Here is a 72089-nt window from a genome sequence, read left to right on the forward strand (position 1 = left end):
ATTGCTTGCACTACATATACAAATATATACTGAGTGATGCTGTCAAGAGCATAGTAGGCGGACTAGTGTCCTCCCGTCCTCGGGAGTTCGTTCTCCGGAGTCAAACTTGGGAAGTCAGGGACGCAAGTCAGAAGTTCGCGTACGAAATATGTCATAAAACACCACTGCCTCATTTCATAAAAAAATAAAAATTAAACATAATAATAATAGCCACACGAATGTGGTTCAGGCAACGCGTAGCTAGGCCTACATTGGTTATCTTATATATTTAGGCTATAATAAAACGAAGTATAAAACACCCTACCTCTTTTCGTTTACATTTTAAAAATAATATATTAAACATTAATATGTGGTTTAGGTAAGGTGACCAGATTTCTGAAATGGAAACCGGGGACATTTCCTATTTGAGAACACAAGTACAGACAAGAACGCATATGAGAAACGGCCAGTCAGATGTTTCTCCGTCGCTCTGCATACGTCATCTCCCTCATCGCTCTGATTGGTTTGAGGTCTATCCAATTGCGCCGAGAGGCATTTGAGCGTCGTCCGTTGGTGACGCCCCTTTGGAAATGATTTGTCTATGAAGCTTTGCCAGACCATAACTCAGTTACTACTGAGAATGGTCTGGTTTTAACCAGGCTAGGGTTTGTCCAAATTTGACCCAAATTTTGTTTTTAGAGTGAACGTGCTGCGTAACACGAGAATGAACCTCATTGGTTCTTGCGGAAGCTCAAACGTGCTGCGTAACACAAGAATTAATCTCATTGGTTCTTGAAGAAGCTCAAATGTGATGCGTAACACGAGAATGAACCTCATTGGTTCTTGAAGAAGCTCAAATGTGATGCGTAACACGAGAATGAACCTCATTGGTTCTTGCTGAAGCTAAAATGTGATGCGTAACACGAGAATGAACCTCATTTGTTATTGCGGAAGCTCAAACGTGATGCGTAACACGAGAATGAATCTCATTGGTTCTTGCTGAAGCTCAAACGTGATGCGTAACACGAGAATGAATCTCGTTGGTTCTCGCACATGAAGCGAACATGCTTGAGCTTCCGTTTTCCACAACTGATGTGTGAGTTGATCAATGTTTATATGTGAATAAAAGCCTAAATTCAATCTGTTCATCATATAAAGCGATCGAGTCTCCAGAAAATTTGGACTAAACCGCTCAATTCATATGGATTAGTTTTATGTATTTATGAACTTTTTGAAGCGTTAAAGTGGTAGTTGTGTAGCTGTCAATGGAGGGACAGAAAGCTCTCAGATTTTATCAAAAAGATCTTCATTTGTGTCTTTGGAAGGGTTTGGATCGTAATTATTGACAGAATTGTAATTTTTGGGTGAGCTAACCCTTTAAGTGAACTGCAGCCAGCATGATATCATTGCTCATGCTCACACTCTGCACGTAACATACAAGAGACTGAACAAGGCCCCGATGTACTCATCATGTCGAAGCTCTTTTTTGTTCTTAGCTTAGAAGTTGGAAATACCTTTGCAGAACAAAATAAAACAGTAAACAAGAAAATAGCAGTAAAGAAAGCATCAGATCATATCGATATATTTGCACAAGCTTTGCAATTCACCATGTCGACAGATGAGTTAAATTACACTGTTTTTTATACATTAGATCTTTCTATGTGAGACTATAGTGTGAATTAATTCCTTGTCTTTGCATGACGCATTGACATTTCAGTACAGAATGGCTCTTTCACCATGTTCCTGAACATTTCATGTGTCATTGAAAGGAAGCTCTCGGGAGCGTGTGTAAACGTCACATCCTTTCGATTTTCCTGGCAAAAACGTCCGAAGTCCTTCGAATGAAAATCAGTCCACAGGCTTTCATCATAGGAAGTCAGGAAACAAGATCTCGATTTTATGTTTTGTTACAAGCTGTTCACACATTGGCAATAAAAATGCGATGAATACACGAAAATTCTTACATGTAGCCCCTTTAACTGTCAAGTTAACGTTATAGAAGTTAAATCAAATAAACTGCACTAAACATTATTTATACATTATTGATACATTTTATACAATATTGCAGTTCATTCAGGCAAGTAACATCTGCAAATTTAAACCTCACAATAATGAGACACAGTACCACCCAATTTGTTTTTTTTTTTTTTTTTTTTTTTTTTTTTTACAAATGTTTATCTATATTTGCAGTTTATTTGTTGATTCCCAGACTTAAATGTCTCATGTCTTGTATGAAGATGAGTCAAGCATTGCACTAACACAGGTTAGCATCTTAGTAAATTTCATCTCATGTTTAGTTAATAGACCCTTGCTTTAATTCTCTCTTTGCAACCACCTTGTGACAGAAGAACAGAGCTATATGGATCTAGCAGCAGCACAAATCCTCCTCCCTCAGGGGGGTCGTCCCCTTGAGGAACACCTGACTCACGTGGTGCATTACCCAGACGACTACTTCTGAGTATTTTTCCACGCTGGATTAAATATTTCCTCTGCTTGGGTATGGTCCTCGAGGGACCTTCTGTGCATACATGGCGTAAATACTCCTTTAGCATCCACCTTTATAATGGGTGAGGTGGAGGAGAATCTCAACCTCCCCAAATCTGCCCCGGATGTCCTTCCGGAGACCTCCCCGGCCCTCGTCCTGCTCATCATAGACCCTGGACCAGCGTTTAGACCCTGAGTCAGCGCTTGTCAGACAGAGGCCCAGTACGTCCTGGAGCCGGAACTTAGTGACCTGTGACCAGTAAATAGCTGCCTACGGCTCCGGGTGTGTGTGTTCACTGTTTGCAGTGTGTGTGTTCACTACTCTACACTTGGATAGGTTAAATGCGGAGGACAAATTCTGAGTATGGGTTATCATACTTGGGCTACACGTCATGTCACTTTGTCACTTTGGACTTGTTTTGGTCAATCGGATCAAACGTTTTAGCTTTTCCACTTTCGACCACTTCCAGAGGGAGTTGAACACACTTCGAGTTGAATTCGACCGGATTGCTTTGGTAGAGTAAACGCTCATGTGGTCAAAAGCGTTCGAACAGCCACAAAAGACTGGTGTACACCAGGTGTAAACAGGGCCTTTGTTAATTGATTAGTCCAACCTGTTTCTTTTTTTTTCCCACAACCTGTGTATATATATATATTCCTCTGTTTTGTTCTTGGTTTGTTCTCGTTGTGTATCGCCCGGAGCACACCAGGCCGACGGTCGGCTGTCGGGCAGTTTTTGTGCGTCGGCCGACTAAGTTTTCTCAGTGTATTCCACACCGCCGTCTGAATTTGGTCCTCGTCTGCTTTTTTGGGGGCTGATTCGACATGTTGAATGAGCGTCGGAGCTTATCGGTCAGTCGGGCCATCTGATCATTCTGATTGGCTGTTCAGCTACTGCCACGAAAAGGTGTTTCCTCTTACACAGGCGCAGAACGGATGTGCTACTCGGCCGTCGGGTGTCGAGACCATAGACTGTAAAAACATGTGGACGTAGTGTCCGTGACGTCACCCGTAGGATTCTGATGAGAAGTTTTGAAGCGTAAAGTAGGGACGAGCTGGCCGTTGCCATCTTGGCAGCGCGTCATCTTGAGTCGCTCCCGGATAACAGAAAATGGGCAAAAAGACGGGACGTGGGCGGAGCTGAAGTGACGCAATGACTAACAGACGGCAGATAAATGGCTATCCACCGGTCACTCGAAGTGGCCACGCCCTTAATTATGCAGAACTTTAATGCTTTATATAATGTAAACAAATGGAGTTATAAAAAAAAAATTCACCCCCCTCACAGTTGTCATGAAGACCAAAACCACAATTTGTACCAGACTGTAAACATGTTTTATTTTGCTGTAAAGTTGGGCATTTTAACATGGGGCTCAATAAGATTCTGCTCCCTTCTTGGAGCCTGTCCTGTCCAGCCCTAGTGGCCAGTCGGTGAATTGCAGTTTATGTCACTTCCGTATTGGCTTCAAGAGAAACTGCGGGAGGTTGCCACTTGGTCGAGACGCTGGACCCAGACGCTGCCCACGTGAGCAGACCCCGCAGTCTGCTTTCGTCGCCACTAGTTCGTCGCCTTTGGCTTGGTGTGTCCCGGGCTTCTGGTGTTTTGTTCCCGTTTGTTGTTTCCCTGGTTCTCCTGAATGTCTTAGTCTTTTGTTTTTGGTTAAATATAGTACCATTGTGAATAGGCCAGCAGCCATATTGTAACCGGTGTTAGGGCCGATTACCACACTCCGGAGGAGCAGACACCTGAGGATACCAAGAGGCGGACAACAGAATGACTTTCAAAGGCAAGTTTTTTTTTTATTAATTTAAAACAATAAAAACAGTGCTGAGAATGTTCGTGGCTGGAACCCGATTTGGGGTATTCCTCTTCTCTACTGACTCGTGGGTGGGACAGTAATTTCTTCGACTCGTCAGAAGGTGCTTGTAGGACGGACAGAGGCTTCTTCTCGCCTTCAACTTTCCCCACGGACAGAGCAGGTAAGTATTTGGCCCGTGAAGGTGTTCTTAGGACAGCCGATCGAATGAACAGTAGCTTCCTCACCTCTTCTGAGGGACAGACAGTGACGGTGCTCAGACTCGGCTTGTGGACGTGTTCATAGAACAGCCGATCGAATGACAGCAGCTTCCTCACCTCTTCTGAGGGACAGACAATGACGGTGGATCAGGCAATAACAAGTGAGACAGGACCGTGGTAATTTACCCGCCTTTACTCTCAGTCCGTGCGTAGCAGAGCGGCGTCGTTGGGAGAGTTCGTGAGACTGGACTTTCGTGGACGTGAGAGACAGTGCTCGTGGAGTGTGGTACTCGGGGTGCGTTGAGCTCTTTCCCTCCACACCGTACACTCAAGTGGGAACCTGGACACAGCTTTAGACAGATCAATTTGAAGGGATCTTCACAGTCATAAGTCAATATTCATCCATCAAAGTTTCAGAGGGAAACGCAGTCGTTTGATCTCACCACACTTGTGCATAAATCACTCTTATAAATCTTCACACGTGTGCACTTCACTCTTTCAGACACTGCAAACTCACTTCATCTCCACAGTGATTAATCGACTCGTTTCTCTTCTCTCTGTAGGGTGGATGACTCAAGGAATAACGTTTTCAGAAGATCAGCATGAACACAGCAACGATCCTCCCAGCTGTTCCAGTTACTACGCTTCGTTCTGTCAACAAGATCACACACACTGCCCACAAAAAAAGGTTAGTTGCACTCTGGTGATGGTCAATCTTCAACTGTGGTTTTCTCAACGGGTAATCAAATGAAGGGTGCACTTAACTTTTCCTCGGTGAGTCACTCAATATCCTGCAGTGGTTTCCTCTCTCACTTACTTCATTACGTTGCTGTTCGTGGTTTCTTCAGAAAACTCACTAAATGAGCATGCCTCTGGGAATCTCACAGTAGAACTCCGATCCGACATTAAACCGTCAGCCTTCCTCTTTCACCGCCGCTGTCAGAACACACACTGCTGCCTACCCGTCCTCCCACACTGCGCAAACACTGCCTTTTTATGCTCCTTTTCCTGAGCAAATGCTTCAATGAAGCACAGCTGATTTGCTTCAGCTGGCGCTCGTTATGGCCAACACTCAACAGAGCCAGATTTAGAACCAATGAGGAATCTTTTTGGATTTACCAGGTTTTCACCCGGTGACACCATCACCCTGTAGCCCAAGACTGGTTGCCCACTGAAGCTAAGCAGGGTTGAGCCTGGTCAGTACCTGGATGGGAGGATTGCATGAGCGAGCAGGCCACGTTTGGGAACAATTTTCATTTGTCCATGCTGTGTTTGTTTATGAATACAGTATGTATGTAAATTCCTAATTAATGTCTCATGTCTTCTCATTTGAGAATGAATTTTTAACACTTAGCTTTATCAGTTCTCTTTTTTCAGAAAAAAAACACTCCATTGAGTAACTTTTATCTTTGACATTTACAATAAAGGTGTATAATTACTACCTATTGTAGAATAGAACTAAAACATTTAGCTTTTTTCACAATTCGACCAACACAATTCAATCACTTTGTGTTAAACTGATCTGATTCACTCTGCATCAGGTGTTTTTGTCTGTAAAATGATGGTGCATTCACTAACAACAACTAACTACCTATATTGAGAATGCCTGTTTCATGCTTAAAACATTAAGATTTCATGATTCAATATTAAAGGCTTTTTGAAATTATTTACCAACTCCTTTTCTTCTCTATTGTGGCGTATATCTGAGTGAAGCGGCTTCTTGAATGAGAAAAAAAAAACATATTGTGTGATTAAATAATTTCCATTGGGAATTGATTGGATCATTGACTGCAATCTCATGGGGGTGACAGGTTGCTGAGGATAGAGGTTACTGTCCCGCCTTTGCTCTGGTGCAAACATCATCAGAGAAGACATGTTGTTGCAAGAGGGAGGGGGGAGTTATTTCGATTGAAAGATTACGAGGGCGTGTGAATAAAAAATATGATGTGCACTGATAAATAACTGCATTGTTCCATAAAAATTCGATGTGTACAATTTGATTTCATAGTGATTTTAACATGAAACAGGAAACTCATGAATATTCATTGCAACCGAATATCTCAGATATTTTACACCTCTAACATCTCTCCTTACATCTAACAATAAATGCCACACCTAATGCAATTGGCTGTTGTTGTTTTTTGTACGTAGAAAGATTTTGCATTCTTTAATACTTTTGTATAAGCAGGAATATGGAATAAAAAAAAAAAACCTTAGTAAATCTAAAAACTCCTCATAATAATTCTGGTTTTGTGAGAGTTTGATTGCAAAATGTACACTCAAAACAGATACAATATTTTCTTTCATTGTTTATGACTGGTTTAGTTCACACACACAAAATATAGTTTACAACTGCTGAGTTAAGAGCATCTTTAAGAGAATTATCTTTATGATATTAGATGCCATTTGGACCCAATAACAGCTGGGATTTGTCATTATTTAAACAGTTGAAATGCAAAATTGGAGATATGTATTTTAAAAGCATAGATATTTCTGTCTGTATGTCAGGTGCCAATTCTCTTCTTGTGAGAGCTTTAATTTTCCTCTTTCCCATACAAGGAGGTTAGTATTATATCCATTAGAATGATCAGAATTCATCTTAAAAGTAATTGCTCAGCTGGCACGTGACCTCCTGAAATTACACTGCCTGCACGCTGGCATATTTTTTCATAAGCACTTGGTTCTAGACAGGTTTATAGTAAGTCATAGTGCACGTTGAGCATATTAGAGATGGGCAATAGGCTAGTTTACATTTGAAGAATTTGGCACAGGTGCATGGTCCGAGATCAGGAGATGTGTGCGGTAAGGGAACACCTGTGTGTAACTGAGACTAACAGGTGTTATCAATTGCAATGAGCCAGAATGTTAGAGTAAAAAAAAACCCTGCTGTCTGCCAGGGAGAAGAGAGACCTGTGAGTGACTCATGCGTTTGTGTGTGACAAATGTGTTCCCCGAGATGAGTGAAAAGTTTTTTAGTTGTTGATTCATGCCATTGTGTCAAAAAACAGTGATTTTACTGGCCACTCTCAACCCCTACTTCCTCCTTCCCTACTACCTATATCTATATCTGTTGATGTTCAAACATCTATTCATTAAAACCCTTGATATTTTGCAGTGATGCAGAAACATGGGATGTAGGAAGGCGCTGCCATGTACAGTTAACCAAGCTGGTAGCTAACCTCCACCGTATTCAACAGCAGGACTTAAAAACAATTTTTTTTTAATTGTTCACTCCGAAAAGAAACAATATTTTAACGTTTCCTTTCATGCATTCCTTCTGTAACATTATTGTTCTGAAAATGGTTTGATTAGAAAGAATACCGGTTAACAACGTTATTAAATGGTTAACTATACTTTATACCAGAGCTGGAATTGAACTTGATACCAAGAGCTTGTGTCTAAACCTTGTAACTTGCAACTCCTAACCAAAAATAATAATATAATGACACATGTTGTTTAGTTCAAACACTAGCTGGAAGCAGGACTTCAAATCCATGGAAGTTTCATTTAAATTCACAAACAGACGACTAGGGAAACTTATTACGCTGCATCCTTGTGTCGTAATAAGTCCAACAGGGGAGGGCAGGTGGGCGCCCAGGAGGCTGACGAGGGGCTGGAGAAGGGGGTGGCCAAGGAGGCTTAGGCGGGACAGGAAGCCTCCTGGTGGTGCCGGTAGCGCAGGGAGTCAGGGCAGTACTCGAAGTGCAGGGATGGGCGTCTCGGGGGTGGCCTCCGTGGCCGTGTCTGTGAGAGCTGGCGGCTCTTGGGCAGACTTCGTGGCCGGAGGCTTGAGCAGACTCCTCAGGGGCTGGAGCCAACACTGGAGCGAACTCGGGCTGGAGCGGACTCTGGACCGTGCTCAGGGGCTGGAGCCAATGTATGTGTGGCCCAGACACACAATGCCAGAGCCTTTAGAGGCAGTGCAAAGCTCTCTGGGATGAGCACTGGAATTTCCCTCTCGAGAGCAGGCTTGGGAACTTCTCACTGTAATGAACTCGGAAACTTCTCTCACTGGAACGGACTCAGGAATTTTACTCACAGGAAGCATTGTGACCATTTGTATAGGCACAGCTGCAATCCTTGGATTTGGAGACACTGTGACCAGTTGCATTGGCAGTGCTGCTAAATCCATCTGTTGTATAGTTCTGATATTCCTTCATGCTGTTTAGTTCAAACACTCGCTAGAAGCAGGACTTCAAATCCACAAAAGTTTTAATTAAATTCACAAACAAGTCTAGGGAAATGCAAGAGAAAACAATGCAACTAAACAGCTTAAACAAGAAAACAAGACTAATACTGGACAAGGAGCAAACTGAAACCGTGGGCCTATATACACATAAAACAAAGGATCTAATTAACAAGAAACACCTGAACAGAATACTTAAATCAATCAGAAACCATGGAGACAAACAGGCAGGAAACGAAGGATGAAATAACTAATTAACAACCTAGACGATTAATAATGAAATTGTGACATGAACAGAACAGAAAAACAGATCAAAAACAAACTTAAAACGTGACAGTGGCCGCCCAGGAGGCTGAAGAGGGGCTGGAGAAAGGGGTGGGAAAGGGGGCTTAGGCGAAACAGGAAGCCTCCTGGTGGTACCAGCAATACATAAAGCCATTGGAGGTGCCGGTTGTGCAGGGACAGGCGTCTCGGGGACATCCTCCATGGCTGTGTCTGTGAGAGCCGATGGCTCTGGGATGGCCTCTGTGGCCGTGTCTGGGAGAGCGGGCAGCTCTGGGATCGCCTCCATGGCTGTGTCTGTGAGAGCAGGCAGCTCCTGGATGGCCTCCGTGGCCGTGTCTGTGAGAGCTGGCAGCTTTTTGACGGCCTCTGTGGCCGTGTCAGGAAGAGCAGGCGGCTCAAGAATGGCCTTCATGGCCGTGGACGGGTAAACCCACCAAAATCTTTTCCTCAGGGGCTGGAGCTGACACTGGAGCAGACTCAGGGGCTGGAGCCGACACTGGAGTGAACTCAGGGGCAGGAGCCGATACTGGAGCGGACTCAGGGGCAGGAGCCGATACTGGAGCGGACTCAGGGGCTGGAGCCGACACTGGAGCAGACTCAGGGGCTTGAGCTGACACTGGAATGGACTCAGGGACTGGAGCGGACTCATGGGCTGGAGCTGACACTGGAATGGACTCGGGGACTGGAGCGGACTCATGGGCTGGAGCCGACACTGGAGTGAACTCAGGGGCAGGAGCCGACACTGGAGTGAACTCAGGGGCAGGAGCCGATACTGGAGCGGACTCAGGGGCTGGAGCCGACACTGGAGCAGACTCAGGGGCTTGAGCTGACACTGGAATGGACTCAGGGACTGGAGCGGACTCATGGGCTGGAGCTGACACTGGAATGGACTCGGGGACTGGAGCGGACTCATGGGCTGGAGCTGAAACTGGAACGGACTCAGGGACTGGAGCGGACTCATGGGCTGGAGCCGACACTGGAGCGGACTCAGGGGCTTGAGCTGACACTGGAATGGACTCAGGGACTGGAGCGGACTCATGGGCTGGAGCTGAGACTGGAATGGACTCAGGGACTGGAGCGGACTCATGGGCTGGAGCTGAAACTGGAACGGACTCAGGGACTGGAGCGGACTCATGGGCTGGAGCTGACACTGGAGCAGACTCAGGGGCTGGAGCCGACACTGGAGCGAACTGAGGGGCAGGAGCCGACATTGGAGCGGACTCAGGGGCTGGAGCCGACACTGGAGCGGACTCAGGGGCTGGAGCCGACACTGGAGCAGACTCAGGGGCTGGAGCCGACACTGGGGCAGACTCAAGGGCTGGAGCCGACACTGGAGCGGACTCAGGGGCTAGAGCTGACACTGGAGCGGATTCAGGGGCTGGAGCCGACACTGGAGCGGACTCTGGGCTGGAGCCAACACTGGAGCGGACTCAGGGGCTGGAGCTGACACTGGAGCGGACTCTGGGCTGGAGCCAACACTGGAGCGGACTCTGGGCTGGAGCCAACACTGGAGCGGACTCAGGGGCTGGAGCTGACACTGGAGCGGATTCAGGGGCTGGAGCCAACACTGGAGCGGACTCAGGGGCTGGAGCCGGCACTGCAGCAGATTTGGGCTGTGTGTGTGTGGCCCAGGCCAGACACACAATGCCAGAACCATTAGGGGCAGTACAAATCTCTCTGGGCTGAGTGCTGAAATTTCCCTCTCGAGAGCAGGCCTCGGAACTATTACGAACTTGGAAACTTCTCTCTCTGTAACGGATTATGCATTTTCTCTTACAGTAACAGACTCAGGAATTTCTCTCACTGGAACAGACTCTGGAATTTTACTCACAGTAAGCATTATGACCATTTGCAGTGCTTCAAAATACATCTGTAGTATAGTTCTGGTATTCTTTCACGCTGTTTAGTTCAAACACTCGTTGAACTATACACACCTGAACAGAACACTCAAATCAATCAGAAACCATGGAGACAAACAGGCAGGGAACGGAGGATGACAGAACTAACTAACAACCTAGAAGATTAACGATGAAATTCAGAAATGAACAGAACAGAAAAACAGATCCAAAACAAAGTCAAAACGTGACAACACGCAAGTGTCTGACCATACATAAAGCCACTGTAACAGGTGGAAACCAGTAAGAGATGTGCGTGTAAACCTCACATACCTGGCCTCAAGGGGCACGCTAGTGACTGGCACTCCCATGCCGGAGACCCTGGTTAGAATCCCGCTCTGGGCGGGTTGAGTAGGACCGGTTACACCACACTGACTTTGACAAAAACATGATTTTTTTTCATGATAAGTCAGGACACTAAAAATAGAGTTAAAAGACAGGACTGTCCTGGAAAAAACAGGACCTCTGGTCGTCCTACCTCTGTGACACATTCTTCCCTGGAAAGTTTCCATAGCGGAGCAGAACTACAATGTTGGCAACCGAGAGCTCCTTGCAATTTAAAACTTTATAGACTAAAATCACTAACTTTGACGCCTCTCATGGATAGGGCTGGGCAACTCAAGCCCTTCTTCAAGATCATATCAAAATCCACCGCGATTTCTCTTTAAAAATTCTCGTTTTAGACTCTAATTCATGACTGGTGTTTTGTTTTGCTTCATCCTCAGCGCTTCTGCGTTCGTCAATACGCATGCGTCAAGGGTTTAAGGCTCAAGGGTTACTCTTTCCCCCGTAAATCGATACTTTCGGCAATCAGAAGCTAGTTATTTTTGTCTATAAAGTTTTTAATATGGATATTTTTCTTACACAAACGCGCCACTTCACTTCAGAAGGCCTTCATTAACCCCCCGGAGCTGTGTGGAGCAGTCATATGATGGATAGATGCACTTTCATGGACTTCAAAAAACGATACAACAATACACGATAAAAAAACGATACACTGCCATTATAAAGCTTGGATTGGCCAGGACTTTTAAATATAACTCCGATTTTATTCATCTGAAAGAAGAATGTCATATACACCTATGATGACTTGAGGGTGAAATAACCCTTTAAATGCACTTTAAAGCCTGGCGGTTTGATTGGAAGAGAAACGAATTATGAGCATTGAATCAGTATGACACAGAAAGAGAGTGACTTACAGAAAATGATGAAAGTGATGAAAAGACAGAAGTAAATGGAGCATTCAGTGGACACATACAGAAGAAACTAGGCACAAAGAAAAGGATAAACAATCGTATAGAGACTATATTTAGTGTGTGTAAACTAGTTGTACATTTTAATCACACTCTTACAATCAAGTGTATCCTTGATACATGTGACTGTATCATGTCGAGTATCAAAGGGTTTTGTGGACAAATTCATGTTTTTAGATGTGTGGAGTATAAAATATAGTTGTTACATTAGTATTGGAGTAGCTGTAACTGCAAACAATTGGCCGATCAGAGATGTTGGAACATCATGTGTCCAGCAGATGGACCCATATCAAAAGATATAAGTAGTTCAGGAGGACCGCTGATCAAGAGCTAAAATATGTTTGCGATTTTATTAGATATTTGTGTGGAAAACCCTTATTCTAATTAAGACGTGTTCTTTTCTGAAGCTATGTTGCATACAGTGTAAATCACAAAATAATAACTAGTTATTTTTATTTAATTTCATGTAGTTTTCTCCTTAAAATGCCTCTAAGAATTTTTTTTTTTGAGGAATGGGAGTTTTAACTGGTTCTTAAATATCTAAAGTGAAACATTCCATCAGAGGCAAACAGAAAAAAAGAGGCAATTGATTGACAAGTGTACGCTCAGCCAAAGGCATGATATCACACACACAAACATATGCACACACAAACATAAACAGAGGCAGCAGGTGCTCCTACTTGGGCTTTAATTACATGATCTCTGATTCATCTAATTGATATGCTAATGCGGATGTAATTAATGCATGAGAGGGAACATCCACAACCCCTATTAATTAATGAATAATCGTCATATATGGCCTTGCATATTTAATCACACATGCATTTTGTTTTTTGCAGAAACATTTTATTGATGGAATCCTCTGCAATAATCCCTGTATGACACTGTATCCATGTATTTCAGTAATAGTATATAGTAGTATATATGTCCGGAAAACAATATTAGTAGAGTCGTACAATATTGCATTTGAAAAGAGAGATGTTTATTGTCCGTGCACCTAAAATAACAGGCGATATTTTTCTTGCTATAAAGTCACCTCATTCTTTTTTGCAAGTCCTTAGCAAGCAGCTATTTTTAGACTTCTTATCTCAAGTGTGGCTATTGAGCCTATAACCACCCAAATGAGACCAACAATCACTTTCAAACTGCCATCTTCCCCTTTTGTCACTGCAGTGCTCATCTGTGAATGGTGAATTAAACATATAGCTAATGATATTACATGACATCAAGCATGCTTTTACATCAGTGCCATAGACTGAATGCTGCTTTACAGCTCAGGGTGATTGATGACCCAACAGACTCCAAGACAATTAGCTAGTGGACCCCCCCGTTGCAGGGTATTGTGTGGGATCCATCTGTCAGATTGTATGAGTTTAATTTGTTATTCAACCAGCAACCGTCTCAGCATAATTAAGACTTCAGTTACATACATTCACCCAAATTGAGCTCTTCAGTGCATGAACTCTTGAAATCGTTTCTTTTTTTTTATTTAGATATTTGACATTGTGCATAATTTTTTCCCCCTATAGTTAGTATTTTTTGTAGCCTGTAGTTGGATATATTGTATTTGGACATCTTAATTCCTAGCTTTGTGTGTGTGGTTTAGGTAAACCCTACATTATGGGGGGGGGGTGTTCCCACAAAGATGGCAATAATCGTCAATAATCATTGTCCTTAGGGGGGACGTTTTTTGGTCCCCATGAAGAAAACAGTCTTTTTTGAAAACGTAATAATGCAGAAAGTTTTGTGCGATGGGTAGATTTAGGGGTAGGGTTAGTGTAAGGGTATATAATAAACCGTTTGTACAGTATAAAAATCATTATGTCTATGGAAAGTCCCCATAAAACATGAAATGTGTGTGTCCCACATGAAAAAATACTATAGTATATTATAGTAAAATTACTCTAGTAAATACTATAGTGTTTTTGAACCGTACTATAGTAAATATACTACAGTAAATTAACAAAGTGTAGTAAATATAATATACTACAATTTACTGTAGTATCTTTACTATAGTATGGTTCAAAAACACTATAGTATTTAGTAGAGTAATTTTACTGTAATTTTACTATAGTATTTTCTTTCTCTAGGACTTAAAGAAATAACCTTTTATTGACAGCTATACTGCATGTTGTAGGTTATGCTTGTTTGATTTGGCTTAATATGATACGAATACAATACCTCCTTTACTTATGTTTTGAATTTTGAGTCATTTCAGCTGCTGTCCGTAACTTTTTAAGATCAAGAAAAATGATATAATGAGAATGTACAGTACAACATGAATCCATTTTCCAAACTGTGTTTTTGTCTTACCCTGAATCATTATGGTACACTTATAATAAGTGTTTATATTGGGACTATTTCAGACCGGTGAGTGACTCGCCATAGACATAAACAGAGAGAAGTAGCTCCGGCTGCAATGTTCTTCCGCGAGACGCATGCAGTTCTGTTTATTAACCGCTTGAGCGCTAAAAGTTACAGACTTCAGCTTATTTATTTAATTGTGTACTGCATTTACCTTATTTTTCAAAGCGGCGCAATTTATTTATTTAAATAAATATATTTTAAGACAAGACATTAAAATAAGATGATAAGAAATACCAGTTTGCAGTATCAAGCAGCATAACAAGCAGTTTTGTACAGTTAAAAATAGGCCATGGAAGCGGATGACAGCGGAAGCCAGTTCAATTTACAAAAAAAGAAAGAGAAAACTAAGATGGCCTCTAAAAAAAATGATGATAATCATACTTTCAGAATTCCCACTATTCACTAATGATATTCGATCATGATGGTGACCATTTTTTTCTCAGTAAAATATATAGGATGTAAAAGTACAAAAAATAAAACAGTTTTAGCCTTTTATAAATGATTGTTTGCTTGATGTCACAATTTGAGAAGCATATGAGTATATAAAACATCTAGAAGCACTTGCACCACAAATTTATGTGAAAGTGGACATGTGGCCGAAATGTATTGAATGTGTTTGTGCGTGAGAGAGACATTCTGTTATGTTTGGAGAAACACACAAGGGACTCTTTCTGTGTATTCCATCTGCCATGGACGCCCAGGGGACTCCGAGAGGAGGCGTGAATCTGGAAGAGTTATAATGTACCGCAATAAAGGATTTGTCAAAAGTGTAGCAAACAGCCTTGAGCTAAAAATAAGAAAAAAGCTTTACGTTCTAAATCCATGGTCCAAACCTTTACCCCCATTTAACCCTCTTTGTCCAAAAAAATCAGCAGCTCAGTAGGTCTCACAGCAGAAAAACATGCATTTTACACATTTATGCAGGTTGTTGGCCATGTCAACGTCTAATTACTGAGATTAACTCAACATATCCTGTGAGGAAAGAGCAGAATGGCTGTCTTTATTCAAAATGTCATTTTTACTCACTGTTGATGAGAATGAAGAAAAAAAGCATTACAAACGTACATTCTTCATCTCAAATAATTTGATCATATTCACAGAGAAAACTGTCTGTGTGCTGTAAATACATTCGGGTATATGTTAAGCCATACCTGCACACATATCAATTTGTTCATTGCGCTATTCATACATCAATTTGGTGGTCAAAATGATCCGGTTTACCAATAATGACAAAACTCACTAAGGAAGAATTGGGGGAGGAAGAGAAAAACAGCTTCAATGAAATAGAGGCAGCAACATCAAATTATAAAAAATAAATAAAAATGTAATTATTATCCATAATTACAGCCCTGCCTTTGGTTTATTTGGAATAACATAAATATTGAAAAATAAACTATTTAATGATTACTAAAAGGAATAAATAGATGGAAATGACTGGTCATGTGGAAGACATTAGCAAACGTATTTAGTGCATGTCAGAAATATTTTGGAGGGATATAAATGTGAAAACATGTTCATAAATAACAAGGTCTGATCTTTTGTGTACTCTGTCCGATCTGAGTAATTTCACATCTAAGAATAGCGAAGACTCCTTTAGCGCTGTTTTCGTGAACAGAATCAGCAAAACGTACTGTTAAGTTCAAAAAGTCAGAAAGTAATTAAAATATCGTCTATATATTTAACAACAAAACTTTCACTTGTAAAAATCTACAGTCACTATTTTAATATCAATAGCAAAATGACAACATATAAAAATGTTTACAGAAAAACAAATACGATACCAAATAATAGCAAATACAATTATGGTTCCTTATATTAGTACTTAACCTAAAAATATAACTTATATAGTTTTTTTTTGTCATTAAATAAGTCAATATATGAGGTAATCATCAGTTCATAAAACTAAACCTAAATAAACATTTTCTGTTTCTCTAAATGAAAATCCTGATATATATATACTTTTAAAAGCACAATTTCCGTTTAGGGATGTGTATCTATCAGTATATTTCAAAAAACAAAAAACAATTTGTTTTGACACAATTGTCATCCCTTTTACTGGCATCTACTGCGGTGAAAGTCTATTGGCCCGTGTGTCTGTTGAGAGCACATGACCAAAGTAACAGTCTCATGCTCTCAGATTATAGCTCTTTTGGCATTTTGTGGGAGGAAGAACCTTTAAGTAACACCATCCCTTCACAATCAGAGGCAAACGGTGTGCATAGAGTGGATATCTCTTAAGAAGGTTCCCAAAAGTGTTCTGAATATGTCCTTGTTGTCTTCACGACAGCTGTATCCTTTTTATTCCGTGTGGCTTGAAAGAGACAGCATTGGTGTCAGCCCAGTTCTGGCCACTGGCTGTAAAGCTTAGGGTTGGAAGAGACTCATCGTCTACATTGGAGGAACCACAAGGCCTGTCATTGCTGGAAATGAAAAATACAAATTATTCCAGTATGACAGTAGCAAGTAACACTATGCCAGCTACTGTATATTGGTAGCAAGAAAAAAGTTACTTTTGACAACATTTTAAACTTACATATGACATTTAGGGTTAGATTTACTAACAGCTTGTGCCAGTACAAACCCTCTTTCGCCATTAAAAACTACTGTCAGGATTTACTAAAGGCGTGTAGTGTTTGTTGCCTAGACCAAGACTTTGTGGGGTTGAGACCAAGACCAAGGCAGGGCAGAGGTGGCACAGAATTGGTACAATTACACATGCATAAATAATGTTAAGATTAACGTTGTAAAAGAAACATTTTGAATAGAAAGTGTAACTTTCCTCCCGCCTCCCGGAGTTCAAAACGCTTATGCTACGTCCGACATCATACATCTCGCAGTTATGCTTTTTTCTTAAGTTGAATATGGAAGTCGGGCTGGCGGAAGCTAGATATTTTACTTTAAAGACCTTCAAAAAATGTCCGGTCTTATCTTGAGTACTACAACACAACAGGCGTGGACAGGGTTATTTTTGCGGCTGACCTTATTGCATTTGTAGGAGTTTCCCTTTCAAACGCAAAATCTATAGGAGAAGAGTATTTCATTGAATCATGCAAGGTGATTTACTTTAATTTACTGGAATATGCACCATTTATTCACTACAGCGCCTACTAGGGTCACAGAATGCAGCACAACACCGGATTTATGCATAGGCATTCTAGACACGTGCCTATGCTCGCACATCCAGAAGGAACCAATTACAACAAGGAGATTTTTTCTTCATTATTATTATTTTACTCTAATGCTAAAACTCTGTGAGACAATTACTTTCTAAATTAATCAAATATCGCCGCTGTCAGGCAGAAACCTTGTATCTCCATATTTCATATTTTTTCATAAATCATTACTATTGGTCACCTGTTACATCATGTCTGTGGGTTTTGCAAATATTTAACCAATGAGAAGTATTAACCACTTCAACTCTGCGGACCCTATACAGGGTCCGGAATGACATCATCAAGTATACTTTAAATTTTAAATGTCTGTGGAGGAGCTCTGACCTCATGTGTGGTACCATTTGAAAGCTTAGAGTCTCTACTTTCTGGAGACAGATCTATTCCAATCCATTCCTTCAGATCCATTTGAATAAATCTTGTTTACATCATCATCCAGACAAAATTATTTTTTCCAGTATTTTCTGGAATCTGGTGGAAACAGCCCAAACTGTCTGAGGGGTGCTAGAGCACACAGAGCCTGAGTTACACACTTTCAAAACTGAATTTATAACCAAAAAATCAAAAAGCGCCATTTTTTTTAGGGGGGGGGGGGGATTAAAGCTCAGACAACATATACTTACATGCTTATCACTTTTTTTGATCACATGTTTAACATGGTTTATGAAACTTCAAAGGGTTTCCTTTAAAATGATACCAAATTGTGTATTTAGAGACCACTGTAAGTGGGTATGGGAAGCTTTTCAATTTGGGTGGGCCAAATCCAGGCGATATGGTCCCAAAAATGGTCCCAGAGCGTAAGAGGTTAAATGGAAATAGAACGTTAATATAACGTTAAGGGAACGTTACAGGAAGGTTAGGGCAACATTCCACAAACCTAAAAAAAACATTCTATTTCCGTATCGAAAACTTTCCTGACTAAAAGTTGTAAGCTGGGTTACTTCGGTCGTTCTAATTATGGAAAAAACAACATTCGCTGATCAAAAACTTCATAACTTCATTTGAGCTTGATTTTGGTAAAATATTAATACCGTAATATAATGACACATAATATATAATAATAAGTATATAACAAGTATATAATAATATATAAAGCCACTAAATCAAGTTCGACAACACAGTGTCCCTAGTTTATACTCTAGTAAATAGGCCTACAGCATTTTTTCAATTTCCTGAAATGTAGCAGATTTGGTCGTGCAAAGATCTGGAGCGGGGTTTGGGGGTGCCCGAAAATGTATTTAGCCTATGTCACAACACAATAGGAAGTAAATCTTGCCCTGGTTCCCCTATAAGAACCTTTCAAAGATCTGTTCTTAGAAGAACCATTTTTTGCTTAGAGTTCCACTATGAAGGACCATTTGAGCAATGAAAAGGTTCCAAGGATGTTCAAATGTTCTTCATGGAACCATTGATGCCAAGGCCATTGAGGGCTTTCACACCGCAGGAACTGGGAACAATTTACCTCCTACTTCAGAGTAGGGGACAGAATAGACCCTTAATTTTTAGGAGTGTACCTTGGGAAAAAAAACATTTTTGTACAACTTAAAAAGCAGATCTGTTCATTTGGTTTCATGACAGAAGTTATACCTCTAAAGCCTCCTGAAGATTGGCAAACAGGTGACGGTGAACCCTGTGGTCTCAGGACTGGAGCAAAGGCACTTTTTTGTTTGTTAGAGGACGGGAAAGATGAGAAGGGCAAAAGGGAGGATGAGGAACTGGAGCCTGGTACAGTGGGGCTAGATGGCATGACTGGAAGAAAAAAAAGGTGCTTCGATTAAACCAACATTTTATCTGAATGTCTAAATTCACAATTTCCAGCAGGAGCATTATTAAAAATAATAAATCCTATTCATAAAAAAGATTAAACGGGAGTAGAAGACATCAACATGGAAACTCACTAGCATAGGGAGAGCTGTTTGGGGAGGCGCTGTTAAAGCCAGGTGACCCTGAAACACCCAGACTACTCATGGGAACTGCCCCGTAACTCATGCCCCCATTGGATCCATAACCTGACTGCTGAGGGGTCGATGCTGATGGGTAGCCACGTGGTGACAGACTGCGAGTGTATCCTTGAATAAAAGCGAGAGAAATCACAATACTTTACTCAATCAATCAACAAACAATAAACAAGCTCTTGCAAAATGCTGTACGGTCATTTCTTTTTAGAATATTTTACTTCATCGGAATTGTACGACAATTTGCTAAAGGTTTTGGCACTTGCTATGTGAACACACACTAAGGCCCAATCCTATTTCTACCCCTTAGCCCTTCCCTTTCCTCTACCCCTCGATTCTCTTTTGGCTGGAGTGGTAGGGGTAAGGGGAAGGGCCAGATAGCCCTTCGAACGAAGGGGTATGAGGAGTTTCCCTCCACCGACTAGAATGTGTGTATGTGGCCACTCGGGATCGATCACTTGCGTGTCGCCTGGCTGCCAGTTTCTCCGTAGCTTGCTAAACGCACTATTTGAGTGATTTGAACACATATTAATAATAGTTAAAAAAAATTACATCGTTACCAAGGCAACGACTGACTTGACGTATAACATATGAACATTATCACAGCACCACAGTAGATAACGAAACCATATCCGTACCGGCCGGTTCGGATCCGCACGGAATGGAATGGTTAATGAACAAAGAGAACAGTTTGGCCCGATGGAAAAGTTTTATTAAGTCCAAATGCAGCACAAAACTCTTTTGGGAGTGAGTAATTTGTTAAACGTGCTCGCGCAAGGCAAGGCAAGTTTATTTGTATCGCACATTTCAAACACAGTGGCAATTCAAAGTGCTTTACACAGAAATGGAATTAAAATATTCATAAGTGAATAGCCTACGCTATTCTGTTAGATATAGCCTACGCACTTCATTGCTGTTCATTCTGGTTAAATGTTACAGGACACTAATAAAAGAAATGGGGTATGATGACGTGTGATGACGTGTAATGGTATAGTAGGCTAGTTGTGTCCCATTTCTTTGGGGAATATTTTCAGGGGTAGGGGTAGGGGAAGGGGTATAAAATAGAATTGGGATTGGGCCTAAAAATAAGGACATGATTCAAAAAGGTTAAATGGTCCTGAAAAAAAAAAAATCAACTTTGGAAATGAATGGGAAACGAATTTCATCTAGTGGAAACATTTAGTACTGCACCTAAACCAAATCTTACTGAAAGTTAACATTTTGAGACATCAACCTCGAATTTGGAACACAACTTCTTTAGATTTATGGCATTACGAAATAGTAGTTTTGTGAATTTTTCATAACAATAAACTTCCATAACTTTTTTTGAAATTAACTTTCTCACAAGTTCTCACTTCAGCAACATTCTGCCAAGTGTCATCGTTAAAAAGAGACCTAACTGTGCTCTAAAACATTCAATATTTACGACAGTTGAAGTTGGAAATCTCAGGTATATGCTCAAATAGTGAAATGGATTATAATACCATAAAATCCCCTAAAAATACAAAATGTTAGATAAAACATTATTGAACTGAAATACACTCACCTAAAGGATTATTAGGATCACCAGTTTAATTTATCATTAATGCAATTATCTAATCAACAAATCACAGGTGTGGTCCTGGTCAAGACAATCTCCTGAACTCCAAACTGAATGTCAGAATGGGAAAGAAAGGTGATTTAAGCAATTTTGAGTGTGGCATGGTTGTTGGTGCCAGTCGGGCCGGCTGAGTATTTCACAATCTGCTCAGTTACTGAGATTTTCACGCACAACCATTTCTAGGGTTTACAAAGAATGGTGTGAAAAGGGAAAAACATCCAGTATGCGGCAGTCCTGTGGGCGAAAATGCCTTGTTGATGCTAGAGGTCAAAGGAGAATGGGCCGACTGATTCAAGCTGATAGAAGAGCAACTTTGACTGAAATAACCACTCGTTACAACCGAGGTATGCAGCAAAGCATTTGTGAAGCCACAACACGCACAACCTTGAGGCGGATGGGCTACAACAGCAGAAGACCCCACCGGGTACCACTCATCTCCACTACAAATAGGAAAAAGAGGCTACAATTTGCACAAGCTCACCAAAATTGGACAGTTGAAGACTGGAAAAATGTGTCCTGGTCTGATGAGTCTCGATTTCTGTTGAGACATTCAGATGGTAGAGTCAGAATTTGGCGTAAACAGAATGAGAACATGGATCCATCATGCCTTGTTACCACTGTGCAGGCTGGTGGTGGTGGTGTAATGGTGTGGGGGATGTTTTCTTGGCACACTTTAGGCCCCTTAGTGCCAATTGGGCATCATTTAAATGCCACGGCCTACCTGAGCATTGTTTCTGACCATGTCCAACCCTTTACGACCACCATGTCCCCATCCTCTGATGGCTACTTCCAGCAGGATAATGCACCATGTCACAAAGCTCGAATCATTTCAAATTGGTTCTTGAACATGACAATGAGTTTTCTGTACTAAAATGGCCCCCACAGTCACCAGATCTCAACCCAATAGAGCATCTTTGGGATGTGGTGGAACGGGAGTTTCGTGTCCTGGATGTGCATCCCACAAATCTCCATCAACTGCAAGATGCTATCCTATCAATATGGGCCAACATTTCTAAAGAATGCTTTCAGCACCTTGTTGAATCAATGCCACGTGGAATTAAGGCAGTTCTGAAGGCGAAAGGTGGTCAAACACAGTATTAGTATGGTGTTCCTAATAATCCTTTAGGTGAGTGTATAGTGCATTAATTTCATTGAAATAAAAAGGTAACATTTTATTTTAACGTTTCTTTGTTACATTGCATGTAGTTACTGTAGTAATAACTACAAATTATGCATAATTACATGCAATTAACCCTAAACCAAACCCTAATCCTAATCCCATAGTAAGTACATGTAGTTCATTTTTATTACTCAGTACTTAATTGTATAAATACACTGTACCACGGATACCTTAAAATGAAGGGTTTCACCAAATAAAGTGTAACCAAAAAAAAAAAAGGCATTTATGACCACCACGCAAGGGCTAAATAAAGACGGAAATTGTGGTGATGATGTCAAAGTCGAGCGACTATGGTTTAGCTCGATTATAGCCCATGTTTAGCTTTTTATTTCTGATGATTGTATTTAGTCTTCAAAATTCATAAAAGTTAATTTGTTAAAATTATCTAACGTGCAAGCATCGTTGACGTGCAAGCAGCTTATTTTTTGTGATAATTAAAAAGCATATGGATAAATCCTATCAGGTTTTTGTCGGGGGAACCAGTGTGATGATAACTTCCAGGTTGGCCTACAAAAATATGTAATCACTGCTCTATAAATGTGCTGAGATGAGGTTTATTGACATGTAGTTCATCTATAACAATGAATAAGACTGAATCTTAGGGTAAGACTGAATCTTAAGGTCCTAACCTTGGTTGCTGTTTTGCCCAGGTTCTCCAATGCTTACGCCCAGCTGGGTGGGATAAGAGCTGAGGCCCATGACACTGCCATGGACAGGGGAACTGGGCATGGCCTGCAGCTGACTGTGAGGTCGTGGCACGCTGTACAGAGCCTCGGCTATGTCTGCAGCCCGTTTCAGCAACATGTCCTGCAACAGCAGAATATCAAAGAAAGGTTTTGATTCACGGCACTACACAACAGGAAAACCAATTAGGTGACATCACTTCATTTCTCTCGATATGAACAGGAGAAATCAATTCAGCTTACAATCACTCATCACATGCAGTGTGGTCCAACATCTGAGACAAATGAAAAACAAAACACTGGCACACTGGCACACTGCCAACCGTTCCAATTTACTGACCCGAAAAAGGTTTTCATCAGATCAAATAAACATGAAAAATTCATTTTTTTTTATAAAAACCTGGCACAAAGATCTTTAAAAAATAAGGATTGCTCAGCACAGAAGCTGCATTTGAAATCACAACACAGCCTTGTAAGTGCACCTTTTAAGGAAGTAAATAATTCTGTCTTCACTAAGGAACTGTAGGAATTGATCAAGGAATATAGCTGAATTAAAATTTTCATAATGATTGAATTTTACACAGTAATTTAATTGAATTGAGCCGATTAATGACATTATTATCTTGCTATTTATTTAATATAAATATAAATTCTATATAATATAATACATTCTTGCAGAATTTAAACTTGAAGTTTGCGTCATTAGGGGCCAAGCACCGAAGGTGCGTAATATCCGTTGCCATTCTCATATACGTAATACTATGATGTCATTTCCCGCCATTTTTAATTTTCAGAAAAAAACTCCTCCTAGGCCATTGCTCCAATTTTCACGAAAAATGTACCTCTTCAGACCCGGCCGACAAAAAATGGAATTCAAGTTCGTCAAAACCGTTCCCGAAAAACGTGCAAACGAATTCGCCAAAATGTACATGAGGCTAGATCTCCGCAACGCATTAGCGTATTCTGACCAAACTTGGTGTGTGATATGACAACCATGACCCGACGCTACCTGCACAGTTTTGGCTTAGTGCCACCTTGTGGTAAGGAGATATGAAAAATGGCTTATGACTTCTGAATGCTTTGACCAAAAATCACAAAACTGGTCTCTTTAGATTTGTCGGCCATTTAGAATTTTGGCGTAAAATGCTATATTTTACGAACGCATTGGCATATTGTTACGAAACTCGGTATGTGTCTTTGGCACCATGCCCTGACAGTACTCAAAAAGTTTCACCTTGTTTCACCTATAATGAAATTTCCAAAAAGGCGAATAACTTTTGATTAAATTAGCCTATTGTAATGACTGGTATAATAGATTCCTTGGGTCATGCCGACAATATACAGTAGACACCAATTTTGACATAGTCAGCCAAACTTCCTGTCCGCCATTTTGATTTTCTTTCAAAAACTACTTTTTCGGACTCATCTTAGACCGTTTGTCCGATTTTCACCAAGTTTCAGTCAGATCATCTTAAGACTTTGCTGACAAAATTTATGGATTTCCTGTCGATAGATTTTCGTATACCGCATCAACAAAATTGAGGCATGATGCCAAAAACAACTCTGAGGCAGTATCTCTGACAAAAACAAACTTTGTATGTATCATTTTCACCTTACTCTGACCACATCACATCAGATTTGTAACAGCGCTACCTATTGGTCGATAGTTATAAACCATTAAATCACATTACTAGTCATTGTATTTGATTTTTCAGGCATTTTGCCTAAAATCATCTTAATAGGCTTTTAATTGCTTATTGTTGCAGCATTGCTCAGTCTGATGCTCGCAGCCACAGTCATGACTTGTCTTGCCTTCTTTGTGCTTGGCTCCTTAATGGCTGCTTGTAGCTATATTTAATTCTGTTACTTTATACAACTTTATATAATTTGTGTTGTATAAAGCACTATAAAAATAAAGGTGACTTAACTTGACATGAGAAAGACCCCAAAAGGCCTGAACCAGTATTATGATACAAAACCATTTTTGTGATTTTATATTCATCAATAAAGACAGATGGAATGGACATTGTGGACAAAATGGACAATTGTATGGATTTTTTAAAATTATTTTTATGTTCCTTTATATTTTATGACATGATGGTAAACTTCACTCACTTGTAATACTGAAAAAAAGGAAAAGATGATGTGTTTGATCTGACAAAAGTTACAAAAGAGTCAGTAAATAAATTGGACAGGTAAGCTTTGCTGTGTGCCATTGTTTTTCCTCATTTTGAAAAACCATAAATTTGTAGCTATGAACATGCATTTCTTCTAGATGTACGTATATTATTTCTAATGTTCCAAAAGCCTGAGACCACATTGAAAATCTGAGATTTAAAACTTTGCTAATCAAATAAGCAGATTTGTTACATTTCCTTACTTCCATTGAAGTACACATGAAGTGCAACATTTTCAAATTATGCTGGATAATATGGATCTTGACATATGGATTGACCTCTGAAATTTTTCAGTTCCATTTTACCCCAAATTCTTTGCTGATAATGTAATTTGCAACAAAATAGAAGCATGTTCACTAGTGATCTCAGGCATTTGGACCCCTATGTATGTCTTCAAAACACTCAGTATTTGCTTCCCATGTCACATATACGTATGTACTGCACATATATTTCAGTGGTTACCTGATTGCTGTTGGTATTTCCATAGAGTGATTCAACAACGTCTGCTGCTCTTTTAAGTAACATTTCCTAAAATATAGAAAATCAGTTTCAAAGAGAATAGATGAACACGACATATCTGTGGGTCTGTTTGTGTATTATATATGTGTATAAGTTATATATATATATACACACATCAGTATTATACTATTTACTAACCTTTGCCAATTTGTCGGGGTCACCAGGATGGCGAGGGATCAGCTTTTGAAGTCTCTGGAAGCCGTAGTCAATAGTTGGCTCATTCAGCGCTAGAGATAACCATACTTAGTGAGAATCCATTATTTACTTTAAAATACCCCTCCACATATTCCTATATCTGAATAAATCCCATAGTATGTCGTTAATGAAAAGGAATCAGGTAAGGGATTTATGTATGAATCCATAACCACTCTTGTCCTACGTGATATTATCATAAATTTGTTAAAAGGTGAAGCATGTCATTTCTTCCTCACTAATGGCAAATTATTGTGGTTACACTTTAATTCAATGGTCCACTTTAGTCATTCTACTAACTATAAGTAACTTTGCAACTACATGTTAGCTAACTCTCATTAGAGTATTAGTAGACTGTTAGGTTAGGGTTAGAATAAGTTGACTCTTATATACTTATAGTCAGTAGAATGTGTGTTGTGGAGCATCAAAATAAAGTGTTAGCAGATATTAAACAGACAGTCTACTAATACTCTAATGACTGCTAGTTGACATGTAGTTGCAAAGTTACTTATAGTTAGTAGAATTACTAAAGTGGACGGTCGAAATAGTGTTACCATGATTGTTTCCAAACAGGCTTCCCAAATACTCCAATGTCCAGCCAAACAGTTTGTTTCACACACAACTTTTATTGGATAAGCCAGAAGATGACATGTTGGGTCCCTTAAATAAGCGTGACAATGTATTCGTTTACTAAGCGTGCCAAAGATTCACTCTTGAGGAAGTCAATCTACAAATGACTTCTAGTTATCGCTGCACTTCAAACAATGAAAGAAAGTAATTTAACACAGTGGTTCCCAACCCTGTTCCTTGACCCCCAACACTACACATTTTTGCTGCATCCCAATTCACACACTATCCATCCTAAATAATATTCAAAATGAGAATTAGTGTGTCCCAAACCGTAGTATGTTGAAATGAGGGTTTCTAAAGATACCCGGATGGTCTACTTTTTCCGGATACAATCCGAAGTGCAGATCTGTGCACACTCTAACGGCTAATATTGCCCACACCCCATTGCGTGTTGGACGAGGATTTGATTAGAACTACGAACGTGGATAAAAACATTTTGTGGCGGTTGTGCAAGTCCAATGGTTAAGTAGAGAGGTTTAGATAAAGGGGTTTGAGTGATTAATAATCAGCATCTAACCTGACGCTGAATTATATTTATTCAATGCTATCCACATAATATTTTATATTGTTAACTTTTATAAAGATACAACTTTTAAATGCATCATTATGCAAACACATGAGGAGAGATCTCAACACGAAAGACCCACGACTGGCAGATCAACGTGCTACAACATTTCTCTGAGATTCGATAGGAAATTAGATTCAATTGAATGTGGGGGATTTTAACATTAACAAGATGATTGACAGGGCAGTTTAAACGGTGACAGGATGCATGTGACTTAGCGATAGAATGGTCCAGTAAAGACGCAATTATGATGAAGTAGTATGTCCCACAGCTTGCCTACTATTCTGATACACACTCAAAAGTACTTTTTCTTCACAAAAACAGTACCTTCTTTTTAGGCATAATGTAAGTAGGTGAATTGGAATGCAGAACTTGTATGTCACCCTAATCAAGCATACCTTATTCAGGTCATCAGCTCATTAGTAGGCTGAATCTGAAATCGCCCCCTAAACCCTCAAATAGGGCATTATTTGAGGGGACAGCCATTTGTAGTGGTGTCCGAAACCATAGTGGACATTATTGAGTGCACTCATTCTATCCCACATTGCACCGCAATAACGAGTGTACAGCCGATGTACACACAACGGTAGTGTTGTTGTCAAGAAGACCACCTAAACCGAGACCAAGACCAGTGTGTGCCGAGACAAAGACAAGACCAAGACTTTGTGGGGTTGAGACCAAGACAAGACCAAGACAGGGCGAGACCGAGTCAAGACTGAGACCAGACCAGCACTCCTTAAATTCATCTAAAAGATCCATATCTACTGTCTGAGAAATGTCTTATATTTAATGAATAAATACAATTATAATAGTAAGACACTATAACGCTGTTACAAATCAAATCACTTACAATAAAATTCATGGCACAGAAGTTGCATCTGAATTGGTGTATAATTACACCAGCATAAATAATGTTCAGATTAATTTAACATTAAAACGTTAACATTATTTAACAGTCACAGAATCCTTTATTCAACCGATTTGTTCAAAGCAGCCGATTCATCTAAGAACGAAACGTTGCAGAATTAGCAAAGACACAGTTTAAAATGTCATTTAATATTAACTTCTTGTTTATTGAACTTTTGTATAAATCAATATAATTTGCAATCACGCTTATATTCATGAAAACAGCTCTCTTGCTCTTGCGATATTGCTTAATTATATTCTATGTTATATCAAAAAAACTAAATCACAGAATTTGATGGGCATTTATATAAATTTTGGGCATTTTTGAGACAATGCTGCATTGATTCTGAACCCGGCAGCACAGTAACAAAATAAATCACATTACAAAGAAGTTATTGATTGCATTTTAAGCAGTAAGTTTTACATCAAATCACATTAATGATGTTAAATTAGACAATGCACCGGCAATTTGCAGTTGCGGTCTTGACTGGTCTTGAGATAAAATCCCGAGTCCTCTAAGTCCGAGACCAAGACAAGGCCGAGGAGAAATGCAGTCGAGACCGAGACAAGACCAAGACCTTCAAAAAATACAACAGTACTACACGGCTGTCCGAATTCTCTCACTCGTTTTCATTCACTGTATTAGTGGACTAACGTAGGGAATAGTGATTGAGGGTTTAGGCGGCGATTTCGAGATTTGAAATTGGTGCATCAGTGTTTTTGGAGTGGGGGCTCCAGGAACAGGGTTGGGAACCACTTGTTCAACACAATACACTTGCAATTTGCGATTCTGCATGAGTGTGGATATCCGAGTATGTATTTACCTGTATAAATGAAGCGTCCTGGAGCTCCTTTACAGAACTGCTTCGATTTGTAAGACAGCGTAACTTCTACAACCCCTGGAATGTGTCGAGGAGGAGTTTGAACTCGGATCGCATGAGGAGTGATCAACTGCACGAATAATGACAGAAAAGTTTTGTTACAGATTCTTGGTACTCATTCCTCATTAGAAGTCAAAGCTTGCGTCGATACACATATATATATATATATACCTCGCTCCACACTAGCATGCTCCCAAACACCACTTGCAGACCGTCAAAGAAGTTTTCCCCAATCACAATGACCATAGCCCCGCCGGTAGTCCAACCTTCACTAGGGCTGATGGCTTTGATACAGGGAGTAGCTGTAGGGGAGAGAGAATGAAAATATGCCATATATTACTATGCATGGTCTAATAAATGTCCCCCAGTAAGTCCCAAGTGACCATAGATACTCTGTCTTGCTTCCCTTCTGACTTCATGGTTTAAAAACTCCCTCCCTTTGCTTTTTCTCAATGGCCTTTCCTCTAAATCTCACCGTATTCCATGCTAGTCTCCACCGCCTCGTTTGAATCCATTCTGCGAGAGCGACGTCCGTGTTTGGAGTTGTTGTGCACAAACATATTATCAGAAATGGCTAGTACAGGACCGTCCACGCTGACCGTGGTGGACAGAACCACCTGTTTGGAACACAAAGAAAGACAGGAGCTTAATGTAGTGCATAAAAACTGTCATGCCAATTGAAAAACAAATGATCAATTATTTCCTTGCAATGTTATCTTTAGAAACGGCTATTGTCGCGGATTTAAAATCCATAGTTTTAGCAATTATAGAATATTGCAGTCCTCTCGCATCCCTCTCTTTATTGTTGAAATGAGTTGTTATTTTCCCTCTCTTCCTTTTTCATGTTCTCCTGTATTCTTCTCCCTATAATCTACACTCTTACTCTTTTATTCCCCCATGTTTGCTCCAGATTTTTCTCCTTCTCTATTTTTCTCTTTATCTCTAGACAACAGTATCCAAATCTCAGTCTTAATTTTTAAATTATGGAGTGAATACTATGTGCCCAAAAAATAAAATTTTGATTTCTAATGAGGTTTCAAAAAGATACAGGAATGTTCACCAGAAGACTTGAATCACTGTATTTGGAAAGAATGACTCGTTCTGTGAGTGGGAAGTGCATCTGTTTAGAATATAAAAAATACAATTTCCTCAAAAGACTAAATGTAAAAATAATTTTAGGGCTAAACGTTTTCAGAAAAGCTACACTGTAATAAATTATCTTTTGAAGTTGCAGTTGCAAAAAAACGATAATGGGAGTAAAAAAATAAAATAGTATTTCAGTCTTCCTACTTCAAAATGTCATGTTTAATTCAATGTGTTAATTGCCATTTCTTTGTAATTATTAGTTTTCATAGGCCGCATTCCCACTGTTTTTTTTTTTTTTTTTTTACAAAATTAATATAAAATAATAATTATGATTTTATTGTGATTTTTAATAAAAAATAAAAATATTGGTAACACTTTATTTTACAGTGTCATTGTTATACGTTACATGTAGTTACAATAGTAATAACAGTAAATTATGCAACACATAACACATTATACAAGTAACTAAACCAAATCCTAATCATAGTACATATAGTTACTTACTATTACTCAGTACTGAAATATATAATTACACTGTAATAATGACACCTTTAAATAAAGTGTAACCCTTTATTTAAAGGTGACATAGTTACATTGTACTTACTCAGATAAGTACTGAATAATATTGATTATACTTTAGAGTTACAGTTAAGGTTAGTTTAGGGTTAGTTTCTTGTAATTATGCATAATTTACTGTTATTACTATAGTAAGTACACATAGTAACGTGTAACTATGTCACCTTAAAATAAAGTGAATACCTGAGTTTATTTTAATGTTATATAATAATACTAATATTTACATCTTCATTTCTTGTTGCTGGCAAACAAAAACATGCGCTGCTAGTTTCAGAGTGAAGTTCAGCACGGTGTTCATTTACACGCATGCAGCTCATGATATCAGGTGTATAAATGCTTCACTTTATAACCAGTAGCCCTTTTATATTTTTAATTAATTAGCAGTCTGCACAACTTGACAATCGCACAAAGCCATATTGCGATGTTTTTTGGATGTAATTTCGATATATTGTGCAAAAAAATTGTAGAGTTGAAGACGAGAAAGCAACATGGCAACCCATAAGAAGAATAGATAAGAGGGTCGCGGCAAAACAAGTCTCACTACAAAAAAACGGTAATGCACAGAAATGTATAAGGAAGGACAGCAGGGAAATGAAGAGTGAGGGATGAAATGTCAGATAGCGGCTCCAGTAGTGAAAGACAAGTGGGAGGAAGTAAAGCAGGAGGGTCCCCAGTGAGCACTTCCTGGGTCACGGAGCCTGACCTCCCCCATCTGGAGCCCATCACTCAAATCTTGACAACTTCCTGAAGCACCTTCCTGATGATCCCTGCTTCTACTACTTTCCTGATTTTTCTCATGAGATATTAAGCTCAAACTCACAATCTCAGTTTATCCACCACTACACTGCAAACAAAACCTATTCTTAAATCGGTATATTTGTCTTATTTTCCAGTATAAATATCCTTAAAACAAGACATTTTTCAGAGGATGTGTTCTTCGATTTGCAGACTTTTGTCAATTGTTAAACAATCTTACATTCAACATACATTTTCTGTCAAATCCTAATACTGTATCCTGTGCAAATGTCCTTGTAATAAATATATATATATATATATATATATATATATATATATATATATATATATATATATATATATATATATATATATATATATATATATATATATATATATATATAAGGATGTTATTTTACTGGAAATAAAACAAAGATGATGACTAGTGTAGAGAAAAGTATAAACTCTACCAATAGGAATTTACATATAAATGATCCATACCTGAAATCGCCTCATGTCTCGGGGGTTTCCTGCTGTTTTCAAACAATTTTGATTGCACTTTAGGAAAAACTTCAAGAAAAATCTGTGGGAAACAAAAGACAACCAAGCCGTAAATTCAAGCTAGAAGAGGAGGATTACTGATGGACTTCATGGTATGGCCTGCCACTATTAGTAGCTTTCTTCGAAATAAATAAATATAAAATAGGTGTATCCACTTTTAAAATGGAGGAGAAAACACTCCCCATATGTTTTGTTGTTGACAATAGTCGTACATACTTTCAATAAAACCTCATCTGTCACCTGGAAAAGAAGCCAAAATATACAGATGCCAACATGAACTGAAGTGACATGCCCTCATCGTCAAAAAACATTAATAAATCATGCAAGAAACTAGACATAGGTTAATTTGCAGTCATTAAACATGGTTTGTGTTGACCTTATTGTGTTTTGTGTGCTAAATTATTGACTGCAATTTAAGTAGCCAGATAAATTAAAGAGACATTTCGAAATCAAACACTCAATCATTTTGGATATTGGATGTTGGGCCTGCGCAGTTCATGGTAACATTAATACATTTCAGTGTTTCATTTTAAAGACATCTTTGTTTAATTTTCTATTATACATATTTTGTACTCAAATGTAAAGTCAGTGCAAAGCATAAAACGAATTATCTGTCTCACTCTACCATCCCACACTTTTTGTAGAATTGACAGAAATACAACATTTATATTCAGAACTTATTGATCTTTTTGAGGTGATTTTTTTTTAATTCAAAAACTGGGGTGTATAAGCTCAGATCAATGATGATCAATGACGATCAATCAGTTCCAAAAATAAATACAAAGCATGTGCACATTGAAAAACCAAAAAAACTAGCTGAGTCTAATTTTTGGTAATAACATTCATAAGCGTTTTTTTCGCAAGCAGGTCATTTTTGACCCGGAACACCACAAGTGTAAAAAAAAATATCAAAAATGTTTCGGGAAGTTGTTATACACTGTGTGAGCAAAGAAAAAGAGAAGAGCAGTGGTTATTTGCAAGTGAAAATAGCATATTTGCCTAGCAATAGATGCTATTTACATTAAGTTTAAACAGCAATAGATTCTTAAGTGCAAGTAGCAATGATTCTATTTACACTACGTAAAAATAGCATAATTTTCTTTGCAATAAGTGTAAATAGTAGTTAGATGCTATTTATACTTATAAATAGTAGCAGATACTATGTATGCAATAATACAATAGAGTGTAAATGGTTAAAATTATTAAATGGATGCTGCCTTATTGGGACAATAAAGCCCTCCCTACACATGACCCTAAACACTTTATTTCCACTTTTCGAATATTTTCTTAATTTTGATTGAAAATAAATACCTTTCTGATCTGATATGTGATGGGAAAAGGGAGTAGAGTGAGTTCGGCAAAAGGCAGATTCAAACCTCGAAACTTTTACATCAAAACTTTGTGCCATGCACCTTACCCCTACACTAGTGCTGCTGTAGTTAATCCAGTGTCTTCCGTAATTTTGTCTGGCCCAACCAGACGTCAGTGGGCGGAGTTAGTGTAAATAGTCTCTGCCAACAAGGCAGGCAATTTGCACTTAGAGTAAATAGACACTCCGAAAAGGGCAATCCTCTCCATGTAAAAGTGACTGGAACATGAGGTTTAAATCCAAAAACAAAGACATCATGGGTCCAAGTGACAAATGTGTTATTTGAGAGATGATGGACATGTGTTCAGAGGTGTAAATTACAAATTGCACTTCATTATTTTATTTAAACTCATTAAGACCTCCAAAGTACAAAGTACATGTTTCACAGGTCATCATGAAGCAGATCTATTCTCTTCATTTGCTTGTGTTGCCGGCTGGAAAATGTTTTGACACAGAACCCATCTTTTCAAGTATAAATTCCCTACTTTTATGCCCCTGCATGCATGCAAAATTTTCATTCCATAATCGATTTGGCAAGGCTGGTCTGTTTAATAAGGAATAACAGCCTACAAAAAAATAGCAGTTTTGTTGCATTGACCCAAAAAAACATGTGGATACAGTTGAGAGCGGGGCACAACCTAACTCAGGGTTAGTTGTAACACACATGGTTTAACACTTTCCACACATGCCAGGATGACGAAACTTAGTGTATTTTGCCATATCAGCATTATTTAGAGAAAGAATTGTACCAAAATTAAAAAATCTCTGGAAGATATTACTGAACATTTATTTAACCATAGCAAAAGTAAATTTCTCACTTAAGTTTATTTTTCATTTCTGTTTTTGTGTTTATTTAAAATAAGACAAATCTGATATTATTTTAATCTTACACTCTAAAAAAAAAAAGGTTCTATATTGCACCAAAAATGGTTCTTGGCCCGTAATCATAGGGGAACCTTTTTTAGTGCTATATAGCACCAATTTTGGTGCTTCAGTGGTTCTTCAGTGGTTCTTCAGCGGTTCTTCAGAGGTTCTTCACCGGTTCTTTGACTAAGGTGCTATATAGCACCTCTGAAGAACCGCTGAAGAACCACTGAAGCACCAAAATTGGTGCTATATAGCACTAAAAAAGGTTCCCCTATGATTACGAGCCTTTTTTTTTAGAGTGTATATCTGTTATTTAACAGTTGAGATTGAGAACAGTTGAGAACAGCAGAGGACACGAGCCGGGGTTAAATCCCAATTGAGCAGGTGGGGCATGTTGTCACACTGCGTTACAATGAGCCCCTATTAGAACTACACTTTTAGAAATTAGAAATACTTTTATGAATTCTATTGAGAAACCATGAGAAAAAGGTGAATAATTACTGAGTCAATGTTCAGAAATGACTAATTATTATTATGTTGTTTAACTGTATTTAGCGATGTGTTTGTTGTCAAACTCAAATTCGTATATTTTAAATCAAGAAAAAAGTATACACTGTATTAATGAAACAAAACCACATAATTGTGCAAATTAATGTGCGGGAAAATAAATACTCTGAACCCCAAGTGGATTTACACAAACTGATTAAGTCAAAAAGAGTTAGGTTGTGCCCCGCTCCTAGTTGCCTAAAGTTTTACCACTTGATCTAGACTTCTTTTTTTTTTTTTAAACAAAACACTCCATAAACACTGCATCTGAACCACTGTCCTCCAACTCTCTCCCTCTGTCTTATAGTATCTTACAACACACTTGTAATGGGCTTGTGTGCCGTTTCATGCTCCATGTACCATTCTTTTCACTTTAACTATGATAAACTTTTTAGTCCTTCATGAAATCATAGAGCACAGCTGCAAGCCGGCAAATGAAAGCGCATCGGCCAAGCACACATTAACATGCATTAGTCACTCCCCCACCCACTTAGCATGCAAATCTCTAAGCCTCGCTGCCTTGCACCTTCTGCCATGCATCCATTCACTGCATCATAATTAGACCCATCTTGCATAATTAATTAGGACTCCTGGAAAACCTTGCAACTTCAGCACAACATCCCTCCATCTCTGTTGTGTCATAAGGAAAAGTTTAATAATAACATTGTAAGTTTTGCACGGCTGTGATAATTAGATTTACTGGGGTAGGGTCTTCTTCACCGATGCAATCTCACAGCAATTTACGAGGTGGCTAATTCGCACGACCTCACGTATACTTTTTTTCTAACAATTTGTTTAGAACCCAGTGACTGATAAGTTTAGGGGGCGGAGTTTGGGGTGCTCCTTCCTGGTGAATTTTTTTTGTTGAAAATTTTTACAAATTCCTACAATTCAAACAATACAAATTTGTGCGAATTAGCCACTAGAGCCACACGATTAGCTAATCGTTAAAAGATCATGATCTCATTTCAAACACTCATGCAATCTCATTCCTAAAGCGATCGGACTGTCTATTAAACCTTTGACAAGTCCGATCACAGCGAACATTTAAAACTGCGTATGAAGCAGAGAGAGCAGTTGTCATGTATGAAACGGCTTCTCAAACAGTCTTTTCAACCACACAGTAGCATTACTTCCGTGTTACAAATGTTCAAATTATATCCGAAGTACTGGGATAAAAGTTTGGATATAAACACTGATGTATGTCTACGGTAGCGATCAAAATAGAGTAAATCACAGTCATTGACGCATGAAATGTAAAGATTGTATCAATTACATCGTTACACCAGTAGGTGGCGACAAGTGACTGTTAAAAATGTATTTGTTTTTGAATCATTCATTCAAGAGATTCATTCACAAATGCTGATTCATCCTGTTAATGAATCAAGTGAAGTATTTGAGTCATTGAATCATTCATTCTATCGGATTTCTTTTTTAATCATTTTAACTAGACTGAAGCAATTTAGATTTTGTTACAACCTCTAGAAAATGATGTTCAGAATCATGGGAGAATCAAGATCTATTTGAGACAAAAACTAAAAATTGCGATTCAGTTTATCTAATCCTGCAGCTTTTTTTCGCCACCTTGTAAAATACGAATTACCATGAGATCAACTCTTATTCGTTGTTTTTAAAGGTGGGGTAAGTGTTATTTCAAATCTGCTTTAGAAAAGTGTCTCGGGCGAGGACCAAAACAAACTTATAGCCAATCAGCAGTAAGGGGCGTGTCTACTAATGAAGGGGAGAAGAGAGCGCTCAGTGCACATCATTATTCAAAAGACAAGACACAGGACGGACATTAGCCTAGCAACAACAGAAAGAGAGAGATGGCAGATAAAAAACACATGTGGAAGATGTCTGTGGAAAAAAAGAAGGCTTACGATCAGGCAAGAAGTATCAGCTTTCCAGCGCTGGAGAGAACTCGAGGAGTGAAGGCCGAGGTTGCTTTATTTCTTCTCGATAGACGAGTAACATTGGTTTTGTTTTGTTTCACAGAACTAATATATGCTGGCTTTTGCTTGAAAATGCTCATGTGTCATGTTTGCTCGCTTGTCTATTTGCGATCGTATTGTCGTTCACTTCAGCGATGATAAAGACCCGATAAGCCAGGAGCATCTAAACCTCCTCACAGTCTGTTTCAAGCGTCAGATCCCAAAGTGTGTCCGAAAAGTAAGATAATATACTCATAATATGTTTGTTTCCTTTGGTTCCTCTTTTCGTGATCGATATAACCCTCTAATCTTGTCATAATTGTAATATGTTGGTTAGTTGGACTGTCATGCTCGTGCTATCGAGTTGTTCATGAGAACTGTGTTTGTGTTTTTGGGATGTAAGGGATGACTTTTTTTACTGAACATTCGACCTGGATTACCATAGTAACACACATTGCTTTCACTTATTGATGACATCATACCCTCGGCCGGCTGGCACAGCAGATTCCACCATAGTCGCTGCCTGGGTTAAGTATATGTGGGGCGGAGCTTTCAAAATAGGGGCGTATTTGTTTTGGTGATTTGAAATCGGTTACCAGAAAGCACTCACCACATCTTTAAAGGGTTAGTTCACCCAAAAATGAAAATACTGTAATTAATTAATTACCCTCATGTCGTTCGACACCCGTAAGACCTCCGTTCATCTTCGGAACAGAAATGAAGATATTTTAGTTGAAATCTGATGGCTCTGAAAGGCCTCCATTGGCACAATGGCACTTTACACTCTCAAGACCCTTAAAAGGCACTAAAGGCGTCGTTACAAAGTCCATCTCACTACAGTGGTTCTAAAATAACTTTATGAATCTGCGAGAATAGTTTTTGTGCGCAAAAAAACCCTAAATAACGACTTACATAGTGATGACGATTTCAAAACACGGCATCATGAAGCTTCGAAGCGTTATGAATCAGTGAGTCGAATCATGATTCGGATCGGGTGTCAAACCGCCAAACTGCTGAAATTTGGCGATCCAAACTGCTGAATCGACTCACTGATTCATAACGCTTCGAAGCTTCATGATGCCTTGTTTTGAAATCGTCATCACTATGTAAGTCTTTATTTAGGATTTTTTTGCGCACAAAAACTATTCTCGCCGATTCATAAAGTTATTTTAGAACCACTGTAGTGAGATGGACTTTGTAACGACATCTTCAGTGCCTTTTAAGGGTCTTGAGAGTGTAAAGTGCCATTGTGCCAATGGAGGCCTTTCAGAGCCATCAGATTTCAACTAAAATATCTTCATTTCTGTCCCTTTAAGTAGTTTATGTCGAATTGTTCCATATAAAAAGAAACCTTGTATACTGGCAAATATATAGTTACAGTTGAGTTAATCCACAACCCACTACCATACACTACTAGACTCTGGACAAGCTGGACTTAAAATGAGGCAAAATAACGTTTTGAGAACGTCTTCAGAATTTCTGGAAAGTTACAGGCTGGTGTGTTGGAACAGAGCTGGAACTAAACTGTAGAGAAAAATAAAATATGCATACATACAAATGTTTGGAATCATTACAATGTTTGAAGTCTCTTCTACTCATCAAGGCTGCATTTATTTGATCAAAAAAACTGTAATATTGTGAAATATTATTACAATCTGAATTTTCAGAATCATTACTCCAGTCTTCAGTGTCACATGATCCTTCAGAAATCGTTCTAATATGCTGATTTCTAATGATACTTTGATGAATATATAGTTCAAAAGAACAGCAGAATTTTTTTTGTAACATTCTTTACAGTCACTTTTGATCAATTTAATATATCATTGCTGGATAAAGGTATAAATTTCATACCCCAAACTTTTTAATGGTAACGTATCACGGTTTATAATAATCATTAATGTTTCTCAAGCAGCAAATCATCATATTAGAATGATTTCTGAAGGATCATATGACATTGAAGACGATGCTGAAAATTCAGCTGTGATCACAGGAATAAATTACATTTTAAAATAATATTTCGCAATATTACTGTTTTTACTGGATCAAATAAGTGCAGAAGAGACTTTATATAAACATTATATAATCTTAACGCTTCCAAACGTTTGACCAGGAGTGTATGATTTTTTTACAAAACCAAACCTAATAATTTTTATTATTTAAGACTTTAAGGTTTTAAATGACTACATTAGATCAGAGAATAAAGAAAAAGCAGCCAACTCTTATAATACGGTTTAAAAAGCATCCCATAGAATTAATGTCCAGAGGAAGCTAAAATATGGATAGTTTCGATTTGTTTAGCATTTCTGGTCATCTGTGTACAGCCATTTCATACTTAACTGATGGGAGTTTTATTTTACTATCCTAAAATGTAGAAAAAAGTAATATTAAAGAATAATTTCCAAATGTTACATTGCCATTGTTTTGAAACTAAAACTGAATCTTGAATCATCATTTTATTTTAAGATTGGATTAACTCAAAGAATAAACTGTTATCTTGATGGTTGTAAATCAGTATTATTACACTTTAGAATAAACTGAATATATTTATATAATGCCCATTGCAACAGACAGAAACAAGGGATGAGAAAGAGACTGTTGATATGTTAGATTCAGAAGCATCACTCATCGGTATTTCCCCTTGTCCATCTCACCTCCCTCCCACTCCGTCTTAGAAAAACAAAACAGTGTCATGACATAGAGGGAGTGGGGGAAGGAAAATTAGGAAACCAGATGTGCAGCATCGAAACACGGACATGCTGAAAAGTTTCGGCAGCAATACATCAACGACTGTATGCCACATGTGTGTGTGAGGACAGCCACTCGGCATTGTAACAAAAATATTATATTCAACCCAAATTATTAAAAAAATGTAACCATGAAGATTTGAAACAATTGTTCATTAGAGATGAAGTATCAGATCTACCTACAACATTGGCGTACTGATATTCTACGTATTAGATTAATCGTCAGCAAATAAGCAAACAAAAAAAACAAAAACAAATCCCAGTAAAGTCTAGTGTTGGATGTGTGTAGGTGAGGTCGTGGGGGAAGCCTCTGAGGGGTTTTGGGTAGCAGAGGTTAGCTAGGGCTGGTCATAAATACTATGGGCTCCCAGAATCCCTCGGCAGACTTTGGGGCCAGACTGGTCGTGGGGTTAACAGGGCACGTTCCCAACCTCTGACCCCACTAACAGGGCACACATAGAGGCTCTAAAAATCAATACCTCCATCACCACATACCACACCAGGACCTTTCACACTTGCTCCCACAACTAAGGAAAATAAAAGCAAGCGACCAACATCTTGTTTCAGGACCCTTGCCTTTTCTGAGGCAAACACTTTACAAAGATTCTTTTTTTTTTTGCCAGTTACCAACTGCTCTAAATATTCTGTCATCAAATTCGTGAGAACGTTTGTGAGCTTTAATTTCGATGGTCCACTTTAGACATTGGATAACACTATAGTTACACGTTACTATATTAGTTACTATAGTAATAACAGTAAATTATGCATAATTACAAGTAACTAACCCTAAACCAAACCATAACTCTAACTCTATAGTAAGTACATGTAGTTAATTCATATTACTCATTTGAGTAAGTACAATGTAACTACATCACTTTAATATATTGAAGTACTGTGTGATAATAATTAACTACATGTACTTACTATATGGTTAGGATTAGGGTTTTGTTTAGGGTTAGTTGCATGTAACTATGCATATTTATAGTTAATACTACAGTAACTACTTTACATGTAACGTGTAACAAACATTTTTTCAGACATTCTACTAACTATAAGTAACTTTGCAACTCCATGTCAACTAACTTTAACTAGAGTATTAGTAAACGGTTAGGTTAGGGTTAGTTGGCATGCACTTGCAAAGTTGCTTACAGTCAGTGCTTAATTTGTAAATTAATAATTGCAATGACACTTACACTGATCATACAACTTCAGTTTTTCCGAAACGTTAAATGACGTCACTAAACGTTGATTTCTGAGGCAAACACTTTACAAATATTCTCTTTTTTTTAGCCAGTTACCAACTGCTCTAAATATTCTGTCATCAAATTCGTGAGAACCATTTGTGAGAGTTTTAATTTCGATGGTCTTTAGACATTCGGTAACACTTTCTTTGAAGGTGACATAGTTACACATTAATACATAGTTACTATAGTAATAACAGTTAATTATACATAATTACAAATAACTAACACTAAACCACACCATAACCATAACTCTATAGTAAGTGCATGTAGTTAATTAATATTACTCAGTACTTATTTGAGTAAGTACAATGTCACTACATCACCTTATTTATTTAAGTACTGTGTAATAATAATTAACATGTACTTAGTATGGGGTTAGGGAATGGTTTAGGGTTAGTTGCATGTAATTATGCATAATCTATAGTTAATACTACAGTAACTACATGTAACACTGTAAAATAAAGTGTAACCAGACATTCTACTAACTAAGTAACTTTGCAACTGCATGTCAACTAACTTTAATTAGAGTTTTAGTAAACTGTTAGGTTAGGGTTAGTTGACAAGGACTTGCAAAGTTACTTATTTCAATGACACTGACACTGATCATACAACTTCAGTTTTCCCGAAACATTCAATGACATCAATAAGCGGTGATTTACTATAAAAGCATCATTCACAAGTTTCGGCACGGCCCTAACTACAGCCTAGTGTATTATTCTGGGTAACACTTTAGGGTCCAATTCTCACTATTTACTAGTTGCTTACTAGCATGCTAGGATACTAGGATATTATCTGTTTATTAGTACTTATAAAGCACATATTAATGCCTTATTCTGTATGATTCTACATCCCTTAATCATACACAACACCTAAACTTAACAACTACCTTACTAACTATTAATAAGCAGTAATTTGGAGTTTAATGAGGCAAAGGTTGCAGTTAATAGTAAGATTTGGATTCTTATCTAAAGTGTGACCTTATAGCTAAGTTGAGACCAAATATCATTCAGTTCATATCAGTGATATTTTCTTGACGTCATTGCCTCTTCCATTACATCAATTTTTGATTCTGACTGATCTAACTCCCGTTGTCTCCCGTTATCTTGATTACTATTAGCAGAATTGTCCAGGGGTGCCGTTTCATCTTCCCGGGTTCCCGGAAACACCATCAGCTTTATGGATATGAAAAATTTAAATATGCTTGACTGTCTTTTTGACATTTTGGTGATATTCATTTATTGGACTAATTCGTAGGCCTATACACTCTCTTCAAAAGTTCTGCTGGGTGCAAAACAATAAGCACCAACTGGTTTATAATTGGTTTATAAATATGTTGAGGGCCAATAGCAAAACATAACCTCCAAAATGCATAAACCCGTGGTCACTCTGTCATTCTCACACGCATGCACTGTCACCATGTAATGACCACTTTAAAAACAAATGCCTGAAAGCAAAAATCCCAAATCTGACATTTTCCGGAACAGGATCCGGCTCAAATTAAGCCCTGCTTATAGTCATATGAATGTCTGTTAGGGAAGCATCAAAATAAAGTGTTAGCAGATATCAAAGGGATAGTTCACCCACAAATATTGACATTTTCTCATCATTTAGGAGATATTTTAAAGATTGTTGGCAACCAGACAGTTGACGGTAGCCATTGACTATTTTTTTACTATGGAAGTCAATGGGTGCTGTCAACTGTCTGGTTGCCAACATTCTTTAAAATATCTCCTAAATGATGACAACATTTTCATTTCTGAGTGCCTTTAAGCAGACAGTCTACTAATACCCTAATGACTGCTAGTTAACATGTAGTTACAAAGTTACTTACAGTTAGTAGAATGACTAAAGTGGACTATCGAAGTCATTTGCAGACCAGAGCTTCTATTATGCATATATTTTTAATATATTAAAAGCATTACAATTTAAGTGATAACTTGAAATAACAAGAATTTCAGATTTGCTATCTCTTCTGCTTTAATGATAGTATGCATGCACTCCAGCTGGCATGGACGAAAGATGTGCAAATCTTGGTGTTTCATGTTTTCCCAGCATATTCTGAGAATATTCCAAAGAGCACGTTTTGTGCTTCAACTCCAGCAAGGAAATCGGACTTTTTATAGAACAGAGTATGTAGTCATGTCACAAATTTGCTTATTTGCTAAGTGACTAAGAAACTGCACAATATGTTTTTTTATGCATATGACATTATAACAGTTCTATGTTTATGAATCATTATGGTCCTAAGCTGTAGTAACTCTCTCACTGACCACCTAATTAGTTGACTCGCACGTTTTGTGTCTGCATTGGTTAAATAAATAAATCTGCGCTTACACTGACATACTCCGGGAAGCTGTGTGTGTGTGTGTGTGTGTGTGTGTGTGTGTGTGTGTGTGTGTGTTATAACGCTAAGTGCTTCCCTGAGTATGTCTATGTAAGCACAGATTTATTTAACCAATGCAGTAACAAAAAAGAAATTTTTGCACATGCCTTCATCTTTGTTGGGAAACAAAGGCAGGATAATCTGCATGAATACAAGAGTGGCAGATAGGAGAAGAGAAGGAAAAGATGTCTGCTTAATTAGCCAGTAATGATGGGATCTGACAAACAACATCTGTTTCCAAATTGGGAGTGTGTGTGTGTGTGTGTTTGGGAGGGGGGGTAGAATGGAGGATGCCAGCACTCACGTTACTGAGTGTCTCAAGCAGAACAGCTTGGAGTGAGTTTTGAGAGGAAAGAGAAGGATGCAGCAAAAATAGACAGAAAAATAAGTGCCTGAAACAAATGCATATTTGTAAGGCACTGTATTTTTGCCCCACAGATATTAGAGAAAATGCTTAATTAGCAGTGTGTGTGTGTGTGTGTGTGTAGGCACTGGTGCTTGACTGTCTTAAATTTCACTAATGAGTTAATGATGCCCCCTGGTGCTTGCCTGGCCCCTCTGTTTGTTTGTGTGTGTGTCTGCTTGGCAGTAATCTGGAGGAGATCCAGAAAATCTCATCCTCCACGGTAAAACATAATCCCACTTTCTCCACATTCCTGCTTTTTGTGTATACTGCAGGATTAAGGATATATCCATCAGGGCATATGCCCAGAATTAGTTTAGAATACTGATCTCGTATCATAGACGTGCATTTGTGAGAGATCAGACCTGATCACATGTCTATATGTGTGTGTGATGAATCTGTCAGGGCTCAGGTCAGGGTTGATAGGGCCATTGACAGCTTCCCAGCAGGCCTGCTGTGAGCCCTGTCAGTCGCTCTACTCCTCCTTCCTCCCATTCCCCTCCAGCACAGCTCCTCCCTGCTCTCGCTCCTGTCTGCATGTGTACACATTTGCTATGGATTAGTTATGGACATTATATTTCAGCACCATAGGCAGCACTGTTCCTCGCTCCAGTGACAGGAATCACCTTTTCGAATCATGCCAGATCAATTGAATTTAAAGCAGATGGACTCTGAAGTGTGGAAACCTCACATTTCAAAGATGATTCAGGGATGCAACCAGAGCTGAATTTCAAGTTTTTGAAAATCGTTAAAAATTATTTAAAGCATTTTGGTTAGACCTTATTTTTGACACTCTATCTGATCTAATGAAATTTTAAGTTGTACTTTTATTTTAGTTATGGGTATTATTTTGTTGATTTTAATGACTGTTTTTTACTTTTCATTTCATGATCCTGGGCAGATCTTGGCCTGTGTTATAACTGTACTGTAAACCCGTAACGCTCAAAATACTTCATTGGTTTGAGTAGCGCCAACTCAAATTAAACAAATTAGTTCAATCAAGTGAACTTTTTAGTATTTAAGTATTTTGAACTTTCTTGTTCTTTGAGTTCACAAAACTGACACATTTTAAGTAATCTGAATTGCTTCATTGATTTAAGTTTTATGAACTTGTTTCTTTTCATTTAGACAAATTTACATTTCTATTTCCCAGCATACTTTGCCATGGCACTCAAAATGGAGAGTAAATGCTAAAATTAAACGTTTAATTAATGTTTTTTTTTTTGTGCAAGATTAATGTTAAGTGGGAGATTTAGTAGTGTTTGTTGTGTTACATTACATTAGCAGTTGTCATTTATTGAATTAGCTAGTTAAAGCTAGCCAAATGTCCACTACTAAAAATATTTAAGTTGAGATTACATGATCATTTTAAGTTAAATGTATGAATTAGCTTACTCAAATTTTTCAAGTTAAGAGCAATTAAACTGTAGGAGTAGTTCTGCTTTCTTAAACTTTACATTTCTTAACTTAAAAAAATTATGCAACTGATTACATCAATTTGTTTGAGTTTCACCAACTTATTCAGGTTTACAGTGAGGAGTCACAAAAAAATAAATAATTGAGAGCATTTTAACATATACGTTTGCAACATAACAAAATGTGAAAAAATGAAGGGGCTTGAGTATTCAAAGCAGAAAAAAACGTGTTTTATTTTATTACCTTTAATTGTCTGTTGACTGTTAATTTTATCTCACCACTCAGATTCCAAATATCTGGTCCAAATTGTGTATAATGAATATGTTAGCAGTGAACATGAATATGGTAGAATTCAGAATTGCATTCCATCATAAACAATTACTACACATTCTGTTCTTAAAACTGTAATGTTTACAATACAAAACTATTAAGAAATGCTGTTATTACACTTCACCTTCACTTGTCTTATAGTGCTCACTCTTTGTTAGTGCTGTTCATTTTCCCTTCAGCAGCAGTTAATTGTCTTTCTCTTTATTGATCCAATAGTTTTGCACTCCCCTGGGTTTGATTAGCAAAGTGAGAGGGGACAGATGGTACCATTCCTATTACTGTGATTTTTTTTCCTTCTTTTTTCAGAGCACTCATTGCAGATAGAACTAAGGATGCGAATGAAATGCTACGTCAGACCAGTCTTAAAAACAACAGCCCCAAGTTTGTTGAGGCTTGTTTTCAAGTGTACGTCTAATTGCTACTGTGGCTCTTAAATTTAAGAATACACTGGGAACAATGGCTCTGTGGGGTTGTAATTGTAACACACAAAAAAATCTATATTTTCAACAAATAAATCTATGTTTGGTACTTTACTTAATATTTTCAGTAGCCTAACTAATGTTGTTGTAAACATGTTTTTTTTATTTTTGTTTTATACAATTAAATGGTGTGTGTATTATCTTGAGTAATCTTGACTAGGCTTTTTAGATGTGTGCATTTTCTATATATTTTTTATCAAAATTGATTTACAAGACTAAACAATTGGATTTGGCTGTTGCAAAAACACTATGTTCAGGACTGAATTTGCACTGCTGGCAACCCAAAGACACTAAAAAAGGTAAGAATGACATTAAATATGAGCTGTTTATTGGTTTGATGCTTCAAATACAGATATGCAATGATAAAACTAAATGTTTGTATTATTGATAAATACTTAAATTGGCCTTATGGCTTGGCTAACGATTTCGCACCCACGTTTTTTTTCGTAAGTAATTGGCTATACTTCTATTTTTATGCTTTATCTCCTCAGGATTAAGGATGTGAGTTATAGGATTCATTTGTATTTTACAGCTGTAGTTTAGTTTGTTGTAATTTGGATGTGTTCAAAATGCGTTGAAAATGTAAAACCTTCATAAATGAGTGAACGATTGGAAATGGTGGAATTTGTCTGGAGTTGTGCAAGTGGACCAACGTTTGTGCTTTCTGGCATTTTCAATTTATAAATCCTGAATTCAGGATTTCATTCATTCAAAGGCAACAAAAGCACAGTATAAACTTTAGTAGGCAGCTGAAAACAGAGGACCTGCATCCAAATTCTGTGTAGATATTACAAACTATACTAATTAAAACAATATTTGTAAACAGATTTGACAGTTACAATAAAAGGCCAACAAAAACACAAGCATATACCAATCAATCTGCCTTATTCTTGCAGTAGCCTTATTCTATTGATAAGATTATATTGACTATTTTGTTTGTTTTAACCTATATAGATTGAAAACCCACAAAACCCACCATGGGATTGATCCCTATTCAACCCTCTCCTTCTTTTCAACAGTTCTTTTCAACCCTCACTAATCATATGCATCCATTTATTGAACCTGTTTCTGACTTGCTGAGTCTCAAGCTGTTAGTCCATACAGCTGTACATTTACTACAAAGGTTAAGATATATACCAGGATATATACCAGGACTTTCAGAAACCTTTCTTTACCTATGAAGCCATACACAATTAGTGCTTTCACGCCAAACTTTTGCAAATCCAATTTAGCCATGTTTTGCATAACACTACAAACAACTGAAAATAAATTGACACTTTTACTTAGCTGTCTAAATGGGAACATTGCATAGACTTCTGTCGTCTTTGTATACAGTTATAAAAACGTATAACCTTAACCACCTTTTTTTCCTGCATTTTTACAATAAAATGTGTTAAAGGAGTTAACACTGGTTTTGTGATTTTTGTTTTTGTTTTTTGTCATGTTTAGCTCAGAGCTTCTGCAGAAGTTCTACAAATTTGTCACCAAAATAAAGTTAAGTAGGTTCACACACACACGTTTTCATGTTTTATGGGGACTTTCCATTGACATTGACTGTACAAACTGTATATTATATCCCCTAATCCTATCACAGAAAAACGTTCTGCATTTCTATATTTTCAAAAAAACATCACTTAGTATGATTTATAAGCTGTTTTCCTCAAGGGGACCAAAAAATTTTCCCCACAAGGACAAGGATTTCCGGATATTGCCATCTTTGTGAGGACATTTTTTATCCCCCATAATGTAAGGTATACCACCTTACACACACACACACACACACATGCACACACACACACACACACACACACACACACACACACACACACACACACACACACACACACACACACACACACACACACACACACACACACACACACACACACACACACACACACTTAAATTAATGAAGTCCATGAACTTCAATCATTTCCATATACAGCTAAATACTATAACCCATACTTTAACTCAACACTTTTTTACAATTAAAAAAATTACTTAATATATATATTGTTTTTTTGTTTTTGTTTTTAATAAATGATGATAATAGCACCAGATGTCCCTGGTTTTGTCAGAATTAGCTCTTATATGAACGAATATGTAAATCAAGTATAGATCAGTGGTACACACGCACGCCTCGTGGTCAACATATGCCAACCAAAATGTTCATTAACATATTATCCCTATAGCCAATTTGCATGAGACATTTTTAAAACAGTAGCTTTCATCCACAAGATGAAAGTATGTCGCCAAAGCACATGTGTGGTATTGATCAGTCATGGATTGTTGGATTGACTAAGTTGGCCTTTCAATCAATATGCACAAGCCCACGATGAGACATACAATTATATAAACTAACTAAAAGAAACAAATGAAGGTTTCAATGTGCAAAAATGCATGCTTAATATAGCCTAACATATGGACAGGTAATGATAAAAAGCTAGGCCGTAATCTCTGGCAGCAAGAAGAGCCAAGGGAAGATGTGGGGGATCATATAATGTGACAAAAGCCTCCTTCAGCATCAGCTGAGAGCTATTCTCTCCCCTTCTGCTAATAACTGGATTAGTTGTGGAGGCAGAAAGGGGGTGGAGAGACAGACAGACTGAGCAGCAGGTCCAAACAAAACGGACACAGATTAAAAAAGCAGGGGGGTGTAGGTGCTTTGGGATCCCAATTCCCACATGGATCGGGGAGGTGTCCTGATGAGGCTGACTAATTATATCAATATTAGGCGGAAAGCTTGTAGGTGGCATAGAAAACGAGAGTGTGAAGGGTATTAAAACATACTTGATTAAAAAATACTTGAATATCTTCTAATAAATATATTAAACATCTATGTCAACTCTCATTTGTAAGTCCCTTGGTCTTTCAAACAGCAAACGGTATCATGTAGCCATGAAAATATGGTAAAGTATGAATCTATCAATGATGTAGCACTTCTTATAGACACAACAGGCAATTTAAACACATCCATGATTTAAAGAAATGGTACACAGTACATAAAAAAGCTAAACCAAAAAAATGTAAACAAAATTTTTGTTTGCTGTGCTAAATCTGAGAAGTATCCTAATGCACTAATGATGCAATATATAAGCTAAAAAATCTGTCAATATCAAACGTAGCTGTCTAATCCCTTCATTTTATTAAAACTATGGGCAGGTCTGAGCTTGTTTTGAGAATTAAAGAGATAGAAGGAACAGATAGGACACAGAGAGAGAAACAGAGAGAGAGAGAAAGTAGAGAGTGAAGACTCACAGAGAAAACTATAAAAACAGCTGTGGTGCTAAGGAATTCTGGGAAAGTCTATGAGACAACCATCCATTTTTTTCCACTCTTGACGTGAGAAAGACAGAGCAGATCCTCAGAGACGCTTTATAAACACTGTTAGCTGGAACAGTGGGGGGAGAGAGAGGTATAGAGGGATATGTGAAAATGTATTATCCATATCTTTGAAAGATAGCTGATCAAGTCGTGAGGCAAAGAGAGATTTCGAATGCATAAGAGAGCAAAAGAAATAGCATTTAAGTGTTGTAGTGAGTAGGGAAAGGAGAAAATAAGTAGCCAAAGAAACTGCAATGATGCAATGAATAAAGAAGGACAGATGGGTTCATTCTCAAACCCCAGTCGCTAGATAAAAATGACTTATATTCTTTAGGGATGCACCGTTATGAAAATCTTGGCCGATACCAATAACCGATAATTCTTTGTAATTGAAAGACGATTTTGGCCGATAAAGCAATTTTGGTTACAAAAACAAAAGTCTCACCAATAAAAGCCATGTCCCAAGCACACAATTATAATGTTCTCATTATAATTTTATGTAGCCTATATGACAGACTTGCACTGCAACTTTTTTGAAGTGATTCCAATCATATTTCAAGCAATTCAAAACCATCAATGTCTCAGCTGAAGGAAATAATCCATTATTTATCAGCTTTAATATACCGGCCAAATTTTCTTATCGGTCTAATAACGATAACATTACAAATGTACATATATCGGCCGATACCGATATGGTGGCCCTAAAATTCTTTGCATGTAAACCAAACGTGTCCCAAAGAGACTTTATTGGTCAGTTTGACCCTAGTTTTAGTGTTCTAGTCTTAGGAGACTCCTCAAAATGATCATTTCTCAGGTTTTCCTTCCCTTAAATAACACAGCCTGCACAAAATCTAAGCAAAACATACTGTGGATTGTGTGAACATATGAATCACTCAAACTTGTGTTTTTTGACTGGACTTACCTGTCAATGATGACAGGGTCGGATGGTGTCTCGTTGCGATTGCCGCAGCTTTTTTTCTCACAGCAGCGACTTTGTATGGAAAAAGAGAACATAATGAATTATTAAAACTTGCTCCATAAGACCACTACAATTAAGACAGGCCCGCAATCTGTCACATTGATTGTGAATGATCAAGCTCAATCCCTGGTTCTAAAGGATACACACACAAACACGACCCTACACACACGGTGGACCTCCTGTCTGCGCAGGGCACGCCCCCCCCCCTCCCACACACAATCCCCCCACCTCATGCACCACGCCACCAGCATAACAAAAGTGCCCCCCACCCCTGGCCATCTGCCTATATGCTTTCTCCTTTCCCCCACCCCACGGTCCCCCCGTCAGACAGAGTCACTCCCCAGCTGTGTCGCCTGCCCTCTGCACCCCCTTCCCCATCAGCTCTGTTATTAACCAGCTGTGAGCGCCCACTCGGGCATCTGCTGGCTACACAATGGGGGCAGAGCCAATTCTGACTCCCCCTCTGCCCTCCCTAATGCTGTCCTCAAGCCTGAGGTCACCGCACACCCCCTGTCTTTTCTGTCTCCTGTGACACTTGCTGTTCCTTTTTCTCTTGGCCCGGCTACCATGTACTCTCTTGGACATTGTGCTCGTGCTCGTTCCATCCCAGGCTCATTGGAAGAACGTGCCTGTGGCGACATTTATGCAAAATGACATTACGTTGCGTCTTGCACGTTTCACAACACTTTCAAAGTGAAAATGTCAAGTGAGTGAAGCTAAAGGAGTGTTCTATCCGAAACAGATAAAAGTGAAGGTGGCTGTTGCACGTATCACAGCAGTTCGTGCAAATAGCTGTAGATGCTATTTACTAAGTGAAAATAGTGATATATTCTTTTTACACCATGTAAAAGTTGGTGTTCTTTGCAATATGTGTAAATAGTAATCACATGCAATTTATACTTTATTTTGACAGATGCATACTATTTGCACCTCAGTATTGTTGTACATTAACAGGAGGCAATAATAACAGTGTAAATTATTATATTTATTACAATTATTAAATGGATGCCGCCTTAATGGGACAATAAAAGCCCACCCTACACCTTCCCCTAACCCCACCCAATAAATGCTTAGATTATTATTAAACATTTCATTAGGCACTTTATTTTCATTTTTAGAACATTTTCTTAATTTGTATTGAAAGTAAATGCCTTTCCGATGTGATATGTGATGGAAAAAGGGAGAAGAGCGAGATCGGCAAAAGGTGGATTCGAACCCGCGTCGAACGCGTCAAAACCAAGACCTCTAAGCTTTACGCTTTACTGACTACACCACTGAAAATATTGGAATATATACGTCTTTTTTTAATCTTGTTTGACTCAACCAGGCATTGTTATTTGTATTTGCAAACAAGGCACGCTATTTGCACTTGGTGTAAATAGACACTCCGAATAATTAATGCTCTATTAAAATAACGCACCACCTACACTAAATCCTAAACATCCCGATTGTGTTAACTAAGTCAAACATGAGATAAAAATCACATTTACTGAAGCAACCACAATATTTTAGCTTGCTTTCTAACAGTCTTTGAGCCCTACTTTGCAAGTGCAAGGCTGTACCAGGGGAGCTACTGAGCAAGTTTACTACGTCACAAAAGCCATACATATATGAAGCTGGTTATGTGATGCAAATGCAAAAATACATTATTTTACAAATGACGCACGATGGTAAAAGTGTTTTGCGGTCATAACATAGTATTGTGCAAAGAACCGTGCAAAAATAAGTTTTTATTAAAAATATTTGTTTGTGTGAAAAGGAATAGCATTTGCTGTTTGTACTGCCTCGTGTTCATTTCAGCTGGAACCTGCAGTGGTTTGTATGTATTGGTAAGTATTTTGCAAAAAAAAAATATATATATATATAAATAATTATATATTAAATATATATTTCCAATGAGCTTTACTTGTACTGTACAGAAAATGCTCATGTTTGTTCAGTTCATGATATTTAGGCTAAGTCTACACTCATTCGTAAATATTTGAAAACAGCGTTTTTGTTTCAAAAAGTTTCTCGTCCAAAATGAAACATCGGAAAATGATAAAAGCATCTTACCGTGCATGCGTCAAACAGAACAAAAGTGTTACACTTTATTTGAAGGTGTCCTTAACAGTGTAATTATACATTTAGGTACTGAATAATATTAATTAACATGTACTTACTATAGGGTTAGGGTTTTGTTTGGGGTTAGTTGCATGTAAATATGCATAATTTACTGTCATTACTATAGTAAGTACATGTAACGTGTCACAAGAACATAAAATAAAGTGTTTCCAATAAAAGCTCACTGACCAGACCAGACATAATATATTTCTATTCTTCTGACAGTTACTGGTGCATAAAACAAAACTGTCCTCATGTTTGCCGCAGTTTCGCAAATTAATGTTCTGTCATCTTTGCAGGAATGTAATATGAAGGTTGTACAAAGTAACCTTTATCTTTAGCAAAATTATGAAAGAGAATAGTACATAGCAGGCACATGCCGTATAACCATATCTATCAGTACATGTGTATATGCGTCACATGACTAAACATGCGCCATCATTTTCGAATACCTCCATTTTCACAGACTACACTACAACATGAAATCATTTTAAATGTATCCACTTGTGAAAGCGTCTTCAAAAAGCTGTCTTCGCAGGACAAAAACACAATCTCAGTGTGGACGGAAGGCCAAGATGTAAAAATATTTATATATATGTATCTGGATTAGTGTAGACGCTTTAGTATATTAAATCATCATCTATATATACTATTATCTTCTGAGAACATCATCGCAGGCTTAGAGCGAAACTGACTCTAGAAATGCTTTTGGTTGTTATAAGGCAGAACATTCAGCATGTTTCCTGAAGATGTATTTCTTTTATGTAAACTTCTAGCTAGGAATTCAAACACAGAAGCTACTACTGCTATGAACATTTTACCAAAGACAAGATAGCGTGTGTTGTTTGTGCGTTTTAGCGCAGTGTTTGAGATGTGTGGGGCAAATGTCCTCTCCAGGGGCTGAAATCATGAATGAATGTTACTAAATATTGCAGTGTATACATTTCTAATGTTTAAGTACCTCCCCTTTTTATTCATGAGAGGATGTGGCCTAGTCCCATTATAGTCAAAGATACTTATACTTATTTTAAATACACTTTTAAAAATTAAGATTCCAAAAGGGGGTTTTCACAGTAATGTCAGAAGAACCATGTTGGGTTCCCCAAAGAACCTTTCAGTGAACAGTTCTTAAAATAACCATTTTTAACCTTTTAATAATCTAAATAACCATTTTCCACTATAAAGAACCTTTTGCACAATGAAAATGTTCCATGGATGTTAAAGGGGTGGTTCCGTGGTTTTTTTCTAGGCTTGGTTGTGTTTATGGGGCGCAGTATAACATGTCTTAATACTTCTTTTTTTTTAAACGCCGTATTTTTCTTATATTTTACCTTTATTCCACACCGCTGTCTCCACTGTCCTTTGAACGGCTTGTTTGCTTCCTGCTTCTGTGAAGCCCATCCCTCCGAAAAACGCAATGGTCTTAGATTGGTTAGATGGCCAAATGTAGTTTGTAGTTCTGCAACAGCTCTCTCTCTTTCGTAATGACTGCGACGTGGCCTCGCCCACTTTGTTGTGTGTTCGCGGGGTTAATAGCAAGGGTTTATGATGTCACCAACCCGGGAAGAAGCTTGTTGTAGTCCAAACCGGCCGTTTTTGTAGGCAATAAACTGCCATAACTTTAAAAGACAATATCTCCGTTTGCATTGAACTTTCAGCGCTGTAACTTTGCAGATACTGTTTATGCTCAAGCAGCAACATTACACACTAACTAAAGTTTAAAAAGTGAAATCGCATGCAACCACCCCTTTAAATGTTCTTCATGAAACCATTGATGACAGAACCTATATTTTTAAGAATAGTGATTTAGAAGTGGCTGGAGTCATTGTAGAGTAAATTTGCTGCACTCTTTCAGACATTTTTTCATTAAAAATATATTGGTTTGATTGTGTTTTTGACTCACCTGCACATGACCTCATGAGTTAGCAGAACACGACACATTTCTGGATTCTTGTTCTGTCCTTCATATGATATGGGCTGAACCATGTAAAGCAGAGTTTAAAAGAGGTCAGCAACACACAGAGCAAAACTCACAACATGTTGGCCAGAAGACCAAGAAGGTGGTGCTTTACCTGTTTAGTGACGGAATCAATGAGACGTGCATAAAGGTCTTGTTCTGTGCGAACACCTGTAAACAAAAACAACAAACAAACCTTGTGGATGTCACACTCCTGATACAAAAATGACTTCAAATTTGGAACCACATAAGCTGTTTAAATATTATTTAATGCATAATGATGGATGCAAGAACTGCAAATGTGGAATCCTATATGTCCCAACAGACAGAATCATGTCTATAATGGACATAAAGGTATATGAGAGAAGAGAAATTATGAGCATACCATTACTATAGAGGAGCTGGAGTTTGTAGTGAGTCCCATTGTTGGTTTTTTCTCCTGTCTGCTCCTTAGAAGAACAGCAAGGACAGGCAAGGGAAGGACAAAGAATCTTGATTAAGCTATATGCAAAACTAACATTTAAACAAGCAGGAAAACATACAGATGATATATATATGCTATAGTTTTACAAGTGTGATCAGTCTGAGTTTTGAAAAATTTCCACCAAAAGTGCTAAAGCAAATTTTAAAAACTGTAATAGGTAGTCCTCTTTTTTTGTGCTTGAGAACTTGCATTAGGCTGTGTCTTGCCTACCAAGGATGGATTAAAAGTAAGGAAAAAATGGACATAGGTGACAGACAAGAAGGAAGAGATGGCAGGAGGGAGTTAATGTAAAATAAGTGACAGAGTACAAGAATGGCTTCTCTAATTTAAAATATTCCATACATCTTCTATGTTTTATAAGGTTTCATTTTCTCTTGAAGCTCAAGCTTTAACTTAAAATCCAGTAGTGTGCAATCTTAGAATATACCTTGTCCTGCTCCACAAAGTCAACAAATGCTGTCCTCTCCACTTCCACAGGCTGCCCATTGCGATCATAGAGTGCCAGAACAAAATGGAAGAAGTTGGACTTTCTGAGATTGGAGGGAGGCTGCTTTTCAAAGTGAGCACGGGATAAAGCCACTCCACTATGGATGTAGGGTTTTGGAGAGTAAAAAACACACAGTTTATTTATTAATTTTTTTTGGTCACAATCCATACAACTGACCATTTACTGATATAATACCATCCACTAAAAATAACAATCTCAGTACAATTCGTAATGCATGTCTCTGACATGATCAAAATGAAAAAAATCTTCCACTTTGGAGCTACATTCCCACTGATTCCGCCTATAAAAATGTCAATCTTTATAACCTGGTGAAAACAATAACAGTTTGAGAGTGTTTGAGCACATTGTTGTCACGTTTTTAAACGTTGTTTAATTCATATGATTTGCTCTCACCTAATTAAAGTGCTTACATTTTGCACACGTTTGTGTTTACAATATCAGATAAATCAAAAGTCTTTAAAAAGCACAGTGCACTTATTGAACCACCCAAATGTAACCAACAAATCAGTTTTGTTTATTAGGATTGTTCCAATAGGCCTAATGTACCATTTGATGATAACTTATGCACAAGGACTTGTGGTAAAATAAACCAACCAAAAGCAGGAAAGAAGCTACAGTCTTTAACGCGACATAGCCTAGCCTAATAAGCAAAAAGCAAATTGACTACGAAATTATTTATAAGCAGACCTGACAACAAACAGCGGTCTGCATTTCACAAAAGCATCGGCGACTCAACAATGTTTTGGCGAAAACGCAGCTGTCGTTAACATCGATTCATTTATAGATTGAAATCAGACAAATGATCGACTTATCAAAACCTATACATTTAAAGGCAAACAGTGGGCTAAATTTGTGTTTTTTCGTTAATATTAATAGCCCTATTATTAGCCTAATGTTATTTGGAGTTACCACCACTGCAGTCAACTTAACGATTTGAATTTGAGTTCCTAAAATATCAACGTTCGACAAATAGTTCAAAGCATAGATATTCACTCTTCAAATGAGCAAGAAATGAAAAGTAAAAAATAACGTCACAAACAATCGCCGTTCAAGTGACGCGCTCAAGCGTCTTAAAGTATATCAACACGAGACAATAGGGTTTCATTGTATTGTCTTGTTTGCCTCTTTCATTCGGCTCGTGACTCTGTCACCTCAAACTACAACAGCACTGAAGGCTGAGCTCTGACGCTATTAATCTCCGGTGTCATTTTACGTCCACCGCAACAAAAGAGCCCGACCTGTTGCTGTTTTTGCAATGTTATAAAAACAAAAGTTAACTGAGAGAAAGTAGTTGACATCTAATACTACTAATAGGCTGCTAATACCACTGCTAATAATACGCTAATAACAACAGCACGTGGGGAAATGAAACATTTTTACAACTTAAGTTAATAGTTATTTTAATAAATTGGTCACACTTTAGATTAGGGTCCAATTCTTGTTGTTAACTCTCAACTACTCCTAATTAGTTATTAATAGTTGGTATGGTAGTTGTTAAGTTTGGGTATTGGGTAGGAATTGGATAGAATTAAGGGATGTAGAATATGGTCATGCAAAGTTATAAACGTCCAATATTAGTAATGCTAATAAGCAACCAGTTAATATTGAGAAGTATGCCCTGAAGTTAAACTAAAGTGTTACCAATCATTTTAATCCTACATTTATGCTCTGTTCTTTTGGCTGGTAGGCTAATAGTTTAACATTTGTGTGGTATAGGATATGGGCTCAATTTACAAGATTACAGAACAGTCAATAACAAATATTCCCAGTCTTTAGGTGGTGTTTTTGTAGGTAAAGAAAGACATGAACAGATTAAAATATTTTAGTGTGCATCAATGCAGAATAGCCTACCTCTGTGCCGCTATGTTTCCATCAATAACTCCGACATTCCGCACCCAAGAACGAACAGGATCCATTTCTTCTTCAAAAGTTCTCACTTTCAACTCGGTGATGTTTCTTGTCGAGTGATCTTGACTCCCAAACATTTACCACAAAATTGTGCAAACTGCAGAAGCACTTGCCTTCAACAAACACTCAAAATAATCTGAAGATTCTGTTGACGATTTCCTCGATTTGTAGAATACCGAGATTGTCCGAAATGGGCCGTGATGTCCTCCGTTGTTCTTTTTGAAAGTTTTGGGGTATTTTTTTTTAGAAACTTGCTATCTTGGTGTAGATGTATCCTTTTTCGAGACCCATTCAAACTCTATGTGCGTTGTCCACTCGCTCACCTGTTCTATGAGCAACATTCACTTCCCAAACAACGTCTGCAGATGTGCTGATAAATAAACCCACTCAGAATAGGAATGAAAACATCCACAAGATGCTCTGTAGAGGTTACGTGCTCTGACTATTACCCTGTAACTGGAGAGGATGGGGATGGAGCCCGTTTAAAACCATAAGAACGTGATGATGCTGCGCGAGTCTGTTGGGACCTAGTATGAATGGGTTGCGGAGCTCGAAAAAGAGGAGGGGCAAATACGTATTTGGAGAACTGAAAGGTCCTCTTTTTTCTGGCGTTTTTGCAGTAACTGACTACCCAGCAAGCGATGGCCTTAATTTCACCGTCTCGGTTAACTATAGACCCGATAAAGTCCGGTTATGAGTAGCCTAACCCTTGAATTTGGTTACGTCGTTTTTGCCAACATAACTTGTGAGATGTGTGATATTCCATCATGTAAGCAAATTAAACAGTGATTGTACAAGGTGCAATTGGTTTCATTTATTTGACATGTTCATGTTCTAGAGAACTATTCTTGGGCTATGGTTAGACGTCGTTTAAATGTTCACTGACAGCCCAAATTCTGTTTTAGCCAAGACGTCAGGGCTGTGTTGGGACGGCTATTAGACGTCTGTTAAATGCAAAATTGCTTGCTGGGTATATTCAAAGGACAAAGAAATGAAGTCATTTTTTAGAGGTCTGATTTCAGACTTCTTGCAGTTAACGGCTGTTTGTTGGAATAGCATATTCAAGGGACATCGCCATGAATAGGGCACAAGTCTTTGAAATTTCAGTGAAAAAAATCCCAGTTTGAATGGTTTTCTTTATGATTATTTTTCTTTCTTTATAAGACTACTACATTTAAAATATGTAAGAAAATCCAACGGTTACAAAGAAAAACGAATCGCAAATGAGTTTGAGCGACTGACATCTGCGGGTAGAAAGCAGCAGACGGCCAAAACAATGAGATTTTTCTCAACTTTTTTTTTTAGACCATTTCCTCTCTGTAAGAAGAAGCTTTTCCATCTTTTCTTGCTACTGGATGGGGTTATTGTCTGTGCGTGAGGCTCAAATAACTAAACAATGAATGTGAGCCCCCCCACCAAACACACACCACCACCACCACCACCCGGCTTATACCAACCATCTGCCAGCACGCCTCGAGTCAGCTGTTCACCCTATTATGTGACCTGTTGCGGAATCCATGCACACTCTGCAACGTATAGCCTACTCCACCGTTTCCTAAATCACTAGCCACACCACTTGTATTTCATAAATAAAAAGGTTGTTTGCATTGTAATGATAAATATTTAGTAACCCTAAATAATAATTGGGAAAATTTAACAACAAAAAAAAAGAAGGGGGAAAAAAGAACAGCCTCACTGGATGTGAATGTGATTAACCACCCCCAATCGCAATTTCGTACTAATGTGACTCGTATGATTTGTATGAAAAAAAGTACATTTATATGAATCTCCATTCATATACACCCCACCCATAGGGCGAGCAGAATGTACGAAAAAACCCGAAACGAAAATAAATTCGAAAACTATTTTGCGTGAAATTCTCGAACTCCATTCTTTTAATTGGCCTACATTAAAACACATCATCATATCAAGAAAGCATTGACCTATACTGTTGAGAAAAGACGTGATTAGAAACAACCCATCATTTCCACATTGGTTATTTTATTAGCTATACGCACTAGATAGGCTACTTGTCATTAGCCCATCTTTACATTCAAATCCTGCCAGCAGGTGTTTATTAGCCAAGCATTAACTTTGTGCATAATAGGCTATGCAAGAAGAACAGCATAATTTGCGGAACCTCTGCTTCAGTCTATTAAATTGTAGGCTATTATTTTAAGGAACTTGGTTTAAGAACAAATAAATACTAATGTTTAGGTAGTAATGTGATCAATGCATAATCCTGCGGAGAATTAATGAACGTAGGCTATAAATCAATCTCAGTGTCTGTAGATTAATTTAAAAACATTTAAACGTGTATCTGTGGTTGTGAAAGAATAAATGTAACAATAATATTAGTATTAATGTTCTGTATGTTTTTCTGCACGTGTCCCATCGTGGCAACCATCATCATGCTGTCAAATGGTCGATACGTCACTGAATAGCCTAAACTGATTCTCTTCGATTTATAAAGTTCTGTTTTCTAAGATAGTGCAACTGAGCCTATAAGGTGCTGAAATTTGTTAGCAAATGTCATGACTTAATGCGGACAAAAATAGACCGACTAGCATAATTTAATAGGCTACCAAAACATTAAACATTCAGAAATGTTTTTCTTGATTAAAGCAATGTAGCTATGCAAAAGTTAATCTTTTGGTTGGATTTAGACATTTTTTTTCTCAACATCCTACCCAGTAATTTATTATCCAGTTTTATGAACTACCAAATATTCAGACAAAATCCACTTTCCGTGTTCATTTACCCAAATTTTAGAATGCTGTGATTCTCCGTAATAGGCCGTGGGCAGTCAAGTTCAAATATAATGTAGCCTAATAGTTATGTTACTGTATTAGTTGAACTTTAAGACCAGCCTAAAGAGTAATGTCTGGAAGCAGTTGCAGTTCATGCTCTGTGAGGTCAAATACAAGGCTGAGACGCAGTCTTATCCTTGAAATGCCCCATACCTCACCAATAACTTGGCACAGGTCGTGATCTGAAGATGGCAAAATCAGACTGGGCCTAGAGGTAGCTAACTTACGGCTCTAACGAAATCCACATTTTGAGTAGTTTTTACTGTACCGTTTTTTTGTTTGGCCTTTAAACTTCCACACCAGCCCATTTCTCTGCAAACCAAAATGGTGCGTTAAAGCGGACCAATGACTTCTTACTAGAGGTAGCCAACTAACGAAATCCAAATTTTGAACAATTTGTTTAGAACCAATCTTTTTTTATGAAGCCTTGAAATTGGAATATGGGACAATAAATTACACGCAGTAAAGAAAACGTGCCGGTCTGTCACTGGTGACAAAATTACGCCCCTGGTTAAACTACCAGACTCCGCTCCCTCCTACCTCCACTTCCTCTTTTACGCGTCTACAACTCCTCCAAGCCTGCGATCGGTCTGTGAGCGGCGCCTCGTGGTACATCACAGGGAGGCACAAAATCCCTTTCCTGAGGTACGTTTCCAAAAGCCAACGTTCGCAAGTTCCGTCGTTGCCAACAGGCACGTGCAGAGGGGGGGGCTTTGGGTGCTTGAGCCCCTGCCCTTTTTCAAAATGAATCAAAAGTGCCCCTCTCAGACAAATATCAATGATAATATCGTGGTCAATAAAACTAAATAAATGTGATTATTATAACATGACAATGTTTACAATAGTAACGAACGGCTCAAAAGTCGGACAATTTCTGTTGAGGCGTTGCCATAACGCGTTGCTATGGGTTGCGTTGCGTGCGTTTTGATTGACAGCTGATTTTCCACTGTTCGGAAACGGCTCTCGAGCCAAATATGGTCCTTTCATAGAGCGTGTGGCCTCGCGGGAAAAAAGTAAACCGATATTTTTTTTTTCATCCATAATCAGAGCTAATGTGTTGATTTAATTACAAATCTATATATTAGCTATATATTTTAAAGTATTACACAATTCACCAATGCCCGTTTGTCATGTATATACACCAACCAATCGTGATCTGGCAAAGCAAGTTCAAATTCCATTGGGCGATGTGAAGTGGAGCGATAATTTTCTGTTCTTATTCATAAATCGGTTGAAAATTACATGGACAGACGAACTAACGTTTGTGGAACAATTTCCTGCGGTTTGTCTCATTTTATAAATTGCATCACTGACAAAATGGATTTTAACTGACAACAAACAAATCCCTGCACAAAACCATTCAGCAGCAAAAGTCGCATTAATGGTAAGTAGTGTTAAATTCACTTGTATTTATGTAGCCTATATTGATACACCGTTTACTATTTCATGAAACTATCAAAGTTAACAAAACCCAAGTGCCACCGGCACCTACAGGCCTATTATGTGAAGTGTAGGCTGGTGAAATGGTTACATGAAAGGACTTATTACCATTTTTGAATATTATGCAGCATTATGAAAGAAGTCTCTTATGTTCATCAAGCCTGCATTTATTTAATAAAAAACAGCAATTTTGCGAAATATATTAAAATAATGGTTTTCTATTTTAAAATAATTTAAAATATAATTTATTCCTGTGATCACAGCTGTATTTTCAGCATCATTACTCCACTCTTCAGTGTCACATGATCATTCAGAAATCATTCTAATATGAGGATTTAATGTCAATGATGGAAACTGTGATACTATTTTCAAGATTCTTTGATTAATAAAAAGTTAAAAAGAACAATGTAATAATATTTCACAATATTAGGCTACTGTTTTTTCTGTATTTTTGATTAAATAAATGCAGGCTTGATGAGCATAAGGATATATATATATATATATATATATATATATATATATATATATATATATATATATATATATATATATATATATAAATAATGTGTATTAGATTAGATTAAACTTTATTGTCATTACACAAGTACAGGTACAAGGCAACGAAATGCAGTAAGAGGCTGGTTCGCCCGAACAGGGTATATATATATATATATTATATTTACATATTGCCCCTTTTTTACATTTGAGCCCCTGCCCCTGACGAACTCTCTGCACGGCCCTGGTTGCCAATATCAATAGAGTTCGACAAAGGTGGCTTACGATGCTTTTGGGAAACGCATCCTAGAATGTTTTCGTTCACTGTTCCTTGGTGGTGGAATGATCTTCCCAACACTATCCGATTCCGCGGACAGCCGAATTCTGACAATATTCAAGAAGCTGAAAACTCATCTCTTCCGTGAGCCCTAACTGCACCCCGACTCTTCAAGAAAATCTTCTTGCATAACTTAACTCAAAGTTTCAAACATCGTCTAGAAATTGCTTTGTATTGCTCTCACTTCTTGTCATGTTTTGCCTCCTTAAGATGAACAGCTACTCATTTAAGCTTGGGGTAAAAGCGTTATTTGTTTTCATTGGACTTGTTTCATTTATTTTCATTTCTATCAAATGTTGTCATGTCAGTCCAAAGAACATAAACGTCACAAATTTCAGGCAAAGGGAGATGGATGCTACAAATATTATATTTAAAAATGCCTAAAATAACATCGCTTTCACCCATATAAGGGACCTTTTAAAGAAAATCCTCTAAACCAATATTTCCCAAACCTGTTCCTGGAGTAGGCCAACACATGTTCGAAATCTTCAATCAAACACACCTGATTTAACTCATCAGCTCCTTATAGAAACTCAAAGAGTCGGGTCAGATAAAGGAGATATTCAAAATGCATAGGTCTACTGTTGGTGTGCCTCCAGCTGTAAACCATCAGAAAGAACCTTAATATAAAAATAATGTTTGCTCACCTTTGAGAGAACCTTGCCAGAACCACAACCAAAGTTCTGTGATTGTGCCCTGTCCACTACTCTGATTGCCATTCTCTTTACAGCTGCCTCTGTTCACTGTTCTGAACTCTCTGCACTGCATCACGTTGCGTGTGGTTGGCCTCCTTCTGCTGCATTGGACCCTGTGTTTCAGTCCAGCTGCAATACAAAACATCAAGAGGTTCTCGACAGGCAGTACCGAAAGAACTGCGCAGAGTTGTAAGAACTATGCCTGCATGCATACAATAGTGGTTCTTTGGATGAGATCAGTGTGCTCTGCCACTACAGCCCAAATAGTTTCCTCTCATGCACCTTTTTAAAAATTGGCAACAAACATTGTGAGCCCTTCTGCTGTTTGGGATTCACTGACTATAGTATATGGTATAGGTTAGGAAAAAGTTGACCCTTACACCAATCTCTTGGATGATGGAAAGGGTGACATGCATCACATCTTGCAACTACTTGCCTGGATGAAAACCTGCATCTATCTCACATCCCATTATCTGGGATTTCAGAGTCTTCGGATTCTGGTCTGAAATGTCAAAGACGCGAGTCTTTTTGGCTAAAGCACTATGTAGCCACAGGAATTGACATGGAGTTTTACAACACACACACAAGTATTGTTATCATATTTATATTGTTATCATTGAGTGTTTTATTTATTTACTATTCGTTCTAGTGTATTATTCACATACATGTGAAATTGTTTATTTTTAACAAATGTGATGCTCTTTATTTCTATTTCATGCATGGTTATCGACTACAAATAATTCATTTAAAGGAATAATTCACCCAAAATACTATGGTGGTCAATGGCTGCCGAGATCTGACAATTTTCATTTTTGGGTGAACTATCCCTTTAACTAAAAGGGGAATATCTAATGCCCTTACATTAATTTGCCACTAGATGGAACTCAAGTTTCTTGGTTGGAGTTAATTGTGGGGTAAGAGAAGCTGCATTGCTGAATGCTGTATGTTGATACCAAGTCTGTGCATGTTACAAAGTTAGTTCTGACACTCATTACATTAAAAAAAATTATTACTTGGTGTTTCTTGTATACATAAGAAGCAACCAAATAAATGAGTTGTATAATCAAAATGTTCTTTGCATTCAGAATAGGTCCAGATTTCTGCCTAAAGCAATACTTAACCCATTTAAGCCCAGTGGCAACTATAGTTGCCGCACTGTATAGCTGTCATTTTCCTTCTGTAAGTATTTTTCTAGATATTATCCCTGTTTTATATCTTAATGACACGCAAGCAAACAACCAAATAAAGGATTTCAAGGAAAAAAAAGGTATTAACTTAAAGGTATTCCTGTCACATGAGGCTGACAATTTCCTACCCCTACTTCCAGGAAGCATAGCAAAGGCAAACCCTCCCAAAGAAAGGTTATTTTCATGTTACTAATAAGTATTTTTGTCGACACATATATATCTACATAATCATGAAGGTCACTAGAATCATCCAAACAAAACTAATCTTACAACTGATCTATAGTTTTTTGTATACTTAGTCCAAAGTCCAAGGGGCAAATGACTTGTAAGTACATATAATGGGGAAATGGGGTATACTGTGTTAACAGGTTAATAAATCGAGGTTTTTGGTCTTGTTTAGTGCTTTTTGCTTTCATAACGTCCCACCTAAAACATAACTTAACCCTTTAACTGACATCTCTACAGTACAGTAGACCTTAATTTGATAGGGAAAAATATCATATTTTATGATATTATGTCTTGTAAGGGCCCAAATATTGAGGATGCTTCATCCGTTTGGAATGGATGCATTTCATTCTAATTGGTCAAGAACCCTAAATAATTTTATGACTAGTAGCTTACGATTCCATTATAATGTGGAAATTCAGACAAGTAATGAGTTTACATTTACAGTATTATATGAAATCACCTACTACAGTCCGCCATTGAATACTATGGGACAAAGATATATATCTTATTCTAAGATATAATTTTTTCGTCATTCGTCTATTTATTTATTTTCATTTAACTTTTTGATACACAATGCCCTGTTGGGCAACTTAATGGCTGCACTTTGTTCTGCACTGTTCTACCACTTTAAGACTTTATTTGTTGTTTGTTGTGCTTTTATAATCAACATATTATAAGATAGAAGCAGCTTTTTTGAGTGTGCATCAAATGTTCTTCGACTTTTATACATAATAAATGTGATTATGAATAAAGATTGATCTGTTGAAAACAGTTATTTTGAGTTAGATGCTAAATGTTCTCCTCCTATTCATATTTGACATTGAAGGGTGCATACAACATATTTGCCCACATTCAAATATGATTTTCAAGAAAAAGAGAAAAAAAAAACCTGGTGGAAATAAATGCAGAACATGTTCACATAGGACACTATTAACCATGAAACCATTCAGAAAAATTTGGGCACAAATTAGTTAATTGAATGGCAAATTTTGCACGTCTTATAGTCCTATCCTTTCTATATAAAAGTATCCATTTCTTTAAAAAAAAAAAAATTCTTACTGACCCTAAACTTTTGAACTGTAGTGTATAAACACCTACAATCCTGTGCCTGACACTAGAGGCCACACTAGAACCATATTTACACTGATACATGAAAATCTTTTAAGTTTTCATAACACTTTGTAGATGTATCCATGTGTAACATGTATTTTAATGCAGCACAAACATGGTCTGCATTGAGCCTGAAATGTGATTACATGAATTTGGCTACATTATCCTATCAGAATGAACATGTTTACACATTTACATATTGATAATATGGATACAGCAAATGATGTAAAGCATGGGGCTAGAGGCATGATCGCATTTTGGGAAAAACAACAAACATAATCAAATTCTGGGAAAAACAAATATCTGGATGATATTATAATAATGGTCATGTAACTCCACAGGATAAACCTGTGGAGCTGAGACAGGGTAGAGGCAAACCAATGCCATCAACATCTTCAGTGGCTTCACGTCTCCGGTTGTCAGGCAGATATTATGGAGATTAATGATAACTTTTGGGGTAAAAGGTGTGATCCACCAAAAGAGACTTGAAAAAAAGGCACCTTGAGTGTGTCTTGACATGGGGGTGGTTGAAGCGGACCTGTATCCTCCCCTGGACTGGCTCCCGGTATGGATGAAAATGTTGGGCAGAGGATGGATGATGCAGAAGGATACAGAGATAGATCCTGCTGTTCTTCGGGACTCTGGTATCATGGACTGAAAAAAAAGGTTAAGGAATCTGCCTTTGCCATCACATACCGCCTGTATCTAAAAGGATGGAGACAGAGCGACACGCATCATAATCTGAAAACCACGCCCACCGGGGGACAATCAAACCGTCTCCATTGACTTTGTATTTCGTGATCAGCCTCCTTGTCATTTTTTACTTATAACAAAAACAGAACAATGTCTAAAAGAGTGTACAGCAAAGAAGCTAAACAACCCAGAACCAAAAACCCAGAAGTTTTTTTATAAGCTGTTGACCCAAAAAAAGAGCGTAACAAGCAATCGAGACAGAGCGAGTGTCAGGATCCCAAAATGTACCCATTCTTCCTGCTGATGCTTCACGTCTTGCCTGTATCCACTTTTGTCTCCTTAAAGGGATAGTTCACCCAAAAATTAAAATTAGCCCATAATTTACTCACCCTCAAGTCATCCTAGGTGCATATGACATTCTTCTTTCAGACGAATAAAATCTGAGTTATACAAAAGTCCAGGCTAATCCAAGCATCAGAACTGGATTAATAGTTGCTCTGTTTTTTAAGTCCATAAAAAGTGCATCTGTCCGTCAAATAACTGCTCCACGCGGCTCCAGGGTGTTAATAAAGGCCTTCTGAAGCGAATCGATGCGTTTGTTTAAGAAATTTTTTATATGTAAAACTTTATCAAGTAAAGTTCCAGCCGATGGATTTCCTTGGAAAAGTGTTGAATGTTGACAGTGAAACTCAAGATGCGTACGTGACTTCATGACGAGCGGGTCTTTCGATCGGCAGGGGAACTTTCAACAATTTTTCCATAAATTGAACAGGGAAGGCGGTCGGCCGAAAGTTTACTCGATAAAGTTTTAAATATGGATATTTTTCTTACACAAACGCATCGATTCGCTTCAGAATGCCTTTATTAACACCCCAGAGCCGCGTGGAGCAGTTATAATGATGGGCAGATGCAATTTTTATGGACTTCAAAAACAGAGCAACTATGAATCCAATTCTAATGCTTGGATTAGCCTGGACTTTTGTAAAATAACTCAGATTTTATTTGTGTGAAAGAAGAATGTCATATTCACCTAAGATGACTTGAGGGTGAGAAAATTATGGGCTAATTTTCATTTTTGGGTGAACTATACCTTTAAACGCTTGTTCTCTTACGAGAGGTTCTCTCGTATTGCGTAAGTTCCTTACGCTACGGGAAAGTATTCTTTCTTCGAGATTTCTGAAAAACCCAAAATTATCCTTAATTTTGTAACATTGTCAACGCAGTGCGGCAGCCTGGCAGACCATAGCAGGCTATTCCAGCGTGCTATTGGCTGCTCTGCTGGCAACTGCAGCAGCCTATCGGTGAGCCCGCGTGACGTGGCGACCAATGAGGGCGCTTCGCGCCCACCTGGCTTCATTTGCCTACAGGTGGGGCGTGGCCACGTGTATATAAGCAGGGCTCACGGGCTGCATATTCGATTTTCTTTTCTTCAGCGAAGCCCTTCGCATCTCTGGATCTGGAACCCGCCGCCGTGACCGCGCAGACAAGCAAGCAGAGGACAGCGCCTGAGGAAGCCGGCAGCATCGCGCCACCTTCAGCCTTCCGTGCCTGCTCTGCTATCCGGCAGCCCCATATCCTTTTACGCTCAAAGTGTTGTCGCCGCTGCGTCACACTTTTCACAAAAAGAGCCGAGCGTTGATACAAATGTCTCGTTCCACCTGCGGCTCGTGTCACGCGCAGCTCAGCTCCGGGGACCGCCATGTGATCTGCGCTCTCTGCCTGGGCCGTGATCACGCCGCCGCCGCACTCCACGCTGGCGGATGCCAAGAGTGCGAAGAACTGACGATGTCGACCCTGCGGGCTCGACTCGTCCTGTTCGAAGATGATATCCCTCCAGTCCCTGCCACGCCGCGCAAGAAGAAGCGCCGCTCGCAGCGGACTCCGGAGCTCGCAGAGAGAAGCTCGCCGGAACCTTTCCCGCCCGCTTCACTCTCGCCTTCCCCGCCCCCACCCCAGGCCGCCATTTCTGTTGCCGCCTCCGGGGATGAGGCGGATGCGGCCGCAGAACGCGCCGACAGCTGCTCCATCATGGCTTCCGACAGCGAGGACTGGTCTTCCGCATCCTCTTCAGTCCGGGGCTCCGGACGCTCTCGAGCGGGTGAGGACGCCGAACTCTTGCGCCTTCTCACCCGGGCTGTCGAGCAGCTAGGCCTCGAATGGGCCCCGCCCAAGGTGGCAGCGCCGAACCGACTTGACGGATGCTTCCTAAACAGTCGCCGCCGTGCGCCCACCTCCAGGACTGCACCCTTTTTGCCGGAGCTTCACGAGGAGCTCGCAAAGTCCTGGAATGCGCCATTCTCCGCGAGGGTCTCGTCTCAGGCTTCTTCGACGCTCTCACAAGTTGACGGCGCGGCCGAGAAAGGCTACAACGCTATCCCTCCGGTGGAAGAGGCGGTCGCAGCGCACCTTTGCCCGCCTTCTGGTTGGCGCTCAAAGGCTGCCCTCCCGTCTAAGGCCTGCAGAGTGACGTCATCGCTGATCGGCCGCGCTTTCGCTGCCTCCGGTCAAGCTGCGTCCGCTCTGCACTCTATGGCCGTGCTGCAAATCCTCCAAGCTAATCTCCTCCGCGACATGGACGAGAAATGCTGTGACGCTGAGTTAATCACGGATTTGCGAAGCGCGACGGATCTCTCCCTTCGCGCCACCAAGACCGCAGCACAGGCCCTCGGACGCTCTATGGCCTCCCTCACGGTAGCTGAGCGCCACCTCTGGCTCACGCTCGCGGACATGCGAGAAACAGAGCGCGCGGCCTTCCTAAACGCCCCGCTCTCTCCGTCTGGGCTTTTCAGACCAGCGGTCAAGGGGATCGTCGACCGTTTCTCCGAAGTGCAGAAAACGACGCAGGCCATGAACCTTTTCCTGCCTCGACGCCCCGGCGCTAGCAATAGCTCCGCTGCTCGCCGTCCTCGTGACCAGCCAGCAACGAGCTCCGCGCAGCGCCCAGCGCGGCCCCCTTCGTCTCAGAGAAGACCGAGCGGCCGCCCCAGATCGCGCTCTTCCAGCCGTGGTAAGCCGCCTCCACCTCGGGGCCCCCGGCCTAGGATCACGCTGAAGCCCGAGCCTCCAAAGTCCTCCTAGCAAGAGGCGAGAAACGACGGTTAAGTCCCGCCGCGGCCGGACCACCGTCAAAACTCTTTTTCCTGTCAGCCCCCACCACTGTGGCTGCTGCAGATGGATTTCACGCAGCCAACGAGCCGGCAAAAATGCCTTCTCGCCTGTCAACAACCGCCGTTTTTACGGCGAACCAGAGAAATCACAAAAGTTGCATTATTTCTGGTCGCACGGCTCGCGCCGTATGTGTTTCAAATGCAGTAAATGTGCCCACTTTTCTGTGTTCACCCCTGCACACAAGCACTATAAACCCTGTGTCCCCCACTCACATAAAGCGGCCACCGGCCGCTCGAGTGCTAGAGTTAGGTCACGTGTCCGCTTGTTTGCGTCCACGACTAACCACCACACGCGCTGTCACACAGCCACTCTTAACCGGTCATGTTCCACGCGTAAGAGTTGTGCCCGCTCAAACGCGCTCACACATTTTCGCGAACATTATGCCTCAGGCGCCACGCGCCACGCCACACACCATTTATTTTCCGCCCAGGGTGGCGGAGCGATGAGTGTAGGGCCGCACACAAGCCACTCCCCGCTCGAAGCGGCAGAGATGCAGTGTGTAGGGCGGCCAGCCATCGCGAGCGATCGGCTGGCCCACAGCACAGAGAGCGCGCGCACTGCGCCCGCCCCTCCTATACGGGCCGTCAAACCCGCGAAGCGCGGCGTTTCGAGCCCGGAGGCCGTTCTATCCCGTGTGGCGCACGCGAGAGCGTGGGAAGCCATTCCAGGTGTATCAGAATGGGTGCTGAAAACAGTGAAGCACGGCTACACTCTGCAGTTCGCTCGCCGCCCTCCGCGCTTCTGTGCGCGTACAGAGACGAGAGTGAGCGAGGAAGTAGCACATCTACTTCGAGCAGAAATAGCCACGCTGCTGTGCAAAGGGGCTATAGAACCGGTTCCCCACTCTATGAGCGAGTCAGGCTTTTACAGCCGGTATTTTCTCGTGCCAAAAAGGGATGGGTCGCTCAGACCGATTCTGGATCTGAGGCGTCTGAACAAAGCTCTTATGAAAAGATCGTTCAAGATGCTCACGACCAAGCAGATCCTCGCGCATATTCGCCCGAGAGACTGGCTAATCTCCCTAGATTTGAAAGATGCATATTTTCAAATCAAGATAACGCCGCGTCACAGGCCATTCTTACGATTCGCCTTCGACGGCCAGGCTTATCAATACACCGTCCTTCCGTTCGGCCTGTCACTAGCACCCCGTACATTTACGAAGTGCATGGACGCGGCCCTCGCTCCTCTGAGAAATCGAGGGATGCGAGTATTGAACTATCTGGACGATTGGCTCATCCTGGCGCAGTCGGAGGCCGAGCTCCTCGCCCACAGGGCAATGCTGCTCAGCCATCTGGACAGCCTAGGGCTCACGGTCAATTGGACCAAGAGCTCATTAGTGCCCACGCAATCAACCTCATTTCTGGGTTTGAATCTGGACACTGTGGCAATGTCAGCCCGCCTGTCACCCCATCGCGCGCGCCAAGTTCGGCGCATGGCTGCGTATTTTCGGCCAGGCAAAATCGCACCTCTCAAGCTGTTTCAGAGGATGCTGGGACGTATGGCCTCAGCTGCAGCTGTGCTCCAGCTGGGCTTAATGCGCATGCGCCCGCTGCAATGCTGGTTAAACGCCCGAGTGCCTCACAGGGCCTGGGCGTCCGGTGGCTTCAGGATCAGAGTGACTCAGGGCTGCGTGTCAGCCCTAGAGCCCTGGTTAGTAGCCGACTGGTACCAGAGGGGAGTGACGATGGGAGCCATCTCACACCGCAAGGTCATCTCGACGGACGCCTCCACCACGGGTTGGGGCGCCGTTTTCGAGGGCAGATCAGCCTCGGGCCTTTGGTCGAGCGAGGAAAAACTCCTACACATAAACTGTTTGGAGATGATAGCGGTAGAGAACGCGCTCAAGCAGTTTCTCCCGCTTATACGAGGACACCATGTGTTAGTCCGGTCGGACAACACCACAGTGGTGTCCTACGTGAACCGGCAGGGCGGTGTCAGGTCCAGAGGTCTGGGCAATCTGACAGAACGCCTGCTCGTGTGGGCACACAGCTCGCTGCGCTCGTTGAGAGCTGCGCACGTGCCGGGCCACCTCAATGTGGGCCCGGACAAGCTGTCCAGGGGCCTCATTCTCCCAGGAGAATGGTCCCTGCACCCCCAGACAGTCCAGCTGGTATGGCGCCTGTTCGGCAGAGCGGAGCTCGACCTCTTTGCAACAAAAGAGAACGCCCGCTGCCCGACGTTTCTGTCCAAAAGCGAGGATGCGCTGTCCCAAACTTGGCCCAGCCTCCCGCTGTATGCTTTCCCGCCGATCTCCCTATTGCCCCAGGTCATAGCGAAAATCAGGGAAACGCGCCGTCCGGTGCTCCTTATAGCACTGCGCTGGGAGAACCAGATTTGGTACCCAGAGCTGGTGAAGCTGTCGCACTCACCCCCCTGGCCAGTTCCGCTGAGAGCAGACCTTCTCTCTCAAGCAGGAGGCTCAGTTTGGCATCCCCATCCAGAGCGATGGTCTCTGCATGTATGGGTGACCAACGGATACCCGTTGACCTGCCCGAAGGGGTTATGAACACGATTTCACACTCTAGAGCCCCCTCGACGAGGCGGTTATATAGTTCTAAGTGGTCGGTGTTCACTGAGTGGTGTGTTTCCAAGGGATTGGACCCACAGCAATGTGGGGTCCAGCGGGTGCTCTCCTTCCTCCAAGAGCTTTTGGAATTGGGCAGGTCCCCTTCCACGCTCAAAGTGTATGTGGCGGCTATAGCAGCGTTCGCTCAGACGACGCTAGGTAGCACGCTAGGAAGGAACGAGCTCATCGTCCGTTTCCTCAGAGGAGCCAGACGGATGAATCCCCCGCGGCCCCCGTCGGTTCCTATATGGGATCTGGCCTTGGTCCTAGAGGCCCTGAAGGCTCATCCCTTTGAACCGCTCGAGACTGTGGAACCAAGGTTCCTTTCGCTGAAAACCACGTTTCTGATAGCTCTGGCTTCAGTGAAACGCGTGGGGGATCTACACGCGCTCTCAGTGAGCCCGACGTGTATGGAGTTCGGTCCTAATGACTCTAAGGTCATTCTCAGACCGAGGCATGGTTATGTCCCCAAAGCGATCGGCACTCCCTTCAGGGCGCAGATT

At 39.5% G+C, this 72089-nt stretch overlaps 1 protein-coding gene across 3 annotated transcripts; it reads right to left on the reverse strand.

Moving 5' to 3' along the window:
• Positions 1–15439: 15439 nt before the first annotated feature.
• On the reverse strand, positions 15440–57315 carry ebf2 (EBF transcription factor 2). 3 transcript variants are annotated; one of them, XM_079814451.1, is made up of 17 exons: positions 56801–57315; positions 54869–55025; positions 54343–54400; positions 54073–54128; positions 53904–53977; positions 49841–49909; positions 31823–31904; positions 29400–29541; positions 29096–29226; positions 28868–28994; positions 25889–25977; positions 25694–25759; positions 23001–23178; positions 21673–21729; positions 19535–19705; positions 19224–19385; positions 15443–16886 (listed from the first exon to the last, which is right to left on the reverse strand). In XM_079814451.1, the coding sequence occupies exons 1-17, from the start codon at positions 56932–56934 to the stop codon at positions 16855–16857; spliced, it is 1785 nt and encodes a 594-aa protein (XP_079670577.1). In that variant the 5' UTR covers positions 56935–57315; the 3' UTR covers positions 15443–16854. The 3 variants fall into 3 exon arrangements, with proteins under 3 accessions (XP_079670579.1, XP_079670578.1, XP_079670577.1); XM_079814453.1 differs by lacking the exon at positions 21673–21729 and having other exon boundaries at positions 15440–16886; XM_079814452.1 differs by lacking the exon at positions 21673–21729 and having other exon boundaries at positions 15440–16886; positions 54343–54406.
• Positions 57316–72089: the final 14774 nt, after the last annotated feature.

The sequence above is a fragment of the Gobio gobio genome (genome assembly GCF_949357685.1).
Source record: "Gobio gobio genome assembly, chromosome: 4".
NCBI lineage: Eukaryota > Metazoa > Chordata > Actinopteri > Cypriniformes > Gobionidae > Gobio > Gobio gobio.

Coding starts and splice junctions, on each gene's coding strand:
- ebf2 (XM_079814451.1), bottom strand. CDS start 56,934: ATGTTTGGGAGTCAAGATCACTCGACAAGAAACATCACCGAGTTGAAA. Junction 53,978..54,072: donor TTGATTCCGTCACTAAACAG/GTAAAGCACCAC, acceptor TACATGGTTCAG/CCCATATCATATGAAGGACA. Junction 19,706..21,672: donor TCTTCAACTGTCCAATTTTG/GTGAGCTTGTGC, acceptor CTTTTATTCAAG/GATACACTCGCAGTCTGTCA.